Below are 58454 nucleotides of genomic sequence, written 5' to 3'. Positions count from 1 at the left end.
TGGCTCCAGCCAGCACGTTAAGTGGCAACTGGCCATTACCCTGCATGGGATCGCCGAGGCATTAGTGATGTGGTAACAGCCCTATTAACGATGTGCAAAACCCCATAAACACTGCGATTAGAGGGAAACCCTGACTCAAAAGGACACGTCCAGGTCTCCTTGGCACAGACCTCAAGCCTTCACCTGCTCCCAGCTCCACGGGACCCCGCTGGGGGAAATCACCTGGGGAGGAGGCAAAGCATTTCCCATACACACAGCCCAGGAGGGTGCAGGGGACAGCAGGGAGCCACTGGGGCTCCGAGAGATGGATGTGGTGGGCCACGGCCCAGGCAGAGCCCTCGGTGCTGCTGGGTGCAGGATTTGCCCCCCGTGATGGAGACGTGGCGCTCACCAGCCCCACGGAGCTCCCATCCCCAAGGAGCAGCACTGCAGCAGCCGGTCCCTTCCCTGTGCTGCTGCTGGAAAGAAAAGCTTAATTAACCACCAGCCCGCTGGCTGTTTAAAGCAATAAATCTAAAACCCAAGGATGGAAAAAAAAAAAGGTGGTGAATTATCTTCTACGGTGGCTGGAAAGCAATGCCCCCCAGGTGATGAAGTTGCACGCACAATGTGTGCACATTTGTTGTTGTGAATTGGGCAGTGCAGGGAACGGAGGGAGCCTGCTCAGCAGACAGGTGGTTCCAAATAAACCCATTTTACACCAGCTTGAGCCCCTGCCCAGCCAGAGACAGGCTGGGAGCATCTCTGTTAAGGGTTGTGGACAGGAACCTTTGTGGTCCTGTCCTCATAACCCCAGCCAGAGCCACAGCTCCATCTCCTGCACGTGCCCAGCAAAAGACTCGGGAATTTCCAACTCATCCCAAGCACCCAGTTACTGAGTCCCAAGACTCCCTGAGCTGGACAGTGCTAGGTGAAACAGTGGCTTAGATCACCACAGCTAGAGAAAAGGGGCTATAAGTGCAAGAGGGGGCTGTAAACCACTACAGATGGTGCTTAAAGCACAACAGCCCAGCACAGGGTGACCACCACCACTGCTCAGCTGAGGGTAACGTGTCCTTGGGCAGTGCCAGTGGTTATATTGGGTTTGGGGTGCAATGCCCTAGGGTTACAAAAGCACCCCAAACCCTCCAGAGACTGCTCTGCTCCAGCCCAGGGCCCCTCTTCCATGCCTGGGGCTCCGACCCTGCCCACGTTTCTCCTTGGAGCCTTCCAGCTGCTCGGCCTTCGTGGAAAAATAATGATCAGAGCAGAGGAGAATCACAGCAAGCCACCGAGCTATAATGTGCTCCGACAAGCTACTTGTCTCAAGTTCTCCCTGCACACAATTTTACCCTTGAGATGGGAAATATAATTTGATTGCCGGAGCTGCGATACCCAAACGCTTTGGGCAATAAGATCACTTAGTCACAGTAACTTCTCCATCCCCCTCGAGCAACGCTGCTGCGTACAAGGCCCTCTTTATTGGTACGCAACAACTCGGCTCCGTCGCTGGCTCAGCCTCAATTACAGCATTCACGCCTCTGTCCATCTCTGTAGCAACAAGGCGGAAAGGCTCCCAGCCTGGTGCTGATCTCCTGCACCAGCGAGCCCCCCATGCTGCTCAGAGCCGCCTGCCAGCGCCGCGATGTGCTCCAGCTGCGCCAGGCAACGTAGAGCTGTGATACACGTCCCTGCACCACCAAAAGCATTGAGGATTTTGGCCCATTCTCAGCAAAAAAGCGCCCCCGGTTTGCTTTGTCAGCACTCAGGGCACTGAGCTAAGAGCAGGGAGGGGATGCAGCATCCCAAAGCCGCCTTGTGTCCCTGCCCGTGGGAAGCTCAGGAGCCACAGACATGAGTCAGTGCCACTGGGATGCCCCAGGGACAGCAGGTGGAAAAATAAAGAGCCAGGAGGTGGCACCAGCCTCAGCATCCTGCTGGGGACAGGCTCGACCCAAGCTCTGGGCTCGAGGCTTTTGCCAGCACTCTGCTTGCGTTCATTGCAAATATTGCACAGGGAGAAGTCAAAAAGAATATTTACCTGCCCTGCAGCCAGGGTACGGCTAGTAAGCTGCAGCGAGTGCTTAGGTTTGAGGCCAGGACCTCAGATATCCATCGTGCCCTTGTTTCTTGCCCCTACAACCCCACCTTGCGTTGGAACCAGAGCAGCAGACCCCAACCCCACCACCTGCTGCTGCTCTGGCTGGAGCCACAGGTTAAAAACAGGGGCACTTGGTACCTGTGACCACTCAGGACATCCTTGCCCCAAAGATCTGGTGAAGAATAACGTCAGTGGTGGGGCCAGGAACAGGGAAACACGCCAGTTTTGGCGCTGGCAAGCACAGCATTTTAAGAGCAGACCAAAATTTAACCACAAGGTTTTAACAGGCAGAGCACACCCCTGGGAGAGCAGCAGCACCCAACGCCCCTGGGGATGCTGCACTGGGGGGGGTCCAACCACAGAGCCCAAGCAGGGACCTGCCCGAGTACCCCCAGGGGATGTAGAGGCTGCAATTTTCTGGTGGCCTCAGGAGCTTTTGGCCACCCTGCTCCCCCAGAGCTGCAAAACAGCAAAGCTGTAGGAAATTTGTTTTCTGGGGAGCCCAGTGTCCCCACACCAGGTCCCCCAAGGCTGCTGGTGGAGAACAAGGGTCAGGCAGGGACCGTAGCCGATGGGGACATCCCCACAATGCTGATCACACAGCCCAGGGGCTCCAGAACCTGCTGGAGATGTGCAGTGGGAGCACAGCACCCTCTGCTCCCAGCACCACGGGGCAGCGCCAGCACAGCCCCGTGCGGGGAGCTCAGGGGGCTCCTGCCCTCCCCAGCCCATCAGCACCACAAATCCTGTGCTGCCTTCAGCTGCTGACTCAATTCCAGCTTGGGAGAACGATAGGAAGGTAAGGAGGGCTCCGCGGGTCCCAACAGGATTGTGTGTTTTGAGGGAAAAAGAAGCTGAATTTCCCTTCTTTTTTAGGGAAGGGAATTAATGCATTTGTCTTATGGTGTTAATTAAAAGCAGCAACAACCCTTGCTTAGCCAAGGAGGGAAAAAAAAAAAGAAAAAAGAAAAAAGAAAAAAAGCAAGAGGTAAAAGGAAAGCCTGAACCAGCTTTATCAATCCAAAACACTTCCTGGCTGCCCTGCTGTGGAGGGAAGCGCCCAGTGGAAACAAAAGCAGCAATTAAAAATTAAAGAGAGGGAATGAGATGCAGCAGAGCACGGAGGTGCCCTTGTGCCACCGCGGGGCGTCAGCAGGGCTGCAGCTCCCCTTCGCCTGACACCAATGGAGATGCTCCCGGTCCTCACAGCCGTGGGCAGCTCCCAGCAGCCCAGAGCCGGGCAGGGAAGAAGAAATGAAAATGGGACTGAGCCAGAAATCCCCCTTTGGGTGAGGTTGGTTGAGGCTAAGCCCCTGGAGAGCCGAAGCCAGGCTGGGGGGCAGGCAGCCCCTGCTGGGTTGGGTCCAGATGCCTCCAAAGCAGGTCCTGGATCCATCCTTTGGCCAAGCAGGTTCCTCGGGGCTGCCACTTCAGCTTTGCCTCCTCCTCCACGCTGCTGGCACACGCAGCAGAGCAGCATTCTACAGCCCAGCATGGTCCCAGAGGACGCTCCATTGCTCAGGCACTGAATTAGCATTGAGAGGATGTCGCACAGGGGAGACCAGAAGAAAAATAGGCTGGAGGAGCCTCGCAGGGTGGATAGCTCCTGCTGCAAGCTCTGCCTCCCCTGACAGGGTCTGCCCAGGGCCAACTGGTGCCCCCCAGCAGGGCTGGTTTGTCCCCCAGGGCTCAGCCAAAGGAGCTCGCTTGTCTGGCAGCACCAAACGCAGGGTTTGGAGAGGTGTCTGAGCCTGAGAACGGGAGAGGATGCAAAGAGCTGGGAGGAAGGAAGAGCTTATAGCCTGCCACAACTACCTCCTGCTCACCAAAACCCAGCCCTGGGCTGTGAGCACCACGTCCTGCAAAGAGCCAAGGTGCAGGGGAGCCAAAATCCTTCCCAGCCCTCCAGCACCCAGACACATCCGCAGCCTGCTCACCTCCCCAGGGACATGGTGTGCAGTCACCGCCTCTGCCAGTGGCTGAGCTCCACACATCTGTGAACCCAGCACCCAGAGGAGAGTTGCAGAGCCCTTGTCCCAGCCAAGGCAGCCCCCAAACTCCCCCCCCCCCAAGAAGCTGGTGCACCCCAGGCAATGCGCTTCTCCTGCCAGCACCCAGACACGGCTCTGCAGTAGGACAACTAGCACACGTCCACCCCAGAACATGAACCTCACTTCACATCCCATCTCATACAACCACCCTGTTCCCTTCATTTTCCCTCTCCTAACGACCCCAGCAGGATCAGACCCCACGCAGGGGCTTCGCTTGCCTCTCCCAGATGCAGCAGAGGGAGACCCCAAGGGCACCCTCATTGCAACCAGCCCCTCGCTCCTACTGGGTTTTCCTCCCACCCCCTCTCAGTACCCCCAAACCTCCACAACCATTACCCCACAATTAACACCAGGCAATCCCAGAGCCCTCCCATGCCCTGGAGACCACCCAGACCCATTGCACCCCAGCACCCCAAAACCTCCCAGCTATGCACAGCATCAGGACAGCACCAAGCAAACTGAGGGCACCAGCTCAGGGCAGAAGGAGGCACAAAGGGACGTCAGGCACAGCTTGTTTTTTCATTATCAAGCCTTTTTCCTAATGCAAAGCACCTGGGAGACCCTGGCAGCACATCCCACAGCCTCCCAGTCCCATCCAGCCCCAGGAGCTGGTGATGCTCTGGATTATCTGAGCACACAGAGCTGGGGGCAGCAGCCCAGAGGCTTCTCCAGCCAGCATGGGGTGATGCTCAAGGGGATTTCATCGGGTACCTGCCGTGCTCGAGGCTGCTGTGTCAGGAGGCACCTCCCTGCCGTGCCCAGACACGGGAAGAAGTCACATTTTGCAGCCCTGCCCCTGCCAAAAGGCTTCAAAAATCACCCAGGGAGTTTTATGTTGTCCTGACACGTTCAAATTCATAGAGCAACAAATGCAAAGCCCCCAGCTACAGGCTGAGATCATGCAATTAGGCCATTGAAAAAATAAAGCCCTGAAACCCTCAGACATTTAAACCTGATAGGCTAGATGAAGAAAAATGGTCGCTATTCACATGCGATGAGTGGAAATCATTTTAGGTTTTTATTATTATTATTTTAGAAGGGAAATAAGCATATTTCAATCCAGTCAAGAGTGAAATTGAGTTTAACAACAAAGCAATTTGTATTAGTAGAGACCCAGGGAAAAAGCACAGATGAATAGAGGACGGGGAGATACAGAGAGACGTGTCAGACAACGGTGGGATTAGGAACTAAAAGCGACTTTGCTTTACCGCTGCTAATATAAGCACATAATGATCCACCTCGTTGCTCTCTTCCCAAATAAACACCATAAAAGCACAACAGCAGAAAAGACATCAGGCCCGTGAGGCTGCAGCCTCCCCTTCAGCCCGCAGCCCCCGTTTTGCCCCTGGTGGATAATAAAACCTTTACTGGGAGCTTTGTTTGCCCTGCTTTGGTGTGCAGCTTGGTTTTGGGATGGACACCTGGCACGACAGCGTCTCTGTGGGATGCTGAAGGTCCTTGTCGTGCCTTGTTCCTCCTTTTGAATCAGCTCCATTGCACAGGATCGAGGCCACTGGGTCAAAACTTGGACGTGTGAACAGGTAGAAGCAATCGCAGTGTCCTACATCTTCCCTGGCTTCAAGGATTCGCCTCACTGGGCAGCTCCGCTTGCATCCCCCCAGCACAATTCATGACTTGAATAGGGAGACAAGCGAATATTGATTACATGCATTATTAAGTGGAATTTTGGAGGCTGTTTTCTTTCATTTTTCTTTCTCTCCATCACTCTTTTCCTGCAGACGAGGAGGCCACCAGACAAGAAGGCTTTTCTTCTTCTCTTCTCATGGGGAAGAGCGTGGCCGGCAGCGCTGCGCTCCGACGTCTGCCCACACCAGCACCCTTGCCAGGCCCTTTCTTCTCCAATTTCCCAAAACTGAGAGGAGCAAATCAGAACCAGCAAACTGAGGAGACATCAGAGCCGTGCGTGGCATTGGCAAGGATTGATAAATCTCCTCCATCACGAGCAAACCACCAGCCTTCGCTGCTCGCTCGGGGGGAGCACCCCCCAAACCTCCGCAGTTGCGCCTTAGTCTCCTGGAAGCTAGTAAATAATTCAAACAAACTCTCTCTCTCTCTTTTTTTTTTTCTTTTTTCTTTTTTTTTTTTTTTGTTGCTTTTGTTTCCATTTTAATTAATCCACATAGAATTTTGTCCTCCAAACACAATCGCGGCAGCGCAGGAACAGCAGGTAGAGAATCTCATTACCCAGCCTGGCAGCCAGCTCCTCGCGCCGTTATTAATAGAGACGTCACCGCGCGAGGAATTAATAAAACCCGACTGCGAGGGGGAAGGGAAGGGCTTCTCCTGGAGCTCGTCACCCTCTGCCTGGTCCCCAGGGTGCTGGAGACACCGGGGGGGTGCTGGGCTCCATCCTGTCCCCGTCCTGGTGTCTGCAGCCCCGTCGTGGCTCCTCGTCCTCTCCAAGCCCAGCAGTGCCACCTCGCCGGCTGCAGTGGGATCCCAAAGCAAGGTGAGGAGATGGAGAAGCCCATCCCCAGATATTTGGATGGTGCCTCGGCATCAGGACCTGATATCACCCATGGGTGGCTTTGCAGGGGCACGAGCAGCTCTGAGGTGATGCCAGAAGGACGCAGCAGGGTCGTTCCTGTGCCCGATCCCATACCCGTGCCCCGGGATGTCCTCATTCCCCACCTCCAGCTCCTGCCCTCGCAGCTGTGAACCCCACAGGGCTGTGACCTGCTCAGGCTCGTGGCTCGTTGCCTTCATCAGCTGCACTCAGCAGCACATCGCTTAGCAGCTTTAATTAGAGGTGTTAATAGCGCCGGGAGCTCGGGGAAAGAGCAGCGAGGCAGGAGGGAGCACGGTTTGCAGCCTGATAAGATAACAACGGGAGGAGCTGGGAGACCCCAACCTCCCCAGGGCTTCCCCTCCTGCTGCAGGAGAGCCGCCGGTGCCGGCACGGGGACCATCGAGCTCCAGGAGGCTGCGTGAGATTGCTGGGGAAACATCACCCGCGCTGATTATCCTGAATAATTTATGCAGATGTTGTTACGCATCTGTATTTCACGGAAGGCTCACAAAGCCACCATCCTAGTTATTCGCAACCATTTGCTGCGTTCCCAAAAGATCTCGTCCGTGGCAGGGCATGGAGGGGGGATCAGGGGGCAGGTTGCACCTCGGGGTCCTCAGCTCCCTGCAGCACCGGGGGCAGCCGTGTCCCCAGGCACCTGCAGTTCCCTGGTGGCTGGGACCTTCCTCCCAGGGGCTCCCCGACAATGAAAAAAAAGGGAATAAGGGAAAATTTGAGGTGTGCAGACTGTGCTGGAGGAGGACACAGCCCAGGGAAGCCACTGTTACCCAGCAGAGAGGGCGATAAAGGAAATATCTGGTGGGTATTTTGCTCCCTGTGGCTCCAGTGTCCCTGTCCCCTACATCCTGGCAGGGTCACCCCACCCTGGCCACCTTTTCTTGGTTTCGTTTCTTTCCCTCTGGAGGCACGCCAGGGAAATTTCACCCAAGCCAGGCTGCGTCTGCCTTCCGTGAGCCTCACCTTTTAATTACAGACACAGCCCAAACGAGGAGGCCAGCCACCTGAGCTCCTGCGAGGCAGGGCTGTGGAGACAAGCGGGTTCTGCTATGCTCGGAGCCTCATTTATCACTCACAAGGACGCCAGCGTGCCGAGCCCCCCGCTGTGGGCTGGGAGCCAGCAGCACCCCCAGCAGGGGGAATTTCATCCAGCTTGGCCCCTGCAGCATGGGGCAATCGGGTACGGAGCTCGGGGAAGGAGCTGGTGCCTGCCCCAAGGCGAGCGTGAACCCGGGGACTTGCCCAGAGCCCAAATCCCTCCGGGAGCTCACAGCGTGAGCTGTTACAGCACAGCACGGGTGATTTATTGGGAGAGCTGCTGTCTGCAGCAGCTGCGAGCCGTGAGGATGGAGTACCAGCATCTGCTTCAGCACGGAGGGGTCGGCAATGACACGGTGTGATTTACAGGGGGGAGCTGCTGTTTGGGCACAGGGAGACCCTCCTGCCTGGCTAAGAGCTGCCACCAAGGGTCTTGGGGGTGACAAGCCGGGGGTGGCAGCACGGGGGAGGGCACGATGCTCACCTGCAGCCCCCCAGCCAGCTGCCACCTCCTCACAGCTCCACCAAAAGGTTGGAAATTTGGAAATGCCACCTCTGCAAGAGGCCACCAAGCCCCAATGGCGGGTGTGTGCACTTTGGGGTTTTGCAGGAGGCAGGGAAAACCTAAATACAGCACGGATCAGGAATTGCTGCCAATTAAAGCCCGTAGGGATGCTGGCCATGCATTAAAGGATCCATGCAGCCCAAGCATCCTCCTGTCCTGACCCCTAGAGCTTCACATGGGGCTGAGAAGTCAGCTCCACCTGAGCAGGGCTCTTGTAGCCCCGTGGAGGCAGGAAAATACAGAAGGGATGGAAATCAGGACCCATCCCTCCTGTTCCCTGGCTCCGATGCAGCAAACCAGGCTGCAGAGGACTAAAGGAGCACAGCACACAGCAGCTGAGGGCAGGGAGAGCACTCCTCAGCTCCAAACATACAAAAGAAGCCTTTTTTTAAAATCTTTTCTAGGGAAACAGCTTCATTTCTTTTTTGTCTGGAGCAGCCAATCAAGCCCAAAGAGTTGCATCCAACTGCGAGAGGGGAAAAAAAAATACAGGTCTATTAAAAATGATGAAAGACACCTTGACAGTGTCCTTTTAATGTAATTAAAAACCTATTTAAAGGCATGCCAAATGTTTACTAATTAAATGAGCGCTTCATTCTGTAGACATAATGGGGAAAAAAGTAATCACGATACTTTTAGCAAATCCCAGGTTTTTAAAGAAATAATTACTTGATAGAAAATGAGTTACTAAATTAAACCATTCTTTACCAACTGCGGTGTTTTTTTCTTCTTTTCTCTTTTTGCTCATTTTGTGCAGCAAGTCGAATCCCCGAACTACCTGGGATGGGTTTTTATTCTGAATAACGAATGGTTCAGATGAAAGGAATGAAGAAGGAAAAGGAGTGGGACTGACCAGCGGGTTCCCAGGCCCTAGCCCGTGGCTACTAAAGGGAAAAGGGTGATGTGCTTGGAACAAACTTTGGGGTTTCAGCCTCCCTTGGGAACGGGGGACTTCTGGAAGGTGCCTGCGGGGCTGATGCTTCGTGGTGCCCTGGCTCTGCTCCACCACAGCCACCAGCGGAGGCAGAGCCCCGCTCAGCCCCCGGGCAGGATGGCCATGAGGTTGGCCGTGGGTTGTCAGGAGGTGTTCAGAAGCCCCCCAGACATGGTTTGGGTGGCCCTGCAGTGGGTTTGGAGCCTCCCACGTCACTTCCCAGCCCAGGCGCCCTGCGATGGCCCAGGAGGGCAGGAGAGGGGCTGGTGCCAAAGGCAACGCTGCAGCCCCCGGCCCTGCCCGCCAGTCCCAGCTCCCAAATCCAGCACACGGGGAGGGAAAAAGGAATCCAGGCACCTCACAACCAACAGAAACCAGCACGTCCCCTCCTCCCGCAGGCACTTGCAAAAGCAATTCTGGCCAAGCCAGCTCTTATTTCCGCGCATCGAACACGCGGTGCTTAACAGAACACGGCTCCATAAACCACCTGGCACTTATTTTTTTCAGCCCAGCAGCTCTACCTGGCTTTTTCCAGGCGGAGGCACAGACCGCAAACACGAGCCCGCTAATTTAAGGCGACACCAGCCCGAGAGGAGAGGTGGCAGAGGCACGGTGGCGGCCGACATCTGCGCAGGCAGGCGGCTGACGGCTGGCTCCGAGCTGTCGGCTCGCAGGGCACTTTGATAGCAGATGGCGAGTCTGATTGCATTTGCTGATAGCGGCTTAGGAGGCTTAGCTTTGATCTTGACTTTCCCCCGGTTAGCCGATTTCTGGCGGGGCGCCGCGGGGAGGTGTTACGAGAGATTTATTAACAAGATAAAGTGCAACGCCAGGAAAAGCTGCTTCGGCAAAACGCGCTCTCCCCCTCACGCACGCACAGACATAAATCCACCCCCTGCTTGACTACACTCAGCATCTCTCCTCCTCAGGGGACTCGAGCAGACCGGCTCTTCCCCTCTCCGTGTGCTGCTGGAGCTTCACAGGTGCAGGGGGAAGCTGCTGCAGCCCTCCCTGCCCAGCCATCCGACAAAACCCAACGTGCATCCATCTCACCAGCCAGGCATCCAGGGCAGAAAAAACTGGGGTAACTCCACGGCACAGCCTCTCCCGGCCTCAACTTCTCTCAGCTGCTTTTGCAATCAGCCCCCAGAGCCCAGCTCGCCCCAAGCCCCCTTCCAGGAGCTGGGGGCACGCACACAGCCTTTTATAGGGTTACGCTGCTGGCCCCTTGCACAAAAAACAGCCTGGAGAGAGCTGCTGAAGCCAAGTCGTTAATTTTCAGGTGTTATTCCTCAAGCTCAGCGCACCAGGCATCCCCCACGCTCTCCAGATGCGGACTTGTGGTCGCAATGCTCCCATGGTGCGGGGGGAAAGCTGGGACAGGCTTAAAGTCACTTGCCCAAGACCAGCCAAGGAGCAAGGATTGGAGGCATGGAGCTCGAAACTGTGTCTCTTTTGTGCCACTCACCCTCTGCTCCAGGAGCAGGACTCGCTGGCACTGCAGGGGGACAACCCCAAACCCCCTCACACACCCCACACCAGCAGCCACGGCCACCAGCGTCCTCCAGAGGAAGGGGTCCTCTCAGCAGCTCAAAGCACAGGAAGAAGCAGCTCTAAAAGCAACCGACAGCTGCCGCATATTTAATCTCACGCTTGGCTACAAGCTGCAGAAATTGGCTTTCCTGTGAAACAGCAGCTGTCACCGTGCCAGCCACGCCGGAGTGCCCGCAGCATCCCCAAACCTGCAGCCAGGGCGATCTGCTCAGCGTGACAAACCCCTCGGTTTGCTGCCTTCCAGCAGCCCCTTTGCTCTCTGAGGATTAACCTGATCTTGTAGCTCTGTTTCCCTGAGGGAGGCTGGGGAGAGGCGTTGCCTGGTCCCCAGTGCCACCGAGCAAAGTGCCACAAAGCACAAGCGACCTTTTGGGACACGGATCTACAAGCCTGCTCTGCTCTCTCCATCAGTGCCCAGGGTATTTGCAACAACCGAGGCCCCGTGCAGAGGAAGGATGGCACCGGAGGCTGTTCCCATGTCTGCCTTCAGCCCCGAGGATGATAAATGACTCCCGCAGCCCAGCCGCAATTCATCTCAGCTGGCTGCCTGCTGCCTTTAGAGCTGGGATCCGAGCGCAGCCACCACTTAGCCTGGCCAATTTCCTCTGCTGATGCTTCACCCGTGACCCTGGCGGGAGAGACTCATTAATTACAGAGGCTGGAATCGTCTCCCCGGTAGATGAGGGGGGAGCCAAACGTGGGTCAGGAGCCGCACGGCCCCAGCAGAGCACTGAACTCACCAGCAGCTACTGCTACATGCAGTGCTGGGCTGGCTGAGCTGCTCAGTTTGGGCAATGAGGGTGCCTCGGGGAGGGGAGATGCTGCCACGTTCGGGACTTCTTTGACAGCTGGAAGAGGCTCCCTGCCCACCTGGGGGCTCCCAGCACCTGCTGTATTTCGGGCAGGACTTGGATTCCTGCATCCAAAGCCCAACAGGGACCTGCAGCTTCGTGGCTCAGGGTCTGGCAGCCCGTGCCATCACTCAAGGAGGGCAAAGGTGCTGGAGAACTCACACACACACACCCCAACCAGGTCTCCGATGTGCTTGACATGCCCTGCAATACCCTCAGAGGACAATGCTCGAGGCTCTTACCACCCTCCAGAGCCCACAGGATGAACCTGCCACCCCACAGAGGGCAGGGGAGGTTTCCAGGACCAACCTCACCCCAACGCACATCCAAATCAGCAGCCAGCTGCTCCTGGGGCTTCCCCCAACACCACGGCACCTCCTCACCCCTTCCTGTGCCCTTCTCACGCTCCCCAAACTTCTCTTCCCCCACAGCCAGGAGGATTTGCTCCAAAACCCAGTCCTTCCCGGTGGCAGAGCATCCCCTGCTGACCCGGGATTGGAACAATGAGTTACCTTCACACCCGGGTGCTGATGAAACTCTCATCACCACTGTGCTCATCCCAGGGAGCCCAGCTCTGTGCTGAGCATCTTCAGAGCATCGCCTTCTGGCTGCCCCAGGAGGATGCACAACAACCTCTGCAAACACAGGGGACAGCCTGCACTCCGTTGAGCCTTTTCCCATCTTCCAGCACTCAGAAACAGGCTTAAATCCCCCAGCACAAAGTCCGAGAGCTCTTCTGCTGCTTCTGCGGTCATTAATTATGACAATTGGACCTAGGAGGGCTTTGTGTGCTTCGAGTGCCTTGCGTGCAACAGCCGACCAGCATCATGCACACCCCACACCTCTCGCTGCCCACCCGAGCCCTGCAGAAGAAATTGCTACAGGGAAGAAAAATGGAAAAAAAATTATGTTGGCTCCCAGCATTTTCTCTCTTCTTTTTTTTTTTTTCTCTTTTTTTAATATATTTTTATTTTTTACAAGGTGCATTTCGAGAATCTTCTAACCTCATGTTATGAGGGAGGCTGCCTGGCAAGAGCTGGGCTGGATTTAACTGGAAGCTGTTTGCTGGCAGGGGGAGCAGGGGACCCAAGAGGGCAGCTTCCAGGGTACTGGGGAAAGTATTTTACATCCCAAAGAGGGGAGAGCTGTTAATGGGTACAGGCTCCCAGGACGGGAGCACGGGCTGGGGACCTGCAAGCAAAGACTGCTAACGTCAGCTCTGCTGCTGAGGATGCCCAGAGCCCTGGGCACAACTTCACTGTGCTCCAAAATTACCCTGCTCTGTAATATTTATCCTGTGTGAACTTTTCAGGACAGTTTATTGGCAGAGGAAAAGCGAATCAAGTATTTCAGAGCAGTGCTTTGCAGCAGGAAGCACGGAGCAGTCACGGCTGAGTATTATTGACACCAAGTCTGTAACTCCACCAGAGACAAAACAAATTCATGTGAGAGCTTGTCAATGACCCCCAAACACCATCGTTCTCGCTAAATACAGCCTCTCTTTAAAATATTGACTGTCAAACTTCACTTCCAGCTGCTTGGAATATGGCACAGGGTCCCAGCTCCTTGCACACTTGGTGTCCTCCTCCCTTCCCCATCCCTGGTGGCGGTGCTTTATTTGTTTACCACCGAACACAAGCCTTTTTTATTGCCCAGCAAACTTTTAAAATCCAATTGCTTTCTGCGTGAAATGAAACTCAGCGTGCACAGTGCCCTTTCCTCCGCCTCCAGCCACTTCTGGTGCGTGCATCAAACCCCAGCAGCACTAGCAGGGAGCGTACCCAGCGCCGCTCCACGCTGAGCGCCGAACACCCACAGGGGCACCACGCACCGGCCTCCGCCGCAGGCTGGGAAAGGGCAGCGCTGCGTGTATTCCTGAAACAGCTGAGAAGTTGCAGAATTAGGCTCTTACGAGGTATGATTATTATAATTATTCATAACTGTCATTGAGCTCTGCCTGTAATTGCTGCTCTACTTCGCTCCGCATTGAGGTAGGGGCAGCACACAAGTGTGAGCACAGGAACATTCCTGTTTGGAAAAAAAGTTTCACTCATGCCTTATTTTCCTCCAGAAATCCCAATTACAGCACAAGTGGCCCTAGTACTGGTGAGTTCCTAGTGCCTGCCCACTGCACAGCCCAACACGCCAAGGGAGAGCATCAGTCTCACGCCAGTGCCTGCAGCTCCAAAGGCAGAGTCCCAGCGCCGAGGGGAGGAAGAGCAGGGAGGAGGAGCAGCCACCTTCATCATGGTGTGCATGGAGAACACCCCTAACTGGAAGCACCAGCTGATGTGTGTGTTGTCTGAGCGCAGGAATACATCAGAACAGTGGTCATTTATATTCCGTACAAGTATTTCACAGGAATCGCATATTGGGAAGAAAGGTCATTTAAAAACGTAGTCTGCAAATTTCAGATTAGTGTCACAGATAAATTAGCAGTAAGGGGAAATGCTGAGCCTTCACAGCTGTCCTCCACCTGCACTCCTCCATCACTCACGCTGTCCAAACAGGAGAGAAGTGCCCTGGCAGCTTGTGATTCCTCCCAGTTCCTCCCCCTTTTAGCACCATGCTGTCACAGAAGTGAGCATAACACACAGCCCGGGGCATCCTCAGCTGCTGAGAGGTGTGGCACCAGCAGCAACAGCCACCATCAGACAGCTCCCAGCTGGATATCCCGCTCCCACCTCTGGACAGATGCCTGCGGGGTGTCTGACAGCTGCCTCCAGGCTGGTGTTCCACCCATCACACCGACTCCTTATCCCCAAATCACAGGGCCAACCAGCACGTCTGCTCATAAAATGCATATTTAATAAAAAAATCAGCAATTAGACGTTTAGTCTGGAAAACGTAAGGTCACACCAGTTCACTGGTTCAACTGGAGGACTGCTCGTTTTATTTCCTTAGCAGAACCATTCAGCACAGGAGCAGGTAAAGTGCTCTGTACCAGTTATACTTCTGCAAGCACAAAACAAATAGTGATGTATGGAGGCGAGGCTCTTTTAAAGAAGCTATTATCTGTGTAATTGTTTTTGTTTTCTTTACATGAAGATTAATCATAACAAAGTCCGCAGGTCAGGCATTGTAAGATGAGTGGCTCTGACAATAAGCAGTCACCGTTGCCTTCAGAAAAGTTGCTTAATTGAAGCTAATTTCATTAAGTGACCTTAACAAATAGCTGTTTCCCTTCATTATGACAGAATGAATGATTCTTCATTTAAGGCACAAGCTTTTCTATTCTCTCCCCTCTTTACGATTTAACTTTGAAGCACAAACTCCTAAATGTCCTTTTATCCAAAGCCTCAAAAGGGCTGAGTGCAATGAAAGCTAACCTAGGAGGTTCTTCTATTTGCACATATAAAGGATTTTGCAGTCAGCAATTGAATGTAGATAAATTATCTCGGAAATGAGAACACCAAGGCCACCTAGATGTCACGCTATGGAACCACGGAGGATTTTTGAGGAATTTGCAAGTGACAGCATCTTCAGGGAAAAATGCAGTGGGGAAAATCTGTCTGTCCTAGCCTCATGCCACTGGCACCTTCCCCTCTGCAGTCATGTTTTCACATACAAGCCAGTGTGACTGCACCACAGTTTCTGATGGGACAACCACCCTCCTCACCTCCACCTGATTTTAGATAAGCAGGATCCAAACAGCAAGCTGCAAGCCACAGTTCTGACAATTTCATGGAGTATCAGGCATGCAACACTTGAATTCAGAGAAAAGTAACAGCAGAAAAGGACCCAAAGTCATGGGAAAGGGGAATGGAAGAGGAATAAAAAAAAAAAAATTGGATCATTCTCTTCTTACCAACAGGATCACTTTGTGAAAGATGGGTTCTTAAATCCACACAGAGATGGAATGGGCCAGGACTGAATCAGCCACCCTCATTTCCTCATGACATTTCTCTAGCCTATGCCATAGCTAGAATTAAGTTGCTCAAAAAGGCTGCCTAGCACAAAACATTTGTTTTCCTAAGCAGGTCCTTACAGATGACAAAATACTTCAGAGATCCATCAGTTAAGACCATCTCTTTTTCTTTACAAAGTTGTTCCCCCCCCCCCCCCCCCCCCCCCCCCCCCCCCACCATTCTGGAGTGTTTAAAAGCAATTCAGATGACTTCACCAGCATATTAACAAAATCATTGTCTGTCATTTTTATTTGCATGGCTGTGACCATGTAAAGAAATATAATAGAGGCTGTTTTCATTCAATACACTTGAAATCAGTGTCTTCATTAGGATAAATGTGAGCCTGTTCTCAATTAATGCATCATCAATTCAAACCTACACACACCTTCTGTAAAAGAGTTTTCAACCATTAGACTTAAAATGAATTTGACAATGTCAAAGTGTAAAGAAATGACAGGATAGCTCGGAAGAGGACATTCAACAACTGAAGTAACTAAGACAGCAGAAAAAGCATGAAACAAACAGAAATTGAGTTAATTCCAGCAGCTGCAGCTATGTGCCCAAACTCAGCTGCACAAAGCATCCCCTCCGTGTGCCTGCTGTGAAGCGTTATCCTCAGTTCAGTTTCGTTCTGTTCCTCTTTAGGGCAGTTTCTTCCACTGTCATTAGTGCTTCTCTTGTGGCATGAACATAATTTCCAAAATTAAGCTTATCAAAGTGTCATTCTGAATTTATCTGCAAAAACAACAACCGACAGACTCTCACCCCTGCTCCTGAACCAATGCGGACACATCAGAATGACAAGCAGCTTGCTTCTTGACTTCAGCTCCACCTTGAACTCTGCCTTTTTGGTTTTCTTCCTTTTGCTGACAGCAAACAATTAAACACTGCTCTAGAAAACGTGAAGCTCTCTTCATGCGTGGCCTACTTTTCAAGCAGAGGCAGACTCCTAGGCAACCTCCGCAGCATTACTCACTGGCATTTAATGTAGCCTGTCAGGGGAACCACATTCCCCAGCTGAAGTAAACTAGTGGAGTTAGCAGAAAGGCAAGTGGAGCTTTCTCAGTCTGGTCAACTCATGAAAGGCCCCAGATTTACAGTTTTCTACACTAAAATTATTCTTCACAAAGCTCAACCAACAAACCCCACCAGGAAGGTGTTTCCCATACAGCTTAAACTGGTCACAAAAATGTAGGGAACTTTACCAGCAGACTTGTAGCTTTTAAATAGGCACACCACAGGAGGGCTTCTACTAAGACAGGACCTCAGTAAAAGTCATGACTTCCCCCAGATATCCCTTATTAGTTTAGATGTATCAGCAAAAGATTATAAAGACCAGACTTAAAAAGAACGTTTTATGAATGGTTCCCTTGTTTATCTCAGCTTTCTAACATAGGTTGTACCAAATGAAATGATCACAACAAAAATAAGAAGGACATAACTTAATTATGAACAAGGTCTAAAGCTGTAGAAATTCTCTTTGCATACATTCATATTATATCAGAAGGAAAACCAACTGGCAAGACAAAAATATAGGTATGCTTATACGATATGCATGAAAGACTAATTTACAGCAGCTTCTTTGGCACTCAGAAATCATGAATATCAGTTTTCATTTCCGCTTAACATTTGTTTGAAAAACTTGGATGTGATACGTCAGGATATTAGACTTCAGTAACAATGTAAAAGGATACAAGCAGCAAAAAAAAGATGTTTTTAATAAGCCTAAGCAAATTAATGTGTACTTTCACTTAAAGATAAAATCTCTAACATAAAACAAAACCATGATAGCACAAATACAGCAAAAGCCTTTTTTCAAATCCCACTGAAATAAACAGTAAGCTTACAACTCAGATTAACGTGAAATCGTTCAAAGATCAAGGAAGCGAAATGAATGGGGTATAGTCTCAGGGCTGGTAAATACTGATAAAAAGATTAAGAGATGGAATGATAATGGATGCCAGCATTCCTATTCTTCATACTGCTCTACCAAAAATTCTGACCAAACTATTGAGTTTTGCTGTGTGGATTTTTATTACCCAACAAATCAAGGAAATAAGTGAAAGGCAATCATGTGTCATGGCCAGCTTGATCAACTGAGAACGGTTTCTTAAGATCAAAAGGTACAAGGTACACTTAGTTAATAGTAAAATAAAAAATGAAATCCATGAAATTCTCTAAACTGCATCACAGATAGCCTTGTAAAACTTGTCAGAGCAATAATACTTCACTTCAATAACCCAATAAATAGTTCTGAATGGCCTTCTAACATCATCCAATATTGAGTCAGACCAAGCAGAACAGAAAGAGGGGAAAAAAGAGTAAAACATCTGATTCACATACATACTGAACGTGCACAAGTCCTAGTTCATTAGGATCCCTGAAAGCCGGCTTCAAAATGCTTGCTGAAGCTACACAAACTTAGAGATTTCCTTCAATTCCTAATAAAATAGTTGATATAATTCTTATGCTGCAGATGAACACCATAGAAGTTCATTAAAAGGGATCAATTTTAAAAGCAACCTCATGAGAGGCATTACCTAGCTAAAATTAAGCTGCATCACTTTAAATGCATTTGTAAGTTACTCATTACCACAAGACCTGAGAATCGTTTTCCCTTCCCATGTACTGTAAGACAAAGTTGTTCCTTGTGGACTTTCAGTCCTTCTCTTGTTGATATGTACAGCAAAAACAGGTCCCACAAATAATCAGACAGAAAAGAACTCCTTATCTTAAAAAAAAAAAAAAGACTTGATCACTTACAGTATTTGGAAGAAAATACAAATACATAGCAACAAGAGAAATGTCATCACTGACAGTGTCCTGTCATCCACGATGTATAACCTATTACCTAAGATGTATACCTTCAGGTGTTCAAGATATAAATAGTATGGTTCCAATTACAGGAGAACAGGAGTGGATAAGAGCATTAGAGTGCTGCTACTCACTTTTGACTGAATACTGAACATCCAGTTTGACAAATTGGAATGACTTCAATAACCCCTCAGTCTGTGTGCTTTTTTTTTTTTTTAACATTATTCATTAAATCTCCTGGGAATACACAAGGGCTTTCCTGCCTGTCCTTACATTTCTTTGCTTGCCAAATGTTCAGGTGCCCTCTAATCCTCCCTAACACCCTCTGAACTAACTCACAGCAAGAACCTGGAGTGAATTTAAAATCTTTCTGTATGCCTCTAAAATAATTCTTTGCTATTTTATTGTGCATGAAGACAGCTGTGCTTCACGGGAGTAGTGCTGCATGCCCTGTGAGAGTAAAAGTGACAGCAAATGTCACGGGAGATACTGCACTCCCTCAACAAGTCCAACCTCAGGTACACCTACGTAGTTATGACATGTAGGAGCTACTGACATATACTCTGAGTCAACTTTTTTTTAAAATGTCTTCAAAAATAAGACATTTGCATTCTGACTATACATAAAAAGGCTAACAAACAGTACTTTTCTAAAAATAGGAGTGTCGAAAGACACACCTTTCTCAGTCTTCCTTATCTGCTCTCAGCTGCATCTTGTCTGCTGGATGCAAACAATGCTGCAAGAATTAAAGTCATGTAGATGGATAAAATCAAGGTGGTTTTGCGTTTGCTGCCTACATTAGACTACCATCTACAACAGTTCTGGATTAAGAGTTAGTTGCTGTGCTATTCAGCATGTTTTCACATTTTGCAGAATGAGATTACAGTACAGTATTCCCAAAATATATTGAACGAAACAGCTTACGTCAATCGCCTCAGGTATTTTTAGACTATGCTGTAGAATAAACACCAAAAGATTGTTCTTACAGTTCACATTCTGGGTCCGTTTGACAATGCTTCCATCACAGATTATGATGAAGGTTTCAGCGAACTCAAAAGGACTATTTGGAAGTCTAAGATGGAAGCCATGTCTTGTGGTCCTTCATATGGCACCACCCTGAGAAAGTTACAGCAGCGACCCCAACACAGTTCAATGCTGATAGATGCTGAGCCTACAAGCTGTTTTCAAATACCAGTACTTCACAGGATCATGTCTTTAAGATGACTAAGTGAAGCAAATTCTTGTAAACAAGAATTTGAAGACTTTCAGTTAAAGTAGTAAGGCAACATTTCCCACAGAAATACTTCTGCATATCTAATTGCTGAACAAGTCAATGACGAATTCATTTTTCAGTTGTACAGACACACTCTGTAATAACACCTAATGAAAGTATTGCTCGTTCAATAGAAGAACTCAAGTGTCTGCAGAACTAGAACATAGGTAAAAAATAATATATGAAAAATAATTCTGTAGTGAATAATAGAGTGAAATTAGGCAATTACACCTTCAGAAAGGTATGGCTTAGAACAGAATTGTTCAATACATAAGTCCCTATTTGCTTCCATCTCTAACACGGGGTTTTTAAGAGCATGCATACCACACTCAGCTGATTAAAGAAAAAAGGCTATCAGACTTGGCATTTTTTCCTCCCATGTTTTGTGTTCAGTTAGACTGATGGCAGTTTAGGAGTAGCTTCCTCCATCTTAATCTCTTCAACTCGATCTTTTCACCTTCCCACATCACTTGGCAGTAGTGTGCCTCTGCTTTTCCTTACGTTGGACTACGTGTGGTGTATCTAGATCAAATGCTGCTGTACTCAGAGCCACGGGCACGAAGAGTCGCTGCTTTCCACTCCACTGCAAAGAAGGTGATTGTTCCGAAGAAGCCCACAATCACCATGATGAGAAGTTGCCACTGCAGAAGGAAGTAGTTGCTGTAGAAATATGCAACTGCTGCACAGATGGACTGAGAAAACAAAAGCAAAGATAAAGACCGTATGTGTAGATATCCAGTCCAGCATTGGTATATAAGAATGATCAAAGTGATATATGAACTGATACACGTAGTTAACATGCATCCCTTGATACACTTCTTTAGAAGGTATGCCATCTTAAACTTCATTATACCTCAACATATGCCTTGATTTGATATACAACAGATTTAGTTTTAACTTGTTATTTAAATAGCATAAGCTATAGAAAGCGAACACCACATCCAAAAGCATGTGTTGCATAGCAAGTGCAGTTCTCTGGTATTTCAAAACATTTTGTCTGGAAGCAACACAGCCAAGGCTTTAGGACAAAATCCAGAAAACCTATTTTCAGTTTTACAGCATCACAAAATATTCTATACCAAAATAGCTGGAAGTTTTGACAGGCATTGCTGCTCGCTTGCAGTATATCCTTTTTAAGGGTAAAGTTTTCATTAGAGCTTGCATAAAGAATCTTTACCTTTCTTGTCTATCTCAGATTTTAAATATCACTGAGAAGATATATAAGATGGAGCGGTGCACCAGAAAAAAAAATATCACAGAAGATAAAAGCCCTAAGGCAAGCAATGATAATCTTTTAAACTGGACACACCCTGGACTCTCCTGCCAGCACTAATTTATTATGGCGTGACCATCCGTGAATCATTTCAATGCCTTGTACCTCAGTTTTCCTACTGACACCTCTGATTAACGCAGATCTTAACCCATCAGTATCAAACAGGGTTAATTCCTGTGAGCAAAGTGATCTATCCAGAACACACATATGAAGACTTTTCACTGAGTCTCCAGCTAGCATAAATACATCCGTTTTGGCATTATGACAACTTAAAAACAGGTAAAAAAAAAAATACTTTTCTTTTGTCTGCATACCCACCTGGTAACACCCAATGACATAACACAACACCTTCAAACTCTTCAACCAATACTTAAACTTTTTTTCCTTTTAACTCAATCCTGTAACTAAAAACTTAAGTAAATAAATTCCATAGACAAATATTTGCATAAAACTCAAGCCTGCTTAACTGTGCAAGTCTTCTGACTTTAAACAAGAGTTTCCAGTATTTCTAATCTCCCTCACAACTTGTAATAGCAGTTTGATTACATAATCACAGCAAGCTATACAATCAAGCTACTCCTACTTGAGAACTCCTCTGTGAAAAGCAGGTTCACATCCTTTGTGGAAATAACATTTTCTTGAGCTCAATAAAGAAGCCAACATGATATTCAATAATATTCCAACAACCTTACATTCAAAAAACTGTGAGAGGTAGTACCTGAACAAACTTAAAGATGGCAAAGGCAGGAGCACTGTCTTCAGAATACAGGAATCCTAAAATGCTGAGGAGTTGGGTATTAAAGCAGCTGTCTCCCAGGCCCAACAGAAAGCTGCAGAATATGGCCACCTCTTTGCTGAAGGAAAGAGCAAACCAAATTTGAGAATCATTCATTCAAACAGCTTACACAGCTACAAACTAGTGTACAAGCCTACGAACTATTTTTTGGCAGACTTACTTGGAAATGGAGAATGGAAGAAAGTTACCAAACTTTAAATTTCACTGGAAAAGAACTGGGAACATTTGGCTGGCAAAAAGAATAGTTTCATCAGATTTTAATTGCTTGAATGCCAAGACTTCTGTTAGTATTACCAACAATTGATTCTAAACTGAATTAGAATTGCTAAAAACTCATTTTGGTGCCTGGAGCCACAAAACCCACATGGTAGTGATTGAAAGCTAAGACACATATGGTGAAGTCACAGAAACTGTCGGAATACGAAAGAAAGACCAATTCATATTGCAGAACGATACTCCAGTTAAAAAAAAAAAAAAAAAGGTGCCTGTACAGGCACAAATGCTTATAATTGCATCTTAGCAGCTGTGCCTGCACAAACTGACAACACGAGCTTCATGCAAACTGGCAAAGATACACCCCAAAAGAAGGTTGCAGTGATGAGATAAGAAAGCTCCCTATGTTCTTTCCCTAACACTGAGCAGTATAAGACAGGCAGAGCACAGCTCAAACTAGATCAAGTGGACTTCAACAAAGAGCTTTCAAAGACTTTGGAAACTAGAGCTACAGGACAAGGCTGGTGCTCTATGCTATTGTAAAACTGAGCCTAACAGTTAAACCAAGTTCCTGACATCTAGCACAACAGTTGTTGGTCACACCCGTAAGAGTCATGTTCTCAAATGGCATAATTGCTGCCAAATATCCTCATGCTTTTTTAAATTCTTAAAATGAGTGTACACTGGTAGAATATCTAACATAAATATACCAAGAACTCCCAAAAGCCTTTTCTACAGGCTTAGTCTCTACAAAGGGAAGCAGCTTCAAGGAGTTTTCTGTTAGAAGCACAGGCTGTTTATATACATCTTGAGATATACCAGCCAGAGCAAAGAGCTTACATACCTTGGAATCATATAAGCAACACCATCTGTTCCTTCCATGGGAGCAATAGGGGCATCATTTGGCATGTTTATAAAAATTAAATAGAAGGCTATGAAATGAATAATGATGCCTAGCATCACAACAGGGTTCCTGCCAAAGCGATTATTCTTGCTCAGTAAACCAAAGATTCCTCCACCTGTAGAAATGGAAAAGATCAAATAATTAAATCAGAAATGAAGAGATAAAGAACAGAACCAAACTTAAAATACTGAAAACTGAAAAATGATGTAAACATGCTGCAACTTCCCCCATGTTAAATGAAACCAGCCCCAAGGAGTTTGCCAGCTCTGCCAGACCAGCTTGCCAGATGACAGAACCTCTGGGTTGCTGGAGATGTCTGAGAAAATGTAGGCAGGGGATTCATCAGATGAGTGCTGAAGACAACACTTAATCTTTTTGCAAGATATTTTGCCAGGCTACTGTTTCCTCCAGGATCACAATGTTATAAAGTAAAAAGGGACAACCTTATGTTTAGCTTTTGTAGCTGCAAAAGCATGCATCTCTCTATGCAGCCAAGCTACTTGCCAACAGAAAATGTGTTTAAATGCTGCAGTACTTGAGTTTAACAAAAAATATATATTAACACTATCTATATTCAGTTTTATTTAAAAATCAAATATCATTTAACACAAGCTTTTAAGAAAAATCTTGTGTATTTAATGAAAAACAGTTATCATTTAAATAATAAATGTAAAGAGAATACAATTTAAGAGCAAAATATCAAAAATGCTGAAAATTACCAAATGCAAGTTTCTCCCATCCTAAATTTTGTGTTCCTCTGCACTAACCCAAGAACACCACAAAATCTTAAGATTCATAGCCAACAGTATTTCACATCCTACTTTGCATTCATTTTACATGGCGTACGATATAATTCACAGTGCAATAAAGAACCATGCTGACAATTTTATTTGAGATTTTATTTTTTGTTCACGTAATCGTTGCTAAAAGCTTGAAAGGCACTATTCAGCCAAACACAAAAAAACATTTTGAATAACTACATCTTAAACCCTTTCTCCTCTAGAAAGTGGTAAGTTTAGACTCACCTAAAATTTCTCCAACGCCAATAAAAATACCAGAGAGACCAATAAGGCTTTTCTCGTCACCACCAAACCTATTCACAGCACCAATACATGTTCCATATACTCCAGAAAAGAATGTTAATTCCAAACCTTTGAAGAAAACCAAACAAAACTGACAGATGAGCTATTACAAAGCTAATGAAAAAACATTGTATCTAAATGTTTTTCCCTAAAGTAACTTTCAAATACGTATTTTAATGAGGTAAACATAACAGAAGGAAACAAGAGGATTTTTAAGCTATGTAATTACAATAATTTCCTATGCCAGTTTATGTAAACATTAGAAAAAACTGCCACTCTAATTAGTGTCAGATGCACTTAGAGTCAGTACTGCTGCTGTTGACAGTTCCTGTATACCCTTAATATATAGTTTGCATCTTTATTTCTCAAGATCTTTGGAGTTTCATTCAAATGGAAAGCACTATGTGCAACAACACTTAAAATAACCGAGGAAATGAAGCAATTTCAGTTTAAGATGGTTTTCCCTAGATTATAGTATTTGTAAGACCCCTGCATCTCCAAATTCCAACAAATAGGTAGTATTTTTAGACTGAATTGTTTACTTTTTCCAAACACATAATGAACTAAACTGAGCAAGAACAACTATTTTTTAAAATTCTTCTTTCTTTCTATTGTCATTGTTGTGAAGAAAAGTAATGTAGCAAAAGGAAACAGTGTGAAAATACTAGCTTCTTAATAGAAGTTATATTTAAAAGAATATAAAGTGTAATGCTTAATAAAAAAGTTATAAACTAAATCTGTTTCTCATTCACCTCTGTCTTTTGTTATTGCAAAAACACAGTACACCACTTACTGGTCTACCAGTAGCAGGATATCTAACATGGTATGTGAACTGCACAGCCTCAAAGCTGTGATCAGTCTTATTAATCAGACCATATTGTGGGGGGACGTAAAAACTTTTGTTAACCTTAAATTGAGCTTTCCTATAAACTGGCAATATTGACCAAGAGCCACCAGATGGCAGCAGATGGTTCTTCCAAACTGAACTGACTTTTTCCACATACCTTCAGGCCCTATTTCAAATTAATCAGGCAAGACCAAACTCCCCGTTGCCTCATTATCTTGCTTCACATTCCTGTTGTATGAGGACTTCAAGTTAATTTGGGTTAACACAACACTGGAAATGCTGTGAAGTAACTTGCAACTCAAATTAGTAGGTCTTAAGTCAGTTTGCACCACTATCACTACTTCCACTGGAAAGTGACTGCAAACTTTGGCAGACCTTATGGCACCATTTCTAATTTACTCACATTTTAAAGTTTCTTTTCACCTACAAGACTTAATTTTTCATAATGGAAACTCAGAGTTGAGGTTCGAAAGATACATCTATCTTTCCAAAAACTTAATTTGAATATTTTGAGCATTTTATTTTATTTATTTTTGTGGAAGAAGTGCTTTAATATACAGCAAAAATAAATGCATTTTTATTCTACAGCTCATAATTTGGTCTAACGATGGCAGGTCAAGTTTAACTAAAGTTGATAAAAAGAGAGCTCCTACCACTGTAAATACTAAACACAAAAATGGCTTAACTTTTACTTAGTCTTTGTTTTAGCCTAGGTTCTATTGGGAAATCCCCCCCACATCTCATTACAAGCCTAGTAAAGGTGATACTGAAAGTGTAATCTGCAAAAATTGTAATTCAAATGTAATGTAGTTGGATTGAATATAAACTACTGATAGCACAACACCAAATTACATTAAAATTAGCCACATAAATTTTGCCTAACTCTCAATTTGGGTGACCCTGAAGCATACCAAAACAAGTATCATTATATGCCAGTGTTAGCAGCCTTAGGTACACCCCTCCTCTCATACAGAAACACTTTCCAGAACATAGAAATGTCATAAATGAGTAACTCATTCAAAGATAACTGAAATGTTCAAGTAACATTTGTGGAGATACAGAATCACAATTCACTTTATATGGTTATTGGTTAAAATCCCTAACAATGCCCCAACGCTGCTACATCATTACACACTCTCTGCTTGCTTCATACCTGTGTAGGCTGTTGTAACACTGAGAAGCAGAATCTCCTTGGTGAAGCTTAGCTTTACAGATCTCTCTATAAAGACACAATAATAGAAATTAATACAGCTTCCACTAACATTATGAGGAGTATCTGCACTTTCTTTTGCTCTTTGCTTAAAGCAGAAATAAGTTGAAATTATTCAAACTGTGACTTTACTGAAATAAAAAAATTACAGAGTGCTAAACAGACAGACCTTGACTTGTGCTTTAAAAAAAAAAAATGTTTTGATCCTAAAACTTTTTTTTTTTGTAAGAAATGCGAGAGAGGGAAATATTAAAGCAGGAGATGCAGTTTTCAAACGATCTCAGAATTAGCAGACAGTTTTTTTGTTCTTGTTTTTTTCTTAAACTCACTGTATTTTTGTACTCTCAGTTCATGGTGATTATCTCCAAAAAGAATAAATGCTTTTTTTTTTTTCCCATGAAGATCTCCATGTTCTCAAAACAAACTAACAGTTACAAAGTTTGATATGGCATGTTAGTGAAACTGTGGACAGTCCAGTTCAAAAATGCTGACTTAAATGGTATCATTTGGTGACAAAATAAAACAATATACAACTTCTCTACTAACATAACAGCATAAAGGAGAAGAAAACTTTACTTTCATGCAGTAGCTTTCCCAAGCAGTGACCTGCTGTTTTTGAGCTTATCTGTATAAGTCACTGTAAATCTTTGCTTGCAGTCCAACTTTGTTTCTATGACACAGCCATCTGGAAGGAGCACTTTTGAAGCATAAGAAGCCAGCCCAATATCCATATAGAAATCTGAATTCTTATGAGGCTCAGAATTCTGTCCCATAACCCTATGTGAGTGGTCATCGCTGGTCTGAAAACCATTGCCATTTGGCATTCATTTTCTCCTGTAGACCAGACCTGAAGTTCTATATTTGAAGTGGAATAACCGAATTCTTAACCTCATCTGCCTGCAAATTTTTTTTTTGTTCTCAGTGATTTGTACATTATCACACCTCAGCAGAATCATGGAGAGTTGTAAAAGATATGTTAGCATTTTTTTGAAGCAACTCATTTTAAATAGTACTTACTAAAGGCATCCACTGCTTTTGTCATTTTGTTTTGTGCAGACCTGGGGAAGCAAATGACTTAGTCAAAATGGGAAAAGAATAGCCACATTTCATTGCCAAGCTGGAAAGCAACTGAACTCATTTTTCAAAGTGACTGTATATTTTTAGGCCAGCATTATATACCAGAATATGTCAATATATTGTTAGAAGTTTGAGACTTTAAACTACTGACCACAAGTTGTATTTGCTTTCTGGGCAAGTGAATGCCATTCAAAAATTAACCTACTCAACAGACCTTCTGAGCATTTTTCCACAATGAGCACTTTTTTCACTAGCATACCTGTTCATGATGTTCTAACACATTCATTGTCCTTTTAATTAAACAAAGATATCTAAAATGATGTCTCAGACAAAACTGGACTGAATCTGTCTGCCTACCTAAGCATTTCTAATGTATTCAGCTGTGGCCTCTATACATTTAGAGAGGATGCAACAAACATATCAGTATGCAAGAAAACTTATAAAAAGGAAGGGAATAATTTCTGCTCGTTACATCCCTTAACCTGGACTGATGAGGGCAAGAAAGATGATGAAAGGTAGCTATATGTTTAACAATCAGCAAAGAAAACACTTGCCATAAACACTTACGAGCTTTCCCCTGGGATTTCATTAGTAGAATCTGCCTCCCCTGGAGCTTTTGTGTCCTCTTGTTTCCTAATCAGAAAGAAGAGAACTGTGCCCACCAGACTGATAACAGTCAGCGCAATGAAGACAGTTCTGCGATCGCTCTCTGGAAAAGCAAGTAAGAGTCATAACTAGATGTGCAGAAGTAATTCAAAGTAAGACAACTACCTTCACAGAACTAATACAGGGATACTTCTTTGTGTTTAAAATGCATACCAATTTTCAAAACTTATGTTGCATATGGAGCAAAAAGAACCCAGCTGCTGTTAAATTCCTATCTCAGTTTTATGATGCTCATAAAATATTGTTATGTTAAAGAGTGTTCCTTAATTCTCTCACATGCTATAGCCAAGGAGGAGCCAATTAGCAATGGAAGTGCATAAATTATTAGAAGAATAAAGTATGTCTTTCAAGATTTGTATAATTTAGAGTAGAGATGACAAGCTATGCCAAAACCTTTCAGATTTCTAAAAAAAAAACTCTTACCAGCATCACAAATGTTAACACTAACATCAAACTATTAGGCCTGTAAACTACAAAGGCCTTAAAACCACTGAAATCTCAATAACTGACGCAGGACATAATGTGTTGATGGAAGAAGGTAATTACTGCCCTCTGCACCTGCTCTGGCACACTACTCAACTTGTTTGGCACAGGAAAACCTGCAACACTAAAGTCATTCCTATTTGCAAACATTAGTGAGGGGAAAAAAACACCAAGAAACAGCAAATAACTGTGACAGAACTAACGTAAAAACCTGAGGACATTGTCTGTGCTTATATTTACCGCACTTTAGCTTAAAGGTAAGCAGGAAGCTGTTCTATGTCAATTAAGAATAACCAGTGTATGATTATACATCAAGAAGAAAATGTGCTTCCTCTTCAAAATACCTATAATGTTCTCATAGAGGTAGTAAAAGGAAGGAGGAATTGATTTTTAAACAATGTCAAACCTTCCAAGACCTACAGCTATCTTTTAATAAAGAGAAGTCTCAAGACATCAAGAGTGTCTTCCATTTAAAGATGAAGGTAAATGTAACAGCAGAACTCTGATAATAAATTGCTGTATTCTGTGGTTAGCAAGGGCAATGAAATCTAGAATGCACAGAACTTCAAGGCCTCCTGTACTTTCAGTAGCATTCAAGTCTCTGTGCTAAAGATGATGGAATGTGGGAGCTGACCTTTCAAAACTAACCTGTGCAGTGCTACCAAGACCACGTCTGTAGAGAACCTGAGAAGATATATCTAACAGAGACACGACTACTCATTTCAACAGAGCAGCATTTCTAAAGCATGATAATTATCATTTAGAAGTCAACATCTTATTCCTGATTGAACAATTTTTCTAACATATAATAGACAAGGCTATTTCTGCTATAGTCATTCAGCTAGATATTTTAGTTTGTAAGACCACAATAATAAAATAAAACAACTCTCATGATCATTACAGACCAGGTCAATTAACCCTATTTATTAATAAATTTCCAGCATATTTTTTTTTTGTAATTAAAGTCTTACGATTTGCTCTATCTTCACTATTGCAGCTTTCTTCACAGATAGCCCTACCCAGCTTGCCTTACTGACTTCAGCAGTTGCCAGAAAACTTTATTCCTTTATTTCATAGGTTAATCAGTCTCCAATCTGATTTATAATCATGGTCTACACTGGGAACTTACTCTGGAATGGGATAGCATTCATATTAAACACAGTCATTCCAGAACACCTTTCCCAACAAACGTGAGTGTTTTGGCATGCATGTGCACAGAGGAAAATCCCATGGTAGCTACCACAGAAAACTTCATTCTGAACTAGCATTTTGAATAACTTTGTAGGAAATATCCTAAAAGAAGTTATCCAAAGCGCACTGCATGCAGAAAACCAACATACAAAATACAAGGGCTGTGTGTACTGTGGAGCACTGAATCAAAACATCCTCTAAAAATACAGTCTATTGGGTATCGTACAAGTTTCTTGCTGCTTTCCAGTTATTTCATATGTTCATGTTACTATACACCGAAGGATAGTTTCCCACAAAGAAGTAATACCCACCTGTTATGTAAGTTTTTCCTTGCCAAGCAAAGTATATGTAGAGGTTTCCAAAAAATAAGCTGCAAAAAAAAAAAGACAGCACAGGTAAGCAGCACTTTCTGTGGTTAGATTAAGGTTATAGCATCATGGTAATACTATTATATGCAAAAGTAGTGAGAGAATTGTGAAAGAAAAAGAAGCTAATCATTCTCCACATAAATTGCTAACTCCATACAATATTTCAAACAGTAGAGGATTTTTTTTGCCATAATAGTAGGCATTCATTTTTAGGAATCAATACACAACAAGATAGCAAAACCAAGGAAATTAACCATCTAAGTTGCCTCTCTCCCTGATTTTGTTGAGCATAGCTTAGAAAACTGGCCTATCTATAGAAAGAATGTTGCAGTGCTTCCCTAGGAATCACGTGCCTTGCCTGAAATATTGGCCCAGCCATGCTAAATTGGTTGTCAACAGCTCAAGGGAAATTCTGTTTTGACCTATAGCTTCCTGAAGTACATTAACTCACAATGAACGGTGACTCAAAACAGCCTAAGAGTGAAGCTTCCTCATGTAAAACCATGCATTTTATTTCCTGTAAAGCACGATTAGTTGGGATTGTAGAAATTGCTCCTCTGGTAAAGTACCAAGACGTTAATTCCTGAACATGAAACTTAAAGGACAGAACAAGCACACCACTGCCTCATACTGATGTTCCATTAATGCAGCATTCTATCTCCCCAACAGCATTAGCAAGGCAATTTAGCACAAGCTCAGCAGCCCAAACACTGTGATTCATTCCCCTCATTACCTCCCAATATCCAGAATTACTGTACAAGCAGTGGTAAGAGGTATCTGCCTTCAGGATACATTTGTGGACCTGCCATCAATGAATTTCTTTGCTCCCTTTTTGGTTTTGCTGACACTGCCCAACTTCAAACCCTCCTGTGGCAGCAAGTTCCAGAAGTTTATAATCCGTCGTGGGAATAAGCACCTCAGCTGTTCCAAACCAATCCTCCTCCAGCCTCACCAAGCAACTAGAGCTCCAGCATTTGGTGAGTAACAGCTTTACACTCAGCTCATCTGCCACCTTCATGTTTTGGTAACCCATGAGTAACCCTTCTCAGCCACCTTCTCTCCAAACTGACTGGCCCAGCCTTTTTAATGTCTCCTCAAATCTAGAGCTCTATTTTCAAGCATGTTGTTGTTATTTTTCCCTATACTTAAACTGCATTACATTCTCCCAAGATGGATAAACCCTTTCTGCACAAAACATTCAAAGGCAAGCTTTCTTAAGGCAGGAACACAGCATCCACTGCCCTTGTTGAGGCTGAGCATTTTGTTGGCTTTTTTTAGTTGCTGCAACGCATTAAGCTTAACTTCAGAGAACTATCAACAAAAAACATACGCTTTCTTCTCTGACTTCCAGCTGCCAGTTCTACCTTCAATACCTTCCTTTTGGAAGCTCATCAGTGAGCAGCATGGTTCAACTGCTCCCTCAGGGCGAGAAGGCTAGGAGCCAAGGGGGGGTAACACAGCCAGCTGGGAAGGCACCTTACCAGCTAGAGGCCAACTCCACATCCCCAAGTAAAGAAAGCCAAAAGACGGACTGTAGATAGGGTCACCCAAGAGACCAGAACATCAAACAAGCTTGTGGTGATAAAGCAAGCCAGAGATCAAGTCAAAAAAAACAATCCACAGGCCAGAGTCATAACCAATAATTGCCACACAGGTCCACAGTAACAATGCAGAACTAAGATGAGAAATCATTTTGTGGATTGTGGTCCAGATCAACAGGGCTTAAACAAGACGAACTGGAGACCAGTTCTCCTCTAGCACAGCTCCAGAAGAAGTAAAGGCTCAGCACTGAGCTTAAATGGAGGCACATGGGTGGGGTAGGGAGGTGGTGGTCCCAAGTGAAGCAGTTCAAGGTCATTAGGGCTCATTAGTAGGCTCAGGATCCTCAAACAAATTAACACAGCCCTCCGAAATCAACAAGATTTCTATTACATACACCAAACGGTCCCAAAACTGAAATGTGTATTTTTAGCGCATCAAAAGCAGAGACTTGCAATAGGTAGCTCTCATTTGGTGTTCTGTAATGCACAATAGCAACAGTATTTTTGCTTCTTTGCTTTCCCTTTTGCTTTCCCTTCTGCTTCATTGACTGCAACATGCCAATGAAGGTTTTTGGTTTTTTTTTTTTGATGCAGTCTACCATTTATCAAAAAATATAAAAAGTAGAATGTGTACACAACCAAAAATATTAACAAAGAAAGATTACCTGGACTGTAAGAGTGCCCAAAATACTCCACTGTTCCTTCCAATGCTGTTTTCATCAGAATTTACAGTCAAGCAATTTCCCTGTGCCGTCCATAGCACTGTCATATACAAAAGATATTGGTCAGGAAATAGAAGTGTTTTAGAGGTATATTCAAATATAGCGAAGAATAGTGAGCAGGGTAAGAGCAACGCTTACCAGCAGCTGCAATGCCAATAAAAACAGAAGCAGTGTAGAAACTCCACGTAGAAGGTTGGATAAAAACTGCAATGTACAAGCTGGAAGAGAACAGATCTGTTTATTGAATGTAGACTTAAAGTGGACAGAGTTCTTTGACAAATGGGTATCTCACTTGGCTTCTTCTAAACCCTCTACTGTCACCCAAATGACCTTGGAAAATAGTTCAGGTCATCTGTGAAAAAGGTAAGCTTTTAACTCCACCAAGCATGCAGAATGTTGTTACTGTAGCCATTAACCTGAGACCACAAACTGAACTCCACAGTCAGCAAAGTCTGGAAATGCTGAGGAAAAAATACACTCTGTTTCCAGTAGCCTGAAGGACCTTGAAGTTACTCACCTCCTGACACATACACTAGCTCTGCGAGACACTCCGCTTAGCCAGTGCAATTTCATGTATGGCAGAGTACTTTTGTGTGAAAAAATGACAGAAAGACATTTCAAAGAAAGCAGACAAAATCAAAAATAATACTTGCCTATAAAATAGGCCACTAACAACCATGGAGAGTTGAGGTCCCACTATTGCAACCACTGAAGGTGAGAAAAGGTTTGATGCCGAGAATACTCCATAAATAATGGACATGCTGCATAAATAAAAAATAGAGATGGTTAAGTACTTAAAATACAGGTTATAAATGCAGCTGGTTTAAGAAGACTGCTCAGTTGATTTCAAAGTATCAGTATAGATAACTTATGTAACTGCCTAACTTTCATATTCAAATATTCCCTTCCTTTCTCTTACTAATTACCTGCAATCATTACACTCTGTCTAGGAATATAGGAGTGTACAATGTTTCTAGGACTGATGAATCACGTCCCAAACTATTGCAGGCCAGCACATCCTGTCATTTACAACATGGATTTGTCAAATTGTGCCTTACCAACAGTTACTGTATTTTGTGCCCAGTACTTCTACAAGAGAATGTACCAAAAGCTCTTTCATCTATTAGTGAGATTTTCAGCTTCTATAAAATACACCATGGAAATTGTATAGACATATTTTGTGCTAGCTGTACTTTTAATTTATATTGAGACTGTAAATCCTTCCCAGCAGCAACCGGGTTTTCCTATATGACAGATCAATTGGTTTACAAAAGCTCCCTGACTGTACTTGGTGAGTCTGGCTATGCCAGTGCAATAAACAATCAGATTGGTATTTTGCAGCTTTGAACCTTGCTTCTCTTCTTGTCTTTCTGATTACTCCTTAAACATTTACATTGCAGTATTTCCTGCAAGTTGATCCAAACAACCCATTCTACACAAAGGCACAGAGGTGTACATGGACAAACAACCAAGGCTTTAGCAAGTTTTAAACTTCATTCTTCATCTCCTAAGACAAAAAGCTGAGAATGTGATGACTGCATGTCTTTTCTCCCTACAAAGAAAATATACAAAACGGGCATGTAGCTCAATTAGAAATTAATAATTCAGAATAAAACTAGACTAAGTGTAAGAATGCCACATTTTAAACTGCTTTGAGTCAGCAGAACACTAGAATCTCTTGAGATTATATCTCTACCAGATGCAATTATAACTAGCTTCACCCTGCAAGGAGCAAAGTAGTAAGATCTGTGTAAATTACCTCGTGTAGCCGCTGCCATGAAAATCTGTGCTGTTTAAATTTGTTATAACAGTTTGCTGTGAGGAGAAATCAAATGAAATAATGTTAGAATGTCTCTTGTAATTTGAAAACATTTGCATTAGTTTGAAGTCAGTATTAAATGTTAGAAATTATCATTAACAGACCCTACAAAGTACTTAATTTAGAGTGTTAATTACAACTCACAACACCTCCACACTGACGATGAAGGAGATATTTGGCAGGGAAACATTTATGTTTGAAGCAGTAATAAGTATTTTAGGATTATACTATGATTTCACCAAGATCTTCAAGTATTTTCCAAAACTTGTTTCACAAAACACCTCTCTTAGATAACTATGCATGACTATCTTCATGTAAAAAGTGGGGGGAAAAAAGGCTGAAGCTGTACTCTTAATTTAGCCTGACTCCTGGACTTCAGCTAAGAGTTTCCATTCTTTCTGTCTTCCTGTCAACACCCTGTTCCGTTTTTTTTTCCCTTGAATCAGCTTTAGTGATCATGAGACCATGTAATGAGCTGGATTCTCTGGCAGATCTGATTGAAAATCACTTTTAATGACTTTAATGACAATACAGTACATGATTGCATGATTACTAGGTCCAGTTCAGTGAGATGCTGTAAATTCATTGCATAACAGAACTTCTATGTTCGCTGTGCTGTACTTAGGTACTGATAAATGGTATCATGCTGTGCAATGATTTTAATAAGAACTGTTGTAAGCAATTATTTCTATAATGCAAGGAAGGGCATTTATATGTCTGAATCTAGAAAGGATTCTTCTTACACACAAGAAAAGAGAAGCTCTAAGGCCTGTAAGCTCAAGAGGTATGTTGAAATCTAACAGCCTTTCAAGCATAAAACTATATTGAAAGTAATGTCAACAACTAAGTCAGAGGATCTGGTCTATCAGATTCTAAGCATTTAATCAGTAAGAGTGCAGTGTGCTTGTATTAGTAAATGTGGATTATGTTATTCCCAATTTTGCTTCAGCATGCAAAGATACACAAGATATACTAGCAGTAAATTTCTTCTTCAGATGGAACGTGACTTGGCAGAACTAGCAATTGTGGAAGTCTGACTATTTGTCAGATGTTATCCTCATACCCCTCAATGTCTAAAGATACTCTAGGAGAAACTACAGGCATATTAAAAAGGGGTTAATAATAACATCTTAGTCAAATATTCTGAAAGGGACTGTGTAGGAAAATCAGAAATATGAAAGATACAACTGTTAAATATTGCAAGTGTCAAAGCAGACATTGAAGTTCTAACATTTAACATGATTAATTATTTTTCTAAGCAATCAGGCACAGCTACATATGTAGCTATATTAAATAAATAAACCGCTTAAATATCCAGTTGATCAACTTAATCTAGTTAATGCTAAACCTAAAGAAAGGAGAAAAAATTATCTATTGTATATTAAAAAATCTCCAGTAAAGCAAAAGACAATAAAACTGTGATACAAATGCGGCATGTTTTGAAATTCACACCTACCGCAATATTTCCACATGTTTGAAAAGCTGTAAATATAAACATAAATGAGACTCCCAAAATAAGTACGTTGAAAAGTTTTTTTGATTCAGGAGACATTTTGTGTTTTCTTGCCAAGTCCTCAGCTTCAGTCTGGAAAACCTCTATTTCCCTTGAAATAAAGTCCCTTTTCCCTTCAGTTTCCACTGAAAGTCCTGTTTAAAAAATAAAAAAAAAAAAGGAAAAGAAAGAATGCTTCAAAAATTATGATTACTTATTGCTTCTTGTTAGTTCTAACAAGAAATCTAGCGACTGTCTTAAATAATGTACAGCAAAGGCAGTAACTTGGAAAACAAAAAGGAAAATAAAGGTTCAAAAGGTAACATTCAAGCTTCTCCCTACCTTCTCCCATGAAGTTAACAGAGCAGGCTGCAGTTACTTCTTCGTGACATCTCTTGCCACCAAACGAAGCTGTTTTCTAAATATCAAGCTAGTTAATCAATGCAGTTTCTTGCCATTGTTCTGGATCGGAATTCCAGCCAAAAGCTGTTAAATCACCTGACAAAGGGAAGATGAGACATTTGTACACACAAGTCATTTCCATGTATGTTGGACAGGAAATCGGGAACATTTCACAATACGGATCAGCTGACTCTGCCCAGAAAGCCCTTGTGCACTATGGGAAATGCAGTTTTATGAAAGTACACTTTTTTTTTTTTTTTTTTTTCTTCTCTACTTGAAAGTGTGGAAATCTGCTGAGTGACTCCTAAGGGCAAAAGATTCCCACTTCAGAGAAACCAATGTTAAGTGCTTCAGTGCTACCAATGCACATGTTCTGCTCATTGCTTCTGCCTTTCATTATCTTCATGATTCAAGAGAGGAGACGGTCTTTATAACATTTCACTGCTTTGTCTCAAGCAACTACATTCATTTTTAGCGACAATAAACACTTAATATTCTGTTGTATGTTTGTTTGTTTGTTTTATGGTATTTTTCACTAATGAATTCAAGATCAATTGATCTTTTCATTTTGAAGATCTCTGTTAAAATATCAGCAAAATTAAAACAGGGAATCACACACCTTCTATGGACCGAATTGTTGCTTTTTACTGTTAGAATCTTGTGTATGTTCTATCGAAACATAAGCCCCACTTAACTGCCAGACAGAGAAAGGGATGGAAATCCAGAATTGGAGTAAATGGCAAATCACAAAATTTCACACCTGCTATCTACAGTAAAGGACTAAAACAAAATCCATACCTCAGCTACCATGTTTAATATTATTTTTAAATTCTTGAGTTGTATTTTCTAAAAATGTAAATTTTACCTTTTAAACAACTTTTACTTGAAAAAAGTCAATGGAACCATGCAGAAGCCGCTTTACAAAGATGAAATGAGAATATCAAGGTGCTGTTTTTAATTCAGGTGAAGCTAACTTATTTTCCTACATTAAGTATGTACAGTTCAGTTGGATTTTTAAGATCCAGCTTTTATGGTTACTTTAAGCTGTCATTTAAAAAAAAATAAATTGCATGTTTCCAATGCCTCTAGCCACTGTGTTCCACTCACGCTGCTTTTTTCCCCTTGTACTAGCAAAAACATTCACCCAGCTACATGGAAAATTGAGCTGGTGTGCTGGCCACAGTAGGTTATATCGATTTGAACTTATTGTGAAACTCACTTCAAATCAATATAAGGAGAAAAGAAACAGAGGAAGCTCCTTGTGTCATTTTAAGGAAATTGTTGGAAAGATAGGATTTTGAAGGATTTCAGCAGATGAATCAGAAAATTTTGAATCAAAACTATCTGAGCAGGAAAAGAACAATATAGCATGAAGCAATAAAGTATGTTTAAAAAGCTAGGTTATTTAATTCCTTTGTAGCAAGAAACAAATCATTGCTTCTGGGTTTGTATCCATGCAATTTTATTTTGTACTTCAGTGTAAATAAAAAAGTTTATTAAACACAATTACAGTAAGAATAAGGATTTTAATACTAAATCTGAAATTGCTTTCTCCTTTTTTCTTTCTCTTTACTCATACCAATACTGTGTTTTTATTTCTATTAATAAGGGATTTCAGAACAGATGAGTAGAAAGATCCAGTGTTGTTTTACGAAGTAGATATTGCAGTTTATGTTTGTGGCTTTTATTGAGTGCCTAGAGTGACAACTTGGAGGGCTTTTATGACTTCTCTAGCAAAACCCAGGGAACTTGTTTGCCCTCCTTCCACAAGGGCAGATCTCCCTCGCTCCGCTTTCACCACGCACGTTGCCTGGACACAAACTTTCAGCGTATCCGACGGCACCAGCAGCTTAAAGCTCCAATATTTCTCAGCTTTGATTCCCCCAGGCCTCAACACGCCGGGTGGAAACCGCCGTAGTGCCAGGAGCGTCCCAGTGCCTGAGGCGTGCCCGAGGGGCACCCACTCCCCTCCACCAGCACCCCGCTTCGTGCCCCCACCACAGCGTGGCCAGGAGCTCGAGCAAACCGGGGCGGCTTTAGGGGAAGGTTCCCTCTTTTTAGGGGAAGCCGAGGGCAGGAGGAGGCGGCACGGAGCAGCGGGCAGCCCGCCGGGCCCAGCCGCAGCCCCGCACGCTGCCTCCCCCCTCACCTCCCCTCAGCGGCCGCCATTTTAAACCGTCACCTCCCCCCTCCCTCACGGGGGGCGCTTCCCTTCGTTAAGTTTATTTTTTATTATTTTGTTTTCCCACACGGTAGGGGTTGCCCACCCCTCTCCCTCCCACCCTTAGAATAGCCAACCCTCGGCTTATTTCCGATTTTGGGCCGTTTTCAGCACAAATCGTTCAAATTTTCCCCGCCTCCTCCCATTCTTTCCGGGTCACGCCACAGCAGCCTTCAACGGCCGCTTTAAAACGGCGGCGAGCCGGGCACTTAAACACTAAATTTCCACCTTCCGCCTCCGGGAAGGGCGGCTGATTAGAAAAAAAAAAATAGAAAAAAGATTTTAAAAAGCGTCGGGGAGAGGTGAATCCCCACCACCGCCCCCTAATTTCTCTTCCGGGGCGGCGGCGGCCATTTTGTGGCGTTAAGTAGGCGCGCGCGGGCGGCGCCCCGCTCATTTCCTCACAGCGGCGGGCGCGGGCGGTGGCTGCCGGCGCCTCGTCCCCGCTCCGGCCCTCGGCCGCCTCCCGGAGCCCCGAGGTGGGTGCCTGCCCCCCTTCGTCTCCCCGTTGAGGAGCTCTTCTCTTTCCTTTCTCCGCGTTTTTTTGTTTTATTTTTATTTCCCTCCCCTCCCCTCTATGTGCTGTGAGGCCGCTGTGAGGCCTCTCCCCCCCCTCGCGCGCCGGGCCGCGCCGCCTCCTGCCGGCTCCCCACACGCACACGCCGCTTTCCTTCGGGTTTCTTCTCCTCAGCCGCCGCTGCCCCTCGGGGGTCGTTGCCCGCCATGAGCTACGGGCGCCCCCCGCCGGACGTGGAGGGCATGACGTCCCTCAAGGTGGACAACCTGACCTACCGCACCTCCCCGGACACCCTCCGGAGGGTCTTCGAGAAATACGGCCGGGTCGGCGACGTCTACATCCCCCGGGACCGCTACACTAAGGAGAGCCGAGGCTTCGCCTTCGTCCGTTTCCACGACAAACGCGACGCCGAGGACGCCATGGACGCGATGGACGGGGCCGTGCTGGATGGCCGGGAGCTGCGGGTGCAGATGGCCCGCTACGGCCGGCCCCCCGACTCGCACCACAGCCGCCGGGGGCCGCCGCCACGCCGCTATGGGAGCAGCGGCTACGGCCGCCGCAGCCGCAGGTGAGCGCCTGGAAGAGGGTGGAAGGGACCGGCGGTGTCTCAGGAGCAAGGCAAGGAGCCCCGGCTGATACACGTGTGTGTGCGGTGGGGCTGCTTCGTTTTGTTTCCCTTCCCAAGTGAGTTTCGACCTGGGGAGGGAGCGAGGGGGTTGGCACTGAGAGCACGTGGAGTTGTCTCGTGGAGTTGTCTGGGAGCGGGAGGGTTTCTCTCGCTACTAGATTTAGCCCCCGGCCACTCACTCTTGAACAATGGCGCCCTCTTAACTCGTTTTCTCGCCCACGTGGGGCCCGTTTCGCCTGCCCTGTCCCGAAGTAGTCGCGGCAGACTGTTGCGCCGCCTGCGTTCGACTTTTAACGCACTTTTTTTCCCCCCTCTCTTGTTATGTTTTAGCCCTAGAAGACGCCGTCGCAGCCGATCTAGGAGCAGGAGCCGCTCTAGGTCCCGCAGTCGGTCTCGTTACAGTCGGTCCAAATCCCGCTCCCGCACACGCTCTCGGTCTCGCTCCACATCCAAGTCCAGATCTGCCAGGAGATCCAAGTCAAAGTCCTCGTCTGTGTCCAGATCCCGGTCCAGATCAAGATCTCGGTCTAGATCTAGAAGCCCTCCACCTGCATCAAAGAGGGAATCCAACTCCAGATCCAGGTCTAAGAGCCCTCCCAAGTCTCCGGAAGAAGAAGGAGCTGTATCCTCCTAGGAAAATGGTAATGTACCTCGGGATCAGCACACCTTGCATGTTACTTTATTGTAGCACTTCAGTGGGGTGTTGGGTAGTTTTTAGCATTAATAGCCTGAACCAAGTGGATCCTAATGGGGCACGTTGTTAGCTTTTTTTCTTTCTTGAGCAGTGCTTTTTGGTTATTGGTTTAGGGAAATTAATACCAAAGGGCTTTCTACACAGAAAATTTTCATGTTTTGTTGAGAGATTAATGGCTTGATTTTAATAAAATATTGTATGAGACGCAACCTATGATGAAAATGACTATTTCTTACTGTATTTATCCAACATCTGCATTTTCCCCTTTAAAGCTGCGGTCTCCTGTTTGCTAAAAGAATATTGGCCAGTATTGCAGATTTTAACTGATTTGGCTGATCCTCCAGGGACCAGTTTCTGTGGGCGTGTGTTGGAGCAGGTTTGTCTTTAAATGTTAAAGATACACTATCCTTTTATAATGGAAGATCGGTTCAGTGGCCGTTATACTGACTGGAGGTAACTGTTCTAGAAAAGTGGCAAATTCATTGCAACGAGAAATCAACGGAAACTTAATTTTTCCTCAAGTGGACAACTTGAAGAGGCTTCTAAGGATACACACCGGGTGGGGAAAGGATAGTGTGTCTTTAACCCTTCAAACTGTTTGGTCCTATTTTTTAAAAGGAAAGGGCCTGAGCTAGCTCTGAAGTTAGATAATTGTAGCCAAAGTAGTGACACTTTGTTTTGAATGCTAATTAGAGTTTAGTTAAGTTTTTATTGAGCAGTGTTAGATTTATAACTTTTATATAACTTTTATTTAACTGTTAATAATTTATCGTTAAACAGGCTGGTTTCAAGTTAATGGTGGCTCAACCTACAGCCTGATGCTTATTCTTCTTTGTAACTTAATGCTTCGGCAGAACCTTACATTTGGCCTCTGAATTAAAGCAACACCTGGGGGGAGGTGGAACACTGTGGTAATTCCTAAAACTTTAAGAAATTAGGCAAAGCCAGTTGAAACACAACTAGAAATATATGTGAAGTCATCCACACAAGTGAAAAAAACAAACACACAAGGTTAGAAACCTAGCTGAACTCTTCTTTCTTCAAACCTAGATGCATCAGATAAATGAGAGCCTACCTAAAGGACGCCTTTGGGGGGAAAAGATCGCTTGAGTCTTCAGTCCATGGGAGAGACCCCTGGCCCGAGCAACCAGCTGTTGAAAAGGTTATTTTGTAACATTTTGTCTAACTTTTTACTTGTTTAAGTTGCGCCTCAAGTGGCAGATTTTACATTTTTATGTGCCATTTTGTTGCTGTTATTCAAATTTCTTGTAATTTAGTGAAGTGAACGACTACCGATTTCATTATTGGCTTGGATATTTGAGGTAAAACTTCATTTTTGTTTATATAGTGCTGACTTTTATTTGAAATTAAACTGATGGCAACTTGCTGCCTCAAGTTTCATACTGAGGAAATATGCAGCTGTTACATGCTGAGTAGCTAACTGTCAAAAAAAAAAAAGAAGGAAAGAAAGTATGCTCAATTTTGTCTTTATTACTTAAATAAAAATCTGCAAAACTACAATTTGAAATTTACTGTAAATGCTTTTTTACTTTGAATTCAAATAGTATCTTCAAATCCAAATTGGTAGAAATCTTTTCAGGTGACAGTTGATGTTTGAAAGGATTGTTTTATCAGACTCAATTCTAATCTCTTCTCTTATGTATTTTTGTGCACTAGGCGCAGTTGTGTAGCAGTTGAGTAATGCTGGTTAGCTGTTAAGGTGGCGTGTTGCAGTGCAGAGTGCTTGGCTGTTTCCTGTTTTCTCCTGATTGCTCCTGTGTAACGATGCCTTGTCGTGCAGAAACAAATGGCTGTCCAGTTAATTAAAATGCCTGACAACTGCACTTCCAGTCACCCGGGCCTTGCATAAAAATAACGGAGCATACAGTGAGCACATCTAGCTGATGATATACACACCTTATTTTTTCCAGAATGGTAAATCTTGCCAACATGCATATATGAACTTGCATTTGAGAAATGTAATGTTAAGAAAGAAATGGTTCATTCCTCTGTAAGTACTGATTGGTGTATCTTTTGCTTAAGACATCCTGTACTATACCCACTGTCTCTGTAGTTAATATTAAACATTTTTCTGTGTTAACTTTTCTCAACGTAATGTCCGAGTCAGCTTATTTTTAGCTTGAAAAGATTTCTGCAATTATACTGTCAATGTTTAACTTCTATATAGTAACTGAATGCATTCTACTGCTTCTAAATTTTATCCACTGGGGTTGCTTTTAAGTTACTATGGGCAAACTTACTAGTATTGTGACTAACCCGAATGCTGTATGACTAGTGTTGCACACCAGATGATAAACATGAAATCAGACAGGTCTGTTGGACATTGTTATGGAAGATACGCACTGAGCAGTACTAATTGCATTTGCTGTGTGCTTGCCCTGCCTCAACAGGCTGCTGCTTGATGGTAGCTAATCTTACAGTAATGATTTTTTCTTCTTCATTTGGATACCAACTGAATTGTAATGTCAACTGTCACATGTCAAGGGTTATTGTAATGCCTTGTTAACTTTATGCATGTATGTTTTAACGGGAATGGGAAGATCTGAATACTTGCAATCTGGCTTGACTGAGGATTAAAAGTACTTTTCTACAAACTGAGGAGCTTGTGTGTTCCAGGACTGCGTGTCTAACAGCAGTCTACATAGTCACTTAAAAACAAAGGGACTGGCTTTTTGTATACAAACCTTCAGGAAAGAGCTTCAGTCCTGGGCAACCGATCCTAAGGGGATATTTTTTTATCTTGAAAGAGTGCGGTTAACCTTTCTTCATAGCTGAAGTTGTGAATTTAAGTTGGATCTTGTGGATTGTCAGGTTGTTAAGCTATGTTGTGTAGTGGCTTACATAATGGAATTGAGTCTTTTGAACTATTACATGGTCTTTGGGAAGGAGGACAAATTTCTCAAAAGCCATAGTTAAACAAATGAACAGCTTTATTTTTACAATGCATGTTTTAAGTACTGCTGAGGGGGTCTGCTTCCCAAAAAAATACGCATGAGGTTTGCTGTAAATCAGACTGTTCTCTGCAGATCCATGCTAAAGTAAAAGTTAAATATCATCTTGTATTGGAACCAACAAGTGGAATAAACTTAAGTACCATCTGATCTTGCCAGTGAGATGATCATCATTTCAATTGTATGTCTGCCTGGTAGAGAAGAGCCGGCCAGGTGCTCTTTGTCTGCACCGAAGGAATGTAACGGAACGGGGGTGTTCTTCAGCTTCCACTTGTAGAGCAAAGCCTCGATAGACCAGTCAGCACTGAGGGGAGGGAACGTCAATGCGTGAAAACAAAACCTGAGTGGGGAACTTCAGCAGGGATTAGAGGAGGCTGTCACCAAAGTTAAATATGATGCCCCAACACTGAGTTTGTTTACTGTTCTCTATTCGACAATAAACCTGGGGTCAGCTGCTTTTATCTGATGCTCCCAGGATTTATTTGGCTAATACCAACCTGATTCACAGTCTGAGAGCAGCTTAGCCTTTGGAATCAGTGCAGTTGTGTCTCTGAGAAGTTGGCATTCTCTGGTGATGTAAACGAGCTGAGGCAGGATTAAAGTTCTCAGTCCTACACGTACAAAAATGCTTACCTTCGGACTTGGTAAGTAGTCCAGAACTGAGCTTGTGGATTCTTTTCCAGCAAGAAGTAAACTGTAGTTAAAATATCTTCAAAGTCTGCATAGTTGGAAGGAGATAAAGCAGTCTTCGTTAGTCTCCAGATTCATAGAGTAGTTAAATGTCTGCTTATATGAAACAGTGGTTGAAAATCAAAGTAAAGTGCATCTGTAGGAGAAATTTGAGAAGGATGGCCTTGAGCAGTTAGCTAATTATTCCAATTTTCTGATAATTTATCTTCCAGTAGTATTTATGATAGTTTCATATTGCTTACCCCAAGAATAACAAGTTCATTTACAGTATCCCTGTAAAAATCTGACACTTGATTTTTTTTGACAGTGTTTGGAAAGGAGAAGTCCTTGCATTTTGTCCCAAACCAAAGCCACCTGAGAGTGTCACCCTACCTTTTGGGTCAAAAAAGACATCAGACCCTAAAATAACATCTATGGGAGGCAGAGAGAGCAGCTGGGGAGACATCCTCCCCCAGGTGATGCCTAGAACGGGTATGTGGGGCAGGGCGTTCATCAGGCAGCTCCGCCGGCAGTTCTCCAGGCACTGGGGCAGCTCCTCGCTGTCCGACAGCAGCACCTCGGCCCCGCACTTGGCAGCCACTATTCCGGGGAGGCTCACGCCTGCTCCGAGCTGGAAGGAGAGGGGTTCCGTGAGGGATTCCGTGAACGAGGGGGAACGTAGGAGGGGGAAGGGTGGTGGTGGTGGTGGTGGGGCGTCCTGCTGCCCCACAGCCCCTCACACCCTGCGGCTCAGGGAAGATGCTCCTCAGGGAGAGAGAGCAGTTACCTGAGGGGTAACTGGTAACTGCTTGGGGGCTTGTCTGAGTAGCTGATTAATTTGATTAATTAATTATTTAAGCAGTTTAAGCAATTGATTAATTAAGCAATTAATTGCAGAAGTGGGGCTCTAGGAGCTGCAGGAGGGCTCCCCTGCCCTGCCTGTGAAGCAAAGCATCGCACGAGGCCCATTTTACAGCAATTCTCATGCTTTTCACCGCCCGCCCTCTCCCGCCGCCCCCACCTGGGGTGCTCGGAGCACCCTGGGGCCCCCCCCTCCGTTCCCCCGTTACCTCCAGCACCCTGCGGCCGGGCAGCGCTCCCCGCCGGGACCAGACGAACTGTGCCAGCACGGCGGCGCAGGGCCAGACGTAGAGGCCGTAGCGGCGGTCGGGAACCTGCAACACGACCGCGCTAAAACCGGGACCCCCCCGCTGCTCCCCCCCGGTTCCCTTCTCCCCGCCCCCCCCCCCGTGCCGGTACCTCGGGCACGCGCAGCGTCAGCGCCTCCCGCCGCCCGCCCCCCTCCTCCGCGAACCGGAACCGCCGCGGCTCCGCCATGGCCTCGCCCAATCGGCCGCCGCCACGTCACGGCAGCGGGAGGCGCTGGCCAATGGCAGCCTTGCCAGGTTGCTGCCTCACGCGGAGCGCCGCCGGGATGGCTTCGCCTCCGCGAAGCCCGGCGCTAGGCCGCAGTATGGCCTCAGCCCGTACGGTCCCACCGAGCGGCCGGCTGGCCCCGGGAGGCTGAGGGGGAGGCGAGGGGAAGCGGCGAGGCGGGCGGCAGGCGGCCCTTCCCGCTCCGGGCGCGCCCCGCTAGGCCGCCTCCTCTCCCCTCCCGCCCGCCGCCAGCACCGCCCTTCCCAAGATGGCCGCCGCGCCGCGCCTCTTTCCCCTCCTTCCCTCTCTCCGCCCAATCAGCGGGCGAGGCGTGACGGAAGACGGCGGCGCGGCTGGCCAATGGGAGCGCGGCGGGGGCGGGCTCTCGGCGGCGGCGGCCGGGGGGTGAAATTTCTGGAAGGTGCGGGCGGGGCCGGGCCGCGCGCACGGCGGGGGGGGGGGGCAGGGGGGGGTCTCGAGGACCCCCTCAGGTGCCGACCATGAACCACAAGAGCAAGAAGCGGATCCGCGAGGCGAAGCGCAGCGCCCGGCCCGAGCTGAAGGATTCGCTCGATTGGACCCGGCACAACTACTGCGAGACCTTCCCGCTCAGCCCCGCCGCCTGCAAGGTGAGGGGGGGCCCTGAGGGGATTTTTTGGGGGAAACGGGGTCCTGAAGGGATTTTGGGGGGGGAAATGAGGTCCTGAAGGGGGTGAGGGGGATCCTGAGGGGATTGAGGGAGGTCCTGAGGGGAATGGGGGGCTGGGAGGGGGTCCTGAGGGGGTTGGGGGGCAGCTCTGAGGGGAATAGGGGAGCTCTGAGGGGATTGGGGGGGGTGAAAGGGGTCTGAAGGGGATTGGGGGGGGGTCCTGAGGGGATTGGGGGGGCAGCTCTGAGGGGGATGTTGGGGTCCTGAGGGGAATGGGGGGTGGGAGGCTGAAGGAAATAAGGGAGCTCTGAGGGGAAATGGGGGGGGTGGGTGAAGGGAGCACCGAAAGAGCGGGAGGGGGGTCCTGAGGGAAAGGGGGGGAGGCTGATGGAGAGGGGGAGGGATAAGGGGGCGTGTAAAAAGCGTGGAGGGGTCCTGAAGGGAATGGGAGGAAACCAGGGGGGTCCTGATGGGAAGGGTGGAAGCCGGGAGGGGGTCTTTAAGGGAGCTGGGGGGGCTCTGAGGGAATGGGGGCGGTCAGGGGGTCCCAAAGGGAGCGGGAAGGGGGTCCTGAGGGGAAGGGGGAGTCTGCACTGGGGGGAGCCTGAGGGGGTGAGGAGGGACCTGAAGAGAGTAGGGGGGGGTCCTGAGGGGAATGGGGGGAAGTGGGGGGGTTCTTGAAGGGAAGAGGGGGGTTCTGAGGGGAAGGGGGGGGGATGAGGGAGTTCTGAAAGGAATTGGGGGGGGGGCTGAAGGGGGTGGGAGGAGGCTGAGGGCAACAGGGTGCTGAGGGGGACCTGAGGGGAGTAGTGGGACCCTGAAAGGAATTGGGGGGAGAGGGGAAGCTGGGGGCTGGGGAATCACAGGGAGCCCAGGAGCTCCCTGTACCGGAGGCTGGAGCTGCCCTTGAGATGTGCTGGCTGTGGAAGCTCGAGGGGGAGCACATGTGCTCTCTCCTTCCCCAATTCCTCTCTCCTTCCTTCCCTCAGGGAGCAGCGGGAGAAGGGGGCAAGGAGGGAGCAGTGAGCCCTGAAATAGGGTGAGGGTCTGTAAGCCCAGAGGGCAGGGAGTTACCGTGCTGGGGACTGGTGCCAAACGCTGCCTCAGCCTGCTGGTGTTACCGCTGGGCACGGAGAGCAGGGCTGCAGCCTCCAGGAGCTTAAAATAACACACAGGCAGCTCCATGTCCTCGTGGTGCGTGGTACGAAGTGTGAGCGCCTCCGCGCCGATGCAGAGAGCGCAGCTCGGGGATGTTAAAGGCTGTCCCAACCTTCTGTATTCTCCGTGTTCCCCTCTCGGCTCCCCAGGATAACGTGGAGAGGGCAGATGCGCTCCAGTTAACGGTGGAAGAATTCGTGGAGCGTTACGAAAAGCCTTACAAGCCCGTAGTCCTGCTGAATGCTCAGGTGGGCTGGTCTGCCCAGGAGAAGTGGACTCTGGAACGGCTGAAACGCAAGTACAGGAACCAGAAGTTCAAATGCGGGGAGGACAACGACGGGTATTCGGTGAAGATGAAGATGAAATACTACATAGAGTACATGGAGACCACGCGCGACGACAGCCCGCTGTACATATTTGACAGCAGTTACGGAGAGCATCCCAAGCGCAGGAAACTCCTGGAGGACTACAAAGTGCCCAAGTTCTTCACTGATGACCTGTTCCAGTATGCGGGGGAGAAACGAAGGCCTCCGTACAGGTGTGTATGGTACAGAGACACCAACATACAAGTAGGTGTTTTCCCCATCATTAGGTATTCCTGCATAGGTACCGCTTTTTTTAAAATAAAGCAATTGTAGTTTTCTATCAGCTGTTCTGAAACGAGCACGTGCCTGGAACCCAGAAGAAGGGAAGAGCTGGTTTGTATGTTGAGGCTTCTGGCCCTGTCACCGGTGTAATTATTATTTTTTTTAATTAGTTTGCCTCACTTGTGTGATTTAAATAAATAGGGACCTAGCTCCCGAAAGCTATGAAGATTCCTTTCTTGCTGCGTGTGACATTGCCTGCTGGCCTTCGCATTTTCAAGTACCTCAGGACTAGCTCCTGGGCTTTGCTGCAGTGGCTCATGTGCAGTGTGGGAATTGGTTTAATTATGAGTCAGTCCTTTCAAGGTAAAGATCTTAAGCTATATTAGTATGAAGTGTGGAGGCTGGCTCTTAGCTTCCCTTCAGGGGATACAGGACAATATTTTCCCATCTTTTTTTGCATCTGATTTGAAGAGTTGGCACTTGATTCCTGAAGCCAGGTGCAGCAACCTGGTATTTTGGCTAGTAGATGCTCAAGTAATCGCCATTTGCATTAATGTAGTGCTTCATGGCATAGAATAAGCTGAACGTTCCCAAGTAATTAAAGCCTTTATAGCCACGTTATAATTGTCAGAGAAAGCCTTGCCCTTTGAATGACACGAGGCTCTGATGCGGATGGGTTTTTGTTCTTTAAATATAATAGAACAAGTAATGAATAAGAGTAGAAGTAATAGTTCAGTTGTGCTTCTTCAGGAGTGAAGTGTGAAACCAGTTCTGTTTAAGAGCAGGTGTCTTTACAAAGTTGTAACCAAACCTTTTATCATGAGTTTAGAGCATCTGCTGCTGGGATCAGATGCGAAAGCAGGGTGGGTGCAGTCTCCAGCAGTAACTGAATGCTCTGACAGGACAGGGAATGGTTTATCAGGGTTAGAGATAAACCAGGTAACCTAGCAGTGACTCACACTGATACTCCTTATCCCATGCCCTCCCCACCTACAGACACGTGCTGAGCTCGTCGCTTGTGAGCTTAGTGTTCATAATTCTTATACCTTGCTCTGGAAAATGTGAGCTTGGTCTCACTTTTTTGAGACAAGTGATGCAGTAGAGCACATCTGATGCCTCCCGGGGGTAGAAGTTTCATCTAGGTGCAGAAATGGTTGAAGATTATTCAGTAGTTCAGTGCCACAAGGGAAAAATCAACCAGAAGTGATGCTTTCCAACCATGTGATCAAGACGTGAGCTCTACAGATTGACTTCTGGGCTGAGAGGTGTGGTAGTGTACAGGTCTTAAATGAGAACTCGTGCCTTTTAGGCCATCTTCACTGGAGTTGTTCCTCCTTAAAATAAGGGCAGTAATTCTTGGAAGCTGTTCCCTGAAGTAGCTGTTTTGTTTCGGGGGATTTTTATGATGTTGCTGTCATTTGTTTTAAGTTGACATTACAGGCCTTGAAGTTTTTAATGGTAAATTTGGTGTGGCCAACTGGGTTATGTTCATCATAAACTAAATTCCTGCAGAAAGATGCTGGTAAGTGAGAGTGTTGCTAAGGAAGAATTTAAAGGCCTTCCCTGTGTAAATTCTGACAAGAGAAGTGACAAACGGCCTGGTTTTTATGGTGCTTTCATGAAGCAGGAAGTACCCAGTGTGCTAACAAAACTTAGTCCTATAGTCGGTGCTAGCAAACAGTGAGTTTGCTGCTGAATTTATACCTGGATTGGGAAGGGAGATGGAGAGTTCTGTGCCTGGTGGTATTTTTTGAACGTTTGAGCTCCTCTTGCTCAGTATCAGTGCCCGTCAGCCACCCAGTGGAGAGGTCTTAGTGGAAGAAGACTCAGATCCATGGTTTTGTAGTTTTTTCCCTCTAAACAGCTGCTGCCATTTCTTCCTCCTGCTGTGTGGTAATAAATCACCTGGCTTACCCTGGTTTATCTGGTATAGTAGGTCTTACTGTTCTGTTATGCAGCGATTGGAGGTGCTGCTGCTGTTAAATATCTGTAGCAGCTAAACTTCATCATAGGGAGAAACAAGCTTTGCAAATTGGGAATGAGAATATACACACCAAATCCTGAATTGCCACAAAAGAATAAGCCCCAGCGAGTTAAATATAGGAATAAAAAGCCTTTTGTACATGAACAGAAGGCACAGAGGCAGGCCTGGGTTGCATAACTTCACTCTCCTCTTTGTGTCGCTTTTTGTTTGTTCCTCATTGTTCTGTAGTTCTGGATCTATTTATGAGTAGCAAATTTTAGAAAAACAGAGGCTTAGGAGCATCCTCTTGCATAGCAAGAACCCTGATGCGGGCTGTTGTGACTTAACCACGTTCATAAACATTGCTGCAAAAACATGAAGGCTTAAACCTTGAGGCCAGTGTGTATTTTCTTGAAGAACTGCTTACGTTTCATAGCTGTATTTTGTGTTACAAAGCTATCTACTGTCTTGGCCTAGAGATCTTCCTGTCCTGATTCATTTTGGTTCTTAGCTTAAACCCATGTCATATCATTTGCTGTAGCCTGAGCCTAACAATCTCAAGAAGGTAAATGAAGAAAGCAATTGAGGTAACTGGTATGAGAACTGAACAGCTGTAAATGCCTGTCGAAACGTGAGGAAAAGAGAAGGCAGCAACTTGCTTTCTGACTAAAGGAATTCTTCTTCCTCTCCGTGCAGGTGGTTTGTGATGGGCCCGCCTCGGTCTGGCACAGGAATTCACATCGACCCCTTGGGAACTAGCGCGTGGAATGCCTTAGTCCAGGGACACAAGCGTTGGTGCCTGTTCCCCACCAGCACCCCCAGAGAGCTGATCAAAGTGACGCGAGAGGAGGGAGGGAACCAGCAGGATGAAGCTATCACGTGGTTCAACGTCATCTATCCCAGGACACAGCTCCCCAACTGGCCCCCTGAGTTCAAACCCTTGGAAATCTTACAGAAACCAGGCGAGACGGTCTTTGTACCAGGTACGTACAGTATCTCTGGTAAGTGAATCTGGCAGAGAAAAGCATGTTTTTAACGTATATAATAGAGATAAAGAGAATATTTCAGATTATTTTGTGGCTCATCTCTTAGCAAAGAGAGGACTATATATTGTGAGGCCCTCTTTGAGACTGTTCAGTGGTTTTTGGAGTGTCGTGACGTATAAATGGCCTATAGCATAGGATTGCGTGTGGTGCAGATGGCAAACCAAATGGGAATCGAGTTGCAGAATCATGGGAATGTGATCCTGAACTAAATTACATAAATAAGAAGAGATGGAAGCATAAAAGAATAGAGCTGTTTGAGTATTAGTAACGCTCAGACAAAAAATATTTGAGTTTATACACACTGTACCAAATTCATTAGTGAATTTTGTAGCCTGGGTAGGCTGACTGCATATGTGTTTTTCTTGGCTGTGGGAAAAGAACTTGAAGCCACTGACGCATTCCGCCCACTTCTCTGTGGTTATGCTTAATCTGGTGTTTGAAATCAAAAGCTAAAGAAAGATCTGATAAGGATGCTGTTCCTGGAGGGTGGCTGTGCAGCGTGTCCCCACTGTAACTAGGAGGTGAGGTGGCTAGTGGATAGAGTGGGTGAGTTCAGCGCCTAGCTTCCAACCCCTAAATCTTGCATTGTTTCTGTGCAGCATGCCACATAGCATCTATCCACCCTGCTCGGCTCTAATAGCTGACTTCATGTTTGAAGGGTGCCTTGTGATTGTCTTGGCAGTTATTAGTGACTCCTCGGTGTACCTTCTGTTAGGATTTTGTAGCTGTCGGTTTCCATTAAACCGTAGTCTTTTTATGAGGTTATAAGTGGGGTGTAGGAACATTGCTGCCTATTTTTGTTCTGTGTGGGGAACCAATTTGCATCTATTTTTAAATGAAAGGTTGGTCTGTGATCATAAGAACCTTACTAATTCAGCATGGAAAGTGTTCCCTAGCTTAACAGAGAGGATCTCTGTGCTGTCTGGGTTACAATGGCTCTATTAAATATGCTGTCAGCAGCCAGTGTGTTGCTGTCGAGTCAGATCTTAAGTACTGTTCACGAGCTGGATGACTTGCTCAGAGCATTGTGCAGCCTTCTATAATAAGAACATGCAGAGGATTGGAACGAATCCTGAAATAAGACTGAGGACAGAAGACCCTGTGGCAAACTCACCTGGGCTCAGGAGATGAGGTCTAATTTCCTGTGGGGCAAAAGATGCGTGGCTGTTCTCCAGCGTGCTTTCTGCTGCGTAGCCAGAAGTAGTCACTGGTGTTGTGTTTACAGGTGGCTGGTGGCACGTGGTTCTTAATCTTGACACGACGATTGCCATCACGCAGAACTTTGCCAGCTGCACCAACTTCCCCGTGGTGTGGCACAAGACAGTAAGAGGGAGACCCAAGCTGTCACGGAAGTGGTACAGGTAAGAGAGTTAGTAACTCTCTCTTTGTGTTCTCTAAAACAGGGAAGCAAAACTGTTACTGTTCAAGGGTTAATGCTGATGTTTGAACTGTTTTTAGGATCTTAAAGCAGGAGCATCCTGACTTGGCAGCCTTGGCTGATTCGGTTGATCTCCAGGAATCTACTGGTATTGCTTCTGACAGCTCTAGTGATTCGTCCAGCTCCTCAAGTTCTAGCTCCTCCGACTCTGATTCAGAGGTAATGGGTTTGATTTTTTTTTTTTTAAACTATAGTAGGTAATCTGTATTCTGCAGTTGGTTATTTACGTACCTGATCATGTGTTATCTTGAATCATAATCCATATCCTAAGATTCACATCTTACTGAAGAATTTTTTAGAAAGCAACTAAAAAAACTGTGGAAGAATCTGTGCTCCCAGCAGGTTCTGTCTGCTGAAGCCCATCCTTGTGTTGGGAAATGAACTTGGCTTCTTTGATTTGTGCTTCTCTAATATATAAATCTGTCACATTTTGCTAAGCCATGCTTGTATAAAATGGCAGCAAACTGGATGCCTTTCAAATGGGAAGGGGGATTGAGGTCCAGAACAGAGACTGCCGGTTAGTCTCTTCACTGTAGTGGCATAAACACGTCAGAAAGTGCTGAATCTGCTCTTAGATGATTAGATCCTTCTAGGAGCCAAACTGTATGCATCAGTTGTCTTGCCACCAAGCTGCATTAGCCAACGACCAAATCTAAGAACGTGCCAGTTTCTGGGTTTTGATCACTAAATTTAAAATTGATTTCATGTGTTTAATCTAGACTGGTCTTTGACTGTTCATTATTCTGGGTTGCTGAGGCAGTTCTTGTGCTGAATTCTGTAGCACAAACATTTTACCAAGTTTCTCTGAATTCTGGTCATCTCTTCACATTTCAGTGTGACTCTGGCTCCGAGACAGAGGGCATGATGCACCGGAGGAAAAAGAGGCGAACGTGCAGTATGATGGGTAACGGCGACACGACTTCCCAAGACGACTGTGTCAGCAAAGAGCGCAGCTCCTCCAGGTGACCCGATGGCAACTGTTTTCCTTTTAAACAAACAAAAGACAATGCAGGGCAGAGCTGTCAGTAGGATAGGACAAGTCCTGAGCTGAGTAGAGGGGTGGAGAGCAAGGGGATCCTTAGGGGGTGTGACACCGTTGGCTAGGGGTGATACCCTCCTTCCATGAAGTTGCTCCAAACTGAAAACTAAGATTCTTGGTGTTTTTAAAAAGAAAATGAATTTTCTACATTATTTAATAAACAGTTTTATTACTTTTTCTAGTTGTCTTTTTAATAGAGAAGGCATATTTTTTAATGGGAGAGGTGGGGTATTGTAATTGCTCCCTTTAGAGCACAAATAATGAGTGAACAGTTACGGAATGGTCAGGCCAGACTCTGTTTCAGATGTCTTGCTGTCCAAACAGAAAACCTTCAAGTACTTGTATGGTGTCTCTTGTTTCATTGTGGCTTGTATTACTTCAGTTTGGTGCACTCTTTTATCAGTTAAAGGCAGAATTCATCTAAAATCACAGATGTCTGTGTTTACCTGTTCAAAAAAAAAAAAGCAAGCTTCTCATCAGTCAAGATGGATGGAGGGAATACTAATGCTGCAGAACCAAGAATAGATAATTGTTGGGGGGTAAAATTAATGAGGAAGTTCTGAGTTGTCAGGCTAAAAACAGAGAAACAGTAGGAAACTGAGTATACTGCAGGGGAGAACAAACACAGAAAGTCTTTGCTAAATGAAGCATTTTTCCTCATACAAGAGAAGCTTGCCAAAATTCTGAAGCAAACTAACTCCTGGTGGTTTGGGTAACCAGTGCTCCTGCAATAGCTGCCTGCCTGCACTAGGGTGCTGTCTAGTTCCTGAGCTGTTGGATGCTCCAGGTTTGGCACGGGTACAAGTGCTGCGGTGACTTAGTGCGTGGTCTGCTAGAGAGGCTGTGCAAAAGTAATTTATCAGAGAAAGTCCAGATTCTCAGCCTTACACCCTACCTATTAGGCCAGGTACTGCCTAAAGACCTGGTTGCTCCTGTCCGTGTTGCCACTTTTCTGGCTGGGATATTTTGCTCTCTTGTTTTCAGGAGTTGCTTGTAGCTGGATACAATTGAGTTAAAGTGCAGAGCATCCTTAAACAGTTGGAGTGAGCTGTGCTGACTGCTTATTTTCCCCTAGAGGTTTTAATAATTTGTCACAGTGCTGTCAAATCCAATTTCAGCAGACAGTTGTGATTTCAGGCAGGGAACAAGCAGCAGGTGATAACAAATCATAATGCAGCCCCTGCTTTAAATAAAGCTGCAAAAGCAGACCACGTGTGCAGATCTGCTCTGCTGAAAGTCCTGTGTGTTTTTCTGTTCTTTGCCCTTCACATTTTGATTATCTTAAGTATTAAAAATTAGCACCTTGCCTAGCACCTCCTCTTTCTAGGTTTAATTCTTCCTGAATGTTGATTGTTCCTCTCCGTGAGGATGGGTGGGATTTCTGCTCCAGCTGTGTGACGGATCAGTTAACAGAAATAGTTTCAAGCACAGAATCTTACCTAGTCTGTACGATCACGGGGGAAGTAAAATCATACAATTAACCTGCATGTTGTGATCTTGTGCCCTGGTATGAGGGGAAATGCTATAGTTGATGACAGGCAGTTGTACCTTTTTTTGACAGGATTAGGGAATCTTGTGGAGGCCGCAGTTACCCCTGAGAGATAACAGCACCCGCCTAGAGGCAGCTGCCGATTGAAGCTCCGTTAGCAGCCAGCCAGCTCTGTTCTACCCCCCTCTGCTCCTGTTTCTCACGGTCCTTACGTTTGTTTGTCACTCTTCAGTCCAAACATCCATCTTCATTACGTGCTGTCGAAGGTTGGCTCCTTACTAACTGAAAGGGGAACTCCCCACCTCCATTATTGTGCAATGCTTTGTCCCCTCCGCGCCCCAAGTGAGTGCACTAAGAGCCCATCTTTGGGTAAGGACACGCCGAGTATTTAATGGTTCACATAACTGGCGAGGAAGACAACGGTCAGTTTTTAAAGAACTCTTTTTAAAACCAGCAGGTAAACCTAGAAACCTGCCTTGCTTTGACACTGTCATATGTTTACATGTTGTCCTGTACACTTGAGGAAAGGAACACCAGCCCTTCTGGCCCGTCTGAACGTCTGGCAGATCTCGCACCAGAATTTCAGGAAAGGAAGGTGGTACGGATGCTCCAAATGCTGAAGCAACTTCCATGGAGGTGGCCACCTACCTGAAGCATCTTTTGTGGCCCTTACCTCCACGCGTGCATCAAAGGTGTGACACACTAACCAGCAGCAGGCGGTTTACTTCTGCTCTGTGTGGTAACAAAGATGCACTAGCACCTTGCCATAGGAAGCTCGATGGAGCAGGAGAATCCTGGAGTTTCTTGCACAGCAAAAACGAGGGAGAAAAGTCAGTGTTTGCAGGTAATTACGCTCCTCTAGGTGCAGGTGTGATGTTTAGCACTGGGTACCAACTGACAAAGTCAGGCTGACTCACATGGCAACAACAGTTGTTGGGCTTTAAATACTGAACAGTTTCAAGGCCGTGGGCTTGTTCAGGCCAGTGCAGTTCACAAACATAAACGGCTTTTCTTTGAGGCTATGGGTTCAGAAATTTCCAGACCTTGCAGTGCCAATTTTAAAGGACTGGGAGGGGGGACGTTGTTTTATGCTTTTTAAAAAAAAAAAAATGCAATATGATGCTTAAGTCTGTGTTAGGTGCATTTCTGTTATGCCAGGTGAAGCGCTCATCCCCAAGGGATCTGTTGGAGTTGCTTTCTTTCGCAGGGGCTTGTGCTGGTAGTGTCAGCAGCAAGGTCTGTCTTGCCAGAGGTATGCTGCAAGGAGGTGAGGAGGTGATCCTTCTCGATCTGAGCAGCGCAGCCAGAAGCCAGCTGTAGTTTGGGATGCTTCCTTGGGTGCTCTCCTGAGACCCAGGAGGTAGGATTGGAGCTCACATCAGCCATCCTTCTTTAGGAGAGGAAACCTGGAAGCAGAAACGGTCACATTCACTAATCATGAAGGCCCAGGCACTGGTAGCTGGATTAAGAAGCAGATTGGCAGTCTTTAATTATGACTTTCTTACAGTTCTTTCTTTCTGTTGGGTTTGATGGAAGCCAGAACATTGCTTGTCTGTTCTGTTGGGGTTTTTGTTTTGTTTTCAAGCCTGTCTCTTCCTATTTAAATGCTCTCTCCTTTCTTGGAGACTGGGCCATATCCTGTTGTACGAGGGAATCCTAACTCCATTCATCAGGATCTCTGTTTCTGAAACTTCTGTACCAGTCAGTTATGTCGGAGCAGTGTGATGAAAAAACAGAGGGAGTGAAGGTTTAGTGGTGCATTCCTTAGCTGTCCTGACTCCTGAATTTCCTGTGATAGCCAGACATACGTGAGCATGCTTGCTCCATACAGTGCTGCAGATTCTTCCAGGAAACTACTTCCCAAACTTCTAGCATTTCTGGCCAAGGTTGCCTTTTTTTTTTTTTTTTTTCCTGCCCAGTTGAACAGCCTGGGAGCCTGCACAACCCATTTAGTCCTTCCTAGACAGAACAGGCTTCAGCTGCTGCCTTTTGGAAGAACATAGTGGCCTCGGGAGGCGAAGGCTCAGCACTCAGCTCTGTCCTGGTGAGGTGAGCCCTTATTAAACAACCACCTGCTGTTGGAGCAAGGCTGCCTGCCCTCCTTGGTGGCTTGATGGTTAGTACGTATGGAAGATGGCTCATGCAGTAGCTTGCTGCTGTTTGGCTGCATGGTTCAGCTTTGGGTTCAGCTTTGCCATCTGAAAACCTGAAGCATGCTTGGAAGGCTGATCACTGCGCCGGGAATCCCATGCCTCTTCCCCCAGAAGCACAGCGGGAAGATGGGGAGCGCAGAGTGTTCCTCCGTGCCTGTGAGCTCGTCGTGGTGTGGAATAAAACCATTTCAATTCACAGCCTGTGTAAACGTGACGTCCTTCACAAGGAAATGTGTTTGAAACGGGCCGCAGGCATCAGGATACCAGCAACACCGTGCTGACTGCTCCACGAGGCGCTCTGTGATACGCCATGAGGCTGTGTGTGCCTAGGCAGCATGGGAATTGCAGCTCCTGGGGCCTCTGGGTCTTCCTCTTAAAGGTTCTTGCCTCGACCAGACTGATGAGCCTCTCTTTGTCTCTGTAGACAGGAAAACACCTACCTCACAGGGGTGTTGTGAGGCTGAAATGTATTAACTGTAACGTGCTTTGACATCCTCCTCCCACAAGAAGTGTTCCAGAAATACCGAGCAAGCCGAGGCTTCCTAACCTGGCGTTAGCTTTTCCTAGCAGAAAACATCAGGGATGTTGTTCAGCAGTTTTGGCCCTGGGGCGTTCTCTGGTGGCCCTTCCAGAATTGCTCTGTGGTACGTCAGCTGGGGCAGAATGAGGCTTTTTGTCTCACCGGGGTTTAACTGGTGGCGTTTCATGGCCTGCTCTAACCAGGAGGTCCTGCTAGATCAGGATTTCTTTTAAAATCGGCTGGGTTCGTTATTCCTAGCAGGGAGTTGGCCTTGCAGGAAGGTGGGGGTGCTTCCAGGCCCTCTTCCCAAGCCACGTGTGTTGGGCACGGAGTTAAAAATCAGCTCCCCTGTGCCTAGAGCCCTGCTTGTGGGAGGCTGACCGTGGAGAGTGCGTTTTGTGCTCTCACCTCTCCGTGCTGTGCTTCCCATGGCTCTGATGCCTCAACCCCAGCGTCTGTGTACTGTGGAGCCCCTGCATGTAGCAGGCTGCTGCGGGCTGTGCCCAGGCCCAGCGAGCCCCTCGTTTCCCAGAGCCCCAGAGCAGCACCAGCAGGGGCTGTCAGCCTCCCCTGGGTGCCGTGGGGCTGCCTCACTGCCCGGCCTGAGAGAGCCATGTGCTGGTTTGTTCCGTGGGCTTCCTCTCCGAGCGGTGTGTTGGTGCCAGTGTTCTGCCTGCCCTGGCAAAACCTAAGGGCTTTGTGATCTCTGGTCACCAACACGGGCTCGTCTGCTCCGATATGTCAGGAGGAAATTAACTCATAGCCCCACGGAGCTGTTGCTGTGAGCATGCACACCGAACCCAGCGCCTGCTCTCTGCACAAGCGCTCCGGGAGCAGGCGATGCTGAGGAGGCGCTGCCCTGCCTGGGCACTGCCCTCCCTTCCTCCCCTTCCCAGCGAGCGCAGGCTGGCTCCAGTTCGTCTCCTCAGCTCCACTCAGCCTCCCCGCACGCCTAGAAGGAAGACAGCGACCTCTTTCATAGCTAACCCAGACCCTTCTCCTCCCCGAATCCCCAGCCATTGCGGGGCAGGAAGCGAGACTGTTGATTGAATCAGAGCTGAAATGCCTGAAATGTTGGGCTCATTGGAACAGCAAGGTTTTGGCGTTCCCCTCACGAAGGGAAAGGAAAGGAAAAAGCTTACCCGATTCCTTCGACAGTCACGCTGTCGGCCCCGAGCCCTGCCACCGCCATTAGCTGCTTTTATCACCCCGTCCAGCAGAGCTGGGATACTCTTAATTGTCTTGTTTGGATGATTGTGGTTTTGCTTTTTATTTTAAATAAAATCAATTATTTTGCATTACCCTGCTTGCTGGTCGCTTTTTCTTTTTGCATGATGGTCTGAAAGGACTACGGGCACCCGTGTTTCCTGCAGCAGGGTGGTGTCCCTCGTCACTGAGCTCTGTTAAAAACAGGAGCTGCGGGTAAACAAGAGTGTGGGACGCAGCCTGGAGGCTTTTGAAGTATTTATATATATATTGTGGATTGAAACACTGGAGAATTGTGTTGGCAACAGACAAGTTTGCTGATTTCCACATAAACCTCTGTCCTTCCCTCGCCAAACACCGATGTAAGAACTCCTCTTGTTTATTGTTGGTTAAAAAATAAAGCTTTTTTTCCTCCTTTCCAGCCGC

The 58454-nt window shown here is 46.0% G+C and overlaps 4 protein-coding genes across 6 annotated transcripts; 2 read left to right on the top strand and 2 right to left on the bottom strand.

Moving 5' to 3' along the window:
* Nucleotides 1-15751: 15751 nt before the first annotated feature.
* Nucleotides 15752-35870, bottom strand: MFSD11 (major facilitator superfamily domain containing 11). Its single transcript, XM_032199625.1, has 14 exons — nucleotides 35643-35870; nucleotides 35265-35455; nucleotides 33749-33804; nucleotides 32643-32750; nucleotides 32128-32207; nucleotides 31933-32029; nucleotides 29670-29728; nucleotides 27586-27727; nucleotides 26959-26999; nucleotides 25885-25950; nucleotides 23828-23953; nucleotides 22743-22917; nucleotides 21608-21743; nucleotides 15752-20308 (listed from the first exon to the last, which is right to left on the bottom strand). Exons 1-14 carry the CDS (start codon nucleotides 35650-35652, stop codon nucleotides 20144-20146), a joined length of 1452 nt encoding a protein of 483 aa, XP_032055516.1. The 5' UTR covers nucleotides 35653-35870; the 3' UTR covers nucleotides 15752-20143.
* A 2449-nt stretch (nucleotides 35871-38319) lies between these two features.
* Nucleotides 38320-42381, top strand: SRSF2 (serine and arginine rich splicing factor 2). 2 transcript variants are annotated; one of them, XR_004254023.1, is made up of 5 exons: nucleotides 38320-38402; nucleotides 38615-39008; nucleotides 39399-39709; nucleotides 40813-40924; nucleotides 41440-42381. XR_004254023.1 is itself a non-coding variant. In XM_032199599.1 (4 exons), exons 2-3 carry the CDS (start codon nucleotides 38647-38649, stop codon nucleotides 39700-39702), a joined length of 666 nt encoding a protein of 221 aa, XP_032055490.1. In that variant the 5' UTR covers nucleotides 38320-38402; nucleotides 38615-38646; the 3' UTR covers nucleotides 39703-39709; nucleotides 40813-42377. The 2 variants fall into 2 exon arrangements, 1 of the variants encoding a protein (XP_032055490.1); XM_032199599.1 differs by having other exon boundaries at nucleotides 40813-42377.
* Nucleotides 42382-42690: 309 nt separating this feature from the next.
* Nucleotides 42691-45013, bottom strand: METTL23 (methyltransferase like 23). The gene is made up of 5 exons (XM_032199598.1): nucleotides 44664-45013; nucleotides 44474-44578; nucleotides 43797-44034; nucleotides 43368-43452; nucleotides 42691-43038 (listed from the first exon to the last, which is right to left on the bottom strand). Exons 1-5 carry the CDS (start codon nucleotides 44739-44741, stop codon nucleotides 42870-42872), a joined length of 675 nt encoding a protein of 224 aa, XP_032055489.1. The 5' UTR covers nucleotides 44742-45013; the 3' UTR covers nucleotides 42691-42869.
* A 231-nt stretch (nucleotides 45014-45244) lies between these two features.
* JMJD6 (jumonji domain containing 6, arginine demethylase and lysine hydroxylase) lies at nucleotides 45245-58128 on the top strand. Of its 2 annotated transcripts, XR_004254027.1 has the most exons (8): nucleotides 45245-45409; nucleotides 46737-47125; nucleotides 49834-50120; nucleotides 51409-51544; nucleotides 51642-51780; nucleotides 52456-52583; nucleotides 54222-54993; nucleotides 56069-58128. XR_004254027.1 is itself a non-coding variant. In XM_032199665.1 (7 exons), the coding sequence occupies exons 1-7, from the start codon at nucleotides 45281-45283 to the stop codon at nucleotides 54256-54258; spliced, it is 1245 nt and encodes a 414-aa protein (XP_032055556.1). In that variant the 5' UTR covers nucleotides 45245-45280; the 3' UTR covers nucleotides 54259-55245. The 2 variants fall into 2 exon arrangements, 1 of the variants encoding a protein (XP_032055556.1); XM_032199665.1 differs by lacking the exon at nucleotides 56069-58128 and having other exon boundaries at nucleotides 54222-55245.
* Nucleotides 58129-58454: the final 326 nt, after the last annotated feature.

Source organism: Aythya fuligula, chromosome 18 (genome assembly GCF_009819795.1).
Source record: "Aythya fuligula isolate bAytFul2 chromosome 18, bAytFul2.pri, whole genome shotgun sequence".
NCBI classification, from domain to species: domain Eukaryota; kingdom Metazoa; phylum Chordata; class Aves; order Anseriformes; family Anatidae; genus Aythya; species Aythya fuligula.
Note: the sequence above shows the minus strand (reverse complement) of the source record. Positions and strands in the feature narration are given on the sequence as shown.

Bases quoted from the DNA above. Each gene is read 5' to 3' on its own strand.
- MFSD11 (XM_032199625.1), bottom strand. The intron at 27,000-27,585 runs GTAAGTGTTTAT...TTGCTTCCCCAG, and splicing joins GAAATCCCAGGGGAAAGCTC to GTCTGCACAAAACAAAATGA. The intron at 25,951-26,958 runs GTAAGTACTATT...GTGTCTTTATAG, and splicing joins AAAAGCAGTGGATGCCTTTA to AGAGATCTGTAAAGCTAAGC.
- SRSF2 (XM_032199599.1), top strand. From the start codon at position 38,647: ATGAGCTACGGGCGCCCCCCGCCGGACGTGGAGGGCATGACGTCCCTC. The intron at 39,009-39,398 runs GTGAGCGCCTGG...GTTATGTTTTAG, and splicing joins TACGGCCGCCGCAGCCGCAG to CCCTAGAAGACGCCGTCGCA.
- METTL23 (XM_032199598.1), bottom strand. From the start codon at position 44,741: ATGGCGGAGCCGCGGCGGTTCCGGTTCGCGGAGGAGGGGGGCGGGCGG. The intron at 44,579-44,663 runs GTACCGGCACGG...GTCGTGTTGCAG, and splicing joins TGACGCTGCGCGTGCCCGAG to GTTCCCGACCGCCGCTACGG. The intron at 44,035-44,473 runs GTAACGGGGGAA...CTCTCCTTCCAG, and splicing joins CCGGCCGCAGGGTGCTGGAG to CTCGGAGCAGGCGTGAGCCT.
- JMJD6 (XM_032199665.1), top strand. From the start codon at position 45,281: ATGAACCACAAGAGCAAGAAGCGGATCCGCGAGGCGAAGCGCAGCGCC. The intron at 47,126-49,833 runs GTGTGTATGGTA...CTCTCCGTGCAG, and splicing joins AAACGAAGGCCTCCGTACAG to GTGGTTTGTGATGGGCCCGC. The intron at 51,545-51,641 runs GTAAGAGAGTTA...AACTGTTTTTAG, and splicing joins CTGTCACGGAAGTGGTACAG to GATCTTAAAGCAGGAGCATC.